The sequence below is a fragment of the Malania oleifera genome, chromosome 13 (genome assembly GCF_029873635.1).
Source record: "Malania oleifera isolate guangnan ecotype guangnan chromosome 13, ASM2987363v1, whole genome shotgun sequence".
NCBI lineage: Eukaryota > Viridiplantae > Streptophyta > Magnoliopsida > Santalales > Ximeniaceae > Malania > Malania oleifera.
The window spans coordinates 56,118,253-56,190,341 of NC_080429.1; the positions used below are offsets into that span (position 1 = coordinate 56,118,253).

General features: G+C 37.9%; 2 protein-coding genes across 2 annotated transcripts; both read right to left on the reverse strand.

Moving 5' to 3' along the window:
* Positions 1 to 22,147: 22,147 nt before the first annotated feature.
* LOC131146322 (probable receptor-like protein kinase At5g61350) lies at positions 22,148 to 25,297 on the reverse strand. The gene has a single exon (XM_058095865.1). The coding sequence runs from the start codon at positions 25,295 to 25,297 to the stop codon at positions 22,571 to 22,573; it is 2,727 nt and encodes a 908-aa protein (XP_057951848.1). The 3' UTR covers positions 22,148 to 22,570.
* Positions 25,298 to 26,910: 1,613 nt separating this feature from the next.
* On the reverse strand, positions 26,911 to 57,460 carry LOC131146323 (uncharacterized). Its single transcript, XM_058095867.1, has 18 exons — positions 57,011 to 57,460; positions 56,481 to 56,582; positions 53,473 to 53,555; positions 53,257 to 53,341; positions 53,069 to 53,155; positions 41,004 to 41,065; positions 40,669 to 40,862; positions 40,519 to 40,579; positions 39,713 to 39,890; positions 34,284 to 34,322; positions 34,112 to 34,173; positions 33,979 to 34,015; positions 32,826 to 32,875; positions 32,651 to 32,711; positions 29,823 to 29,898; positions 29,360 to 29,439; positions 29,210 to 29,278; positions 26,911 to 27,235 (listed from the first exon to the last, which is right to left on the reverse strand). The coding sequence occupies exons 1-18, from the start codon at positions 57,077 to 57,079 to the stop codon at positions 27,176 to 27,178; spliced, it is 1,455 nt and encodes a 484-aa protein (XP_057951850.1). The 5' UTR covers positions 57,080 to 57,460; the 3' UTR covers positions 26,911 to 27,175.
* Between the last annotated feature and the right edge of the window lie 14,629 nt (positions 57,461 to 72,089).

Genomic DNA, 72,089 nt, shown 5'->3' on the forward strand with positions numbered 1-72,089 from the left:
CATATGTATATAGAATGATCGTATTTCCGCTGCGTATACTCTGTTGTGTTAGATGTGTATAAGGTGCCTGAGAACCCCACGGGGTCGGACCCTTATCCCTACTCTGTATTTTGGATGTTTTGTATGGTAGAGGGACTGGTTGGTTTACTTTTTCACCCCTGGGTCCCATTTTTGAGCTCAGGGCATGACAGCTTAGTATTAGAGCTAACCAGGTTAGTAGGTCCTGTGGACTTGGTTAGGCTTAGCTGTGATTACATACCACAGAATATAGGATGTTGGATATGGGTAGAGTTCGTTGAGGGTTGTTTCATTGCTAGACCGGGATTTTTTTATGGTATTTCGTGTTTTTCCTGGGATAACGATTCCAGTAAAAGCAAGGCAGGTCATTGATGACTTTCGTGTCGGTGTGATAGAACAAACTTGGACCTGGCAGGGAAAAGTTAACATGATTAGTGTATATCATTGTGTTAAATGTAGGTGTTATAGGGATACTGATAGATTCCTATTGTGCTATAGAATGGAGCCCAAGGATAATGACCTGGGAAGTGGCTCCGACGAGACTACGAATGATGAGTCTCCTTTTGTGCCTTGAGGTTTGACGAACAAGTGTTACGGGAGATCAGGTGGAGTGTGAGGAGTTGCGAGCACTCTCCTACTGCTACGGGGTGCACCATTGAGAGGTTCAAGCGCATGCATCCTCCGACATTCTCTAGAGAACCTGACCCAACGATAGCAGAGGACTGGGTGGAGAAGACTAAGAGGATCTTGGAGATTCTGCACTGCACGGATAGGCAGCGAGTCCTTTATGCTACCTTCCAACTATCTAGGGAGGCGGGTCGATGGTGGACTACAGTGAGTCTGCTAGAGAAACAGAGAGCCAGTCCTACGAAGATGACACGAAGCCATTTCAAAGAGGTATTCTTCGACAGATACTTCCCGACTTCTGTACGTGATGCGAAGGCGGATGAGTTTTCTGCTCTAAAGTAGGGGAGTATGACGGTGTAGGGGTATGTGGCTTGGTACATAGAGTGATCCCGGTTTACGCCATGTTTGATCTTGAGCAAGTACGAGAAGACTCGTAGGTTCAAGAAGGGCCTGAGGAAGGATATCTGCAGACTAGTGGGTATGCTTCAAATCCATGAATTTTTGGTGTTGGTAGATAAAGCCATAGTGATTGAGACTGGTATCCGAGAGGACGAGGTGGATCAGGAATCGAGAAAGAGGACAGTACCTTCTGGTTCTCAGACAGGATCTCGTTAAGGATCATGGAAGAAGAGGAACAAGGGCTCGGGTTACCGTCAGAATATCGAGCGCCAGGATTCTCAAATGAGCCAGACTAGTGGTCATTGTACCAGATGCCACAGATGGCACGAGGGTGAGTGCTGGTCATTTGGGGGTAACTACTACAACTGTGGCCAATCAGGTCACATGTTTTGTGATTGTCGTGCACTAAAGCGAGACGTGCCTGCATCTAGTGCGAATCAAAGGAGCAACCAGATACCTCAGGGAACCATTCAGATGAGTACAGCTCCAACCAGAGTCTACTCTCTTACTCCAGCGGATGCTGAGCATGTAGGAAACGTAGTGACAAGTACCTTATTGTTGTTTTTAAATAAGGCTTCTATTTTGTTTGATTTGGGTGCAACCCATTCTTTTATATCTGTGAATTTTTTGGGATGGTGTGGGGTTAAGACCCGAGACATGAACGAGGTGTTATCTATTATCATGCCATTTGGGAGTGTATCTATCTGTAGGAAGATATTGGAGGACTGCCCAGTGATAATTCAAGGGAAGCTGCTATCGGTGAATCTTGTAGTATTCGACATGTCAGGGTTCGATGTCATTCTAGGGATGGATTGGCTGTTCTCCAGTTATGCAATGATTGACTGTCATAGGAAGGTCGTAGTTTTCAGACCTCCTGGGTAGTAGGAGTATGAATTCATGGGATCGTGTGTGCATCCAGCGCCGCAGATTCTGTCGGCACTACAGGCGAGGAGGTTACTCTTGGATGGGTGTCGTGGGTACCTAGCTTGTGTGCAAGAACCGTCGCGAGATAAGTTGAGGCTAGAGGACATTCGGGTAGTTAGCGAGATCCCATATGTGTTCCCAGATGATTTACCTGGTTTACCTCCGGATCGAGATGTGGAGTTTGCAATAGAGTTGCTGCTGGTAAGGCATTGATCTCTAAAGCTCCGTACTGGATGGCTCTTTCTGAACTTCAGGAGTTGAATGAGCAGTTGCAGGAATTACTGGACAGGGGTTTCATTCGACATAGTATTTCACCCTGGGCAGCTCCAGTATTGTTTGTGAAGAAGAAGGACGGGTCGATGCGGATGTGCATTGATTACTGTAAAACTAACAAGGTAACTGTGAAGAATCAATATCCTTTACCTCATATAGATGATCTCTTTGACCAGCTACAGGGGACACGGGTCTTTTCGAAGATCGACTTGTGGTCAGGATATCATCAGGTGAGGATTAGAGCTGAGGAAGTAGCGAAGACGGCTTTCCGAACCAGATATGGCCACTACAAGTTCTTAGTCATGCCTTTTGGGTTAACGAATGCTCCGTCGATGTTTATGGATTTAATGAATAGGGTTTTCCATGAGTACCTGGACCGGTTCGTGGTGGTGTTCATTGACGATATTCTGGTATACTCGAGGAGTTCGGAAGAGCATGACAATCATTTGAGGTTAGCACTACAGATTCTGTGGGAGAAGAAGTTGTATGATAAGCTAAAGAAATATGAATTCTAGTTGAGTCAGATTGCATTCTTTGTCCATGTGGTGACTGGTGATGGTATATCAGTTGATCCTAGCAATATTAAAGCAGTGGTCGACTAGGTGAGGCCGAAGAATGTGCAGGAGATTCAGAGTTTTCTAAGACTGGCGGGTTATTATCGTCAGTTCGTGGAGGGGTTTTCTATACTGTCTGGGCCTCTGACTTGATTGACCAAGAAAGGAGTGCAGTTTGAGTGGATCAATAATTGCGAGCAGTGTTTTCAGGAGTTGAAGGACCGGCTGGTTACCGCTCTAGTGTTGACCATTCCTTCGGGGGATGGGGGGTTTGTGATTTATAGTGATGCATATCTGAAGGGTTTGGGATGTGTGCTTATGCAGCAGGGTAAAGTAGTAGCATATGCTTCTCGGCAAATGAAGGAATATGAGAAGAGTTACCCTATGCATGATCTAGAGTTGGCTATTGTTGTATATGCACTGAAGATCTGGCGACACTACTTGTATGGTGTGCAATGCAAAATCTTCACTGACCACAAAAGTCTTAGGTATTTATTCACGCAGAAGGAGTTGAACATGAGACAGAGGCTGTGGCTTAAGTTGATTAAGGACTATGATTGCATGATCAGTTATCACCTGGGAAAAGCTAATGTGGTGGTTGATGCGTTACGTAGGAAGTCAGGACCTGCGGCTGTGTTTGTGGTTGTAACTCAGTGTCACATCAGATGGGATCTGGAGAGCTCAAGTATAGAGTTGTTATCCGGGCATCATCGGGCTTTCTTTGCTAGTTTGGTGGTCCAGCCGACTTTATTTTAGCATATAAAGGCCACGTAGGCTAGTGATGCAAAGTTAGCAGAGGTTATGGAAAAGGTACAGCAGGAACTGACTACCGAGTTTAACATTTCTGAAGGATGTGTACTGAGGTTTGGGACTAGGTTATGTGTTCGAACGATGATGAGATCAAAAAGACGATTCTGAAGGAAGCGCATCGTTCTTTGTTTATGGTACATCCTACTAGTACAAAGATATATCGGGACTTACGCGAGACCTTCTGGTGGTCGGGTATGAAGAGGTAGATTACTCAATTCATGGAGCAGTGTCTGACATGTCAGCAGGTGAAAGTTGAATATCAGAGGCCGGCAGGGCCATTGCAGCCTTTGCCTAATCCAGTGTGGAAATTGGAGCATATTTCCATGGATTTTGTGACCGGATGACCGCCAGCACTTCACGGGCATAATGCTATTTGGATAATCACGGATAGATTGACGAAATCTACTCATTTCATACCGATGAAGGTTGGCTATCCTTTGAGTAGGCTAGCAGATATGTATGTGCATGAGATTGTGAGAATGCACGGAGTACCGGTATCCATTGTGTCACATCGAGATCTGAGGTTTACTTCTCGATTCTAGACGAGTTTGCAAGAAGAATTGGGGACGAAGCTTACTTTCAATACAGCGTTCCACCCCCAGACTGATGGGCAGTTGAAGAGGATGATACAGATCTTAGAAGATATGTTGCGAGCTTGTGTATTAGACTTTGGTGGTAGTTGGATACAATTTATGCCACTTGTAGAGTTCGCGTATAACAAAAGCTTCCAGGCTAGTATCGGGATGGCACCGTTCGAGGCTTTGTACGGTCGGAGGTATCGATCTCCCTTGTGTTGGGATGAGGTTGGTGAACGTCAAGTGTTAGGACCTGAACTTGTACAGCAGACGTCTGAGAAGGTGGGTTTGATCCGGAAGAGGATTAAATTGGCTCAGAGTCGGCAGAAAAGTTATGCAGATGTTCACCGCCGTGATTTGGAGTTTGAGGTGGGGGTAATATATTTCTACGTATCGCTCCAATGAAAGGGGTGATGAGATTTGGGAGGAAGGACAAGCTGAGCCCGAGGTATATTGGACCATTCGAGATTCTTGAGTGAGTGGGTCCAGTAGCCTACAAGATTGCATTACCTCCAACACTCTCGAGGGTCCATGATGTGTTTCACGTATCCATGTTGAAAAGGTATGTGATGGATCCTTCACATGTTATCAGCTATGATGAGTTGGATATTGGGGATACTTTAGCATATAAGGAGATACCTGTTCAGGTTCTAGACCGTAAAGTTCAGAAGTTTCGTTCTAAAGAGATACCGTTAGTGAAGGTATTGTGGCGAAACCACGAGATTGAGGAAGCTTCTTGGGAACTGGAAACGGAAATACACTGGAAGTATCCACAGTTGTTTTGAGCACTTGTACATGATCCTACTTTGGGTTGGGATAGATGGTTAGTCGTCAGGAGTGTGTGTATTGTGAACTCCTGAGACGGTTGTATATGAACTACGGTATTCTTCTACCATAAGTGAGGGTATGTATGTGTGTGTGTATAATGGGGCTGCGTTGTAGTAGTCGCCAGTGTTCTTTCTAGAATTACGTGTATGTATTCAGTTGTATGTACGAGTTGTGAATGAGAGATGGCAAATTTTGAGGACGAAATTTTTGCAAGGAGGGGAGATTGTAAGAACCCGAATCGTGATAAATGGGTTTAAATAAATAAGAGAGGAGTAAAATTGGTATTTGAATAGGCTTCGTCAACAAAGTCAGAGTTCTTCGACGAAGGCCATGCATCTCTCGTCGACAAAGTTCAAAGGCTCGTCCACGAGAACTTCATCGACGAGGAGAAGCCAAGGAGTTTCAGGAAACTGGTGATATCAGGATTCGTCGACGAATCCACCGTCTCGTTGATGAGAAGACTATAAAGCCGACGAGGACACCATCTCGTCGATGAGTTTTCCCGAGTCAAAGGGCTATAAATATCATTTTTCATTGCTTAACCATTAAGAAACTTCAAATATCTTCTCTCTCTCTCTCTCTCTCTCTCTCTCTCTCTCTCTCTCTCTCTCTCTAGAACTCTCCCTACTCACTATCTCTCTAGATTTCTTCGTTGTTTGTCGTTGGAATCGTGAATCTAAAGTTACCACAAGGATTGCGGAAGGATTCTCTACAAGTTCTACGGACCGGAATCCCATTTCGGAGATTTTCGGGTTTTGGCAAAAAATCGAGGTAAGGCTCAGTTTTCAATTCTGATCTAGTAGTTTTATAGGGAACAGTCTTGTGAGTATATTATGTACTATTGATTGAAGGTTTTGGAACTCGATTCGCTGTGTAGGGACCTTAGAGTTCGAGATTTGTTATTCGGGGAAAAGGTAAGGGGAATTGTGTTTATATCGGTTATTTTTTAAATCGAACTCGGTGGAATTGTGATCCACGATCATGTGTGTGTTTTGGCTACTCATTTGGGGGATCTAACGGGAAAAACTATGGGTTTTTCATGATTACAGTTTTGGAAAAAATGGGACGACGGGCTGTATCCCTGGTTTTGTTGAAAATCGAACGTATATGTTGATTTATACTGTGTTATAGGGATTGTCGTGCCTTGACTTGTTTTAAACAGTATATGTTTGGAAAATCGTGATTTAGATTACCAAATGGGTGTGGTTTGTTTGGTTATATGAGCATGCATGTGTGTGTGTGTGATTGGTTGAAATGCTAGTAGGAACACGGTTCCAAATTGTTCCAGGTACTGAGAGTGTTTGACTCTATATCCGAGGGCATATGAAATCGCTAGCCATAGATTGGCAGAGGTTCAACTCTATATTCGAGGGCATGAGCCTATTCCGGAAGATCAGGCCGAAGGGTGTGGATCCACTAGTTTAGCGCCGGTACGATGCCATGGGAGTCGGGGACTAGCCATGTGCCGGTGGCACTGTGTTCGCGATTAGTTATGGGCCAATGCAGTATGTCGTAGACCAGCTTCGGGCCAATGGGTGTGACAACACCGGGATTGCTGATCATGTGTGTGTGTGTGTGTGCTTATATGCACTATTGTGAAATTAGTACTGGATTGCATTTAACTGCGTGTATGTTGCATCATGATAACACTCAAATGTCACACACCGATATAACCTATGTTCTTCCTTACTGAGAGGTGTCTCACCCCTACTATACTTACATTTTTATAGGTCCTTCAAGTAACCGAAACTAGCGTCCTGGTGTCGGGAGCGTAGTGGTCAATGTACTACGGGTAGCGCTTGGGTAAGTGCTAGGACTGTGTTTTGATGGGTTGCCATTTCGATATGTGTTGGGCACCCAGTTGTACGTTGTATGATAGAGCCTATTTATGCTTTTGTATAGACTCTGGTATGATGCTGCATATGTATATAGAATGATCGTATTTCTGCTGCGTATATTCTGTTGTGTTGGATGTGTATAGGGTGCCTGAGAACCCTACGGGGTCGGACCCTCATCCCTGCTCTGTATCTTGGATGTTTTGTATGGTACAGGAATTTGTTGGTTTACATTTTCACCCCTAGGTCCCATTTCCGGGTTCGGGGCATGACACTCGGTGCTTTCCCAAATTTCACATTTCCTATCGACTTAAGTTGGCTTATTATCTCTTCCCCACTTATCCGGTTTAGCTGCAACCTTCGTTTAGGTTTTCCATTTAAGCTTCTAGTAGCACGAGTCCTCCAAGGATGTCCAGGTAGTACAAAAACCATAACTTGCAACCATGCTTCAAGGATAAGAACCCAGCATCCTTATTACACACTGTGCATGCTAAGTAACCCTTTGTGCTTCATACTAATAAACTACAGTAAGCAGCGAAATCATTAATTGTCCATAACAGTGCATGCATCTAAACTATTGTCTCGGTTTCCACATCAAATGTCCCCACTCCTTTTTCTTATAGTTCTTTCAACTAATCAATTAACGGGCTCGGGTAAACATCAATATCATTACCAGGTGTCCTCGATCCAGGAATAAGTAAAGACATGTAAATGAAGGGTTCTTTCATACATCAGCATGGCAGCATATTGTATGGCATCATCATAACTAGCCACATGTTATACAAGTTGTTTATGTTACTAAAAGGATTGAAACCATCTAAAACAAGGTCAAGTCTGATGTTGCGAGGATCATTAGCAAGCCACAAATGAATTTTATCGAACTTAGCCCAAGCGTCCGAGTCCACTAGATGGCCAAGGGTGTTTTCCTCTTGAAGACGTTTCTCTTTATGTCATCTCATATCTGCAGCAGTCTTTCTGCATATGTATAATCTTTGAAGTCTTGGTATTAATGGACAATATCGCAAAAATTTTTAGGGGATCTTTTTACCCTTCCTCTGATTAGTTTTATACCTCGGTTCACCACCTTCTGGACACTCATTTGCATTTTTGAATTCACCATAAAAAAAGTACGCAATTATACCTACACGCATGTATTGGAGTGTAACCAAGACCCAACTCACGCATATATGGCTTCACCTCATAAAAATACTTTGAAAATATTTCACCATTAGGCAATGTCATATTAATTAGGCTTAAATGCATGTTGAATGCACTCTGAGATAACCTACGCATTGTCCTTGTATAAAGAAACTTTATCAGGAACTCCAATTTTGAGAACTTTTTTGTTGATTCGATTCCCACAAAGCAACAAGTATCCAGTTCAAATACCAATTGTTGTAACCAACAAAAGCTCTGATACCACTTTGAAAACTAAGGTGTAGTCCAAAAAAGGGGGTGAATTGGGTTTTAAAATTTTCTTTAAGAATCTTTTTATAAATTATTTTTGAACCTTTTCATAGTCAACAATCACAAATGTAATGTTTTAAGTTTTAATCACTTAGTCTAGCTGGAAATCGAATTCAAATTTTAAGCCTCTATGAATAAGTATGTCAACTTGATCTTGCAAGAATTTCAATCAACACCCAACCAATGAATTCACAATGTAATACTTTCAGCTTTTGAATATTTCAATCCACTCAACAAGATAATCAAAACAAGATTCTCACTATAGAATGAATTCGGCAAAGCTTCCGAGATTCAGCGATTGAATAACTCAAAGTAGAGTTTGATAAAAGTCCTGTGTTAATAGATTTAATGAAGCACAATTGAAATTTCCAACACTCTTACAAAACTCAGAATTTAAATAAAATTTCAATTAATGAGTCTTGGGTGTTAATCAATCAATGTACTCCTTTATGGTTTCCGCAATAAGTATTGATCAACCAACGTACTCCTGTTTGGTTTCCGCAATCCCAAAGTTAAATTAATTTTCAGTTTATTTAATATCCAATCCACACAGTTTATAGATTTGAAATAAACAACCATGTAGTTATATATGTGCTGAAAATTAAATAGAGTTTAAGGAGACCGAGTTTTTACGAGGTTCGGCTATACCCGCCTACGTCCTCGCCTTAGGCAACACCACGTAAGGATTCCACTAGAACACTCCTTTACGGGTAGGAGCAACCTTACAATCCCTCCTTCAATAGGCTAGAGTACACCTCTCCAAACGATATCACATGCTTGGTACAACGATTCAACAAACCTAAGCTGTCAAGAAAACAAGAACAATTTCTTGCGTACAAGAATTACTCTCAAATAGAGCAGATTAATACAAAATATAGTACAGCTAATCAATACTTCAATGTAAATATCAATGAAGAATAGTATTGAAACTCAAAGAGTATATCACCGGGATTCTTTCTTTGGTGAACAATAACTCAGTAATTCTTAGAAAATCTCAACAAGTAGATGTGTGCAAGAAGACTTTAAGAGAGTATGAGCAATATAGGCTTGAAATCAAATTTTTCAATCTTGGTGTTCAATTTGATTTGAGAAATCATATATTTACAGAGCTAAAAAGTCATAAATTCGTATTGCCCAAGTTACTTGGAGTGTTTCCCAAGTTTTTACAAAGTTTGGAACACAAGCAACTCAATTTGGAAACTTTAAAATGTTGGTTTAATACTAGTTGTTATAAAGGTCAATCGCCGGAACCCATGGGGGTCAATCACCTGATCTTTGAAAATCAATATATTTTCAAGGTCATAATAGGGTCAGTCGCCTGAACTCACAGGGGTCAGTCACCTAATCCTATATTGTCTTCCAATTTTAATTCAACAAAAATTGTAAGTCGCCTGACCGGACAAGGGTCAGTTGCCTAAACAGTTAAAAACACTATTTTTACAGTTTGTATCCAAAAACTCTTGTCAACTTGTTTTAAGACTTTTCAAAGACATTTTCTAGGATTTTCAAAATAAGGTCTCTTTAAGTCCATAATTAACCCTAATAAGTTTCAAATGATTCATTTTGATATTTAAATGAAGTACTTACATAAGACTTCTTTAAGACTTTAAAACTTTCTAAAACTTGAAGTCTTCATGTATATCTTTTGTTGACCCTATAGGTCATACCTGGTTTTGATAATGACAAATACTCTTCGTATTTGATGACCTTCAAGTTTGTGTGCGGGATCATACTAGCTGGATCATATTGATGACATGTAATAACTTGAAGAAATATAAAGACCCTGGCATAGTTATTATTTGTTTTAATTGGTCTGTAATATTATTAATTTCGAATGTCTGTAATAATCACTGCATATCATGCATGTAGAATCTGTAAGCTCAGAAATGTCGTAGACAAACCATAGGTTAATCAAATGACTTTAGGGCTGACTTCAGTTGATCGATGCCAAGTTTTTAGGCGTACTTAAAAAGGTCTTAGTAAAGACCCTAGGTCCCAGCACTTGCACTTATACCTTGGATAGTCCCCAATATCACATATATCATCAGGGCAATAAATTGAATTAAACAAGGACTAAAAGGGCAAAATTAGTGAGGCTTCGGGCGATTGAACCCTTGGTGTTCAAATCACCTCAGGCGCTCGAACCGTGGATCGGTCAACATGTTGACTTGAGTTTGGCAAACTGAACTGAAATACACGTATCGTCCATGATCGATCGAACCGCTGATTAGACCTTTCCCAACAACTCGACAACCCAAACTTATATGTTCAAAATACCCTCAAGCGACCAAACACATGAGTTCGGTAAATCTAACTATAGATCAGACACCCAAATCTCAAACAGCGTGGGAATCGCCTTGATTCGGCAAGCCGAACCCATGCTCAGGCAACTGAACTTCAAAAACTGACCTTTGTCATTGTCTCTGTTCGGGCAACCGAACCATGGATCGAGCACCCGAAAACTCTCAGGTTGTTTTATTTTTACCGTCGTTAAGCACGGTTAAACAGGGTTAATATTTCTCTTAATGTTTTTAAAACAATATTAATAATTTCCCCCATCTCCTTAACGGTTATAATTTGGCATACTTCTATAAATAGGGCCTCATTTGTGAAGATTAGTGAGAGATTAGAAAAATTATTAGCAAGAAATCATCTCAAACTTAAAAAGCCTATTTTTCCAAATACTATCCCAAATACTCTCATACACTATTTTCTTTGATTATCCAAAGTATTGTGAGAGTTCTTATTGTGCTAGTCCTCCATTTCAAATTGCTTAATACTCTCATTCGTATTGGTTATTAATTGTTTGATTTTTGAGAGTTAAGTAAGAGTTTTCCTACAGATTTAACTTGATAATTCTAGTGTTGGGAAAACTCATTAGCTTGAGGATCTTAGCATTGTTATTGCAAGATTCCTCAAGCAATAATTTTTGTGTACAAAATATTTTACAAAACTTAATTTCAAACAACTCTTGTGCTTGATACAATTTTAGAAAATATTTTTGAGTTCGTTCGAATATTATTGCTAACATCTTTGAAACACTAATTTGCTATTGAGATTTGATATACTTTACTTTCAAAGATTAGCTTGTTTGAACACTCTTGCGCTTACTTGAGATTATCATTGTAATAAGTGTAGATTGCACATATACACCACTGAGCTTTTCGTTCTTACATGTTTGGTGTGCATTGATTTGTGATTGTACTTAGTGGTACATATTTGCTTTGTGTAAGAAGCATTTTCATGTACGTAAATTTTTACATTTGTTGTATTCCAAGCATAGGCCTGAAGAGGGAGACTAGCCATGTTGAATAGTCCCGGATTGGTTTAGACCCGGTAAGGAAAGTTAGGTGCACCTGGTAAGGTGTAGGTTGAGGTCAGCCCCGTGAATTGATCTGATTGTAATCGGTGCCGCTCCACCCGTTAAGTGAGCATTAGTGGAATCCTTATGTTTGTAAGCCAAGACGGGGACGTGGGCACTTTACCCAAACCCTGATAACATTTCTTGTGCGTGCTTTTAATTTCCGCATTTTAAATTCCAACACATGAATGTTTGTATCTTACTATTTGAATGATTGGATTTATAATTGCATAGATAGACCCTAGGTTGAGTAATACTGTTGCTAGATTAGTGGAACCTAGGAGGGAAATTTTAAATACCCAATTCACCCCACCTCTTGGGAATACACCAAAGCTAACATCTTTGCTTTGAGTCCATCTTGTCTTGAACTTCAATATCCTTTGAGCTTCCATAAGATTTGTCTATCTTTGATCCTTTAAGCTTGCTTTGATCACTTATTGTTGGAGTATGAGCTTTTAATAATCACTTGTGATCATGGACTCTTAATACTTGAACTTTTGAACTTCATAGACTTGGTTTTTTGAAACATCATCACTAAAACCACAACATGTTAAATTTAACTTGATTTGTTATCATCAAAATAAGATTTGAAAGTCATGTTAGGTCAACACACTTGCTGTTGTTTGTTCACTAGATACGCACAGCGGAAGCACACAATCCCACACGAATCAATCAACAACCACCAATGCAATCACTTGATGATGAAACATACTCAAAATGCAACAAAACAATAATAAGAAGAATCAAAAACACAACTAAAACGCGTAAGATTTAAGTGGTTCGGCAATTACCTACGTCCACGGGAGCAGCACTTCGATTTTCACTATAATCAATGTCTCACCTTACAACAGGGTTACATAATGATATTTATATAACAATCTAATGCGTACAGAAGACCTATTGTTGTTCTAAAATACTTTTGTAGCAATCCCTAAAGGAAATCCCTCCGATAAGCCCAATCTGCAAGCCCCCAATTGAGTACGTAATCTGCGCAGTTCTCATAGTGTGATGAGTAGTGTGTACAAGGCCTAGGAACAAATTCACTGTTGTATGGCTGACCAGAGATTGCTAGTGATTCTGGCCTCATGCAAGTGAGTTGCAACCGACAATCCAAACTGAGGACGAGTTTTTGGAGTTAGCTCATTGCTCTACTTATAGTTCCTCAAACCACATTCAAATCATTCTCAGATGCCCCGAGAAGCCACCATTAGGGTGAACTTAAAGGAGAATCGGTATTCAGAGTAGTTGATGAGGTATTCTTTGTATACCACCGTAGCATTGTCCTTTATTGAGAACTCATGGAGGAGCACATGTTTGTTGGTGCTAACAGTGAAGGTGGCAGACGTTATACTGTAATTTGGGTATGGGAGAGGGTAGAGGTATAGATTGATTCAATGTCGTCCTGTCCAAGTGATGAACAAAGTATACTCCTTTTGGAATTTAAAAAAACATTAATAAAATTAAATAAAAATGTGAATAAAATTACTTTTTTATATTCAACTATCAAGAAATTTTAAATATATATATTTAAGAAATTAGTGAACAAAAAATTGATTTTACAAATCATTAAAATTTGATTTTTCTTATTTTTTAATCATATTAGAACAAAATTTAATTTTTAACAACTTTCATATAAAGAAAAATATAATAGAAAATATAGTTTCTTTTTTTTTTTTTCTTTCCTATCTCTTTCTCAAACAAAATCCTTCATCCAATCTAGGCTCAATAAAATAAAATTACTCATCCATCAAATAATAATAATAATAATAATAATAATAATAATAATAATAATAATAATAATAATAAAATTATCATGATATAATTTAATGTAGAAAAATTCAGGGAGAAACCCTCAATTTATTCTAAATTCAATCTTAAATCAGGGTACTAGCAAATAAAGGTCAAGGAAAGAGTAGTAGCTCTTACAGCTTTCACTACGCCAATTGGGCTTTTCGAGTGGTTAGTTATGCCAGAAAATTCAACAACTAACACCTAACAATTGCAAACTCCAAACAATTTTCCTATGAATTCAACTAATCAAAAAACTGTTAAAATTGCATCAAAATTCATAATCAATCAAAAATATAGGCATCAAAAGCTATAAAAGAAAGTCTTCGTGTCCTATAGTTCCTCTGAAAGTCAATCTATATAATATCTATTCCTTAGGCTTATAAGAATGTGTTAATCAAAGAAAAAAAAAATGCCTTATGTGATTAAAAAGATAGAGATTTAATATCGTTTTTTCAAAATTCATGAAGGGCATTTATTTCATGGTAGATAATTCAAGTTGTATAAGCATATTTTCTCTAAATTATTTGAAGATTGTTGTAAAAAAAATTTATTAAATTAGCTATTTAATCACCCATCCTATTTTTTAACAATGTATCGCTCACGATAAAGGTTGATTTTCAAATAGACCTACTATTGACACTTCTAAAAAAATAGTATTAGGATTCCAATTTGATTTCCCTAAAGCAATAAAATAGTGAATTTGTCCCTCTCTAACTTATAAATAAAACTCAAAGAGGTAAAATTTATTTTTCGTATGCTAAAAAGTAGAGTGCCAGTCATATTTTTTAAAGTGTCCATAACAATTTTGTTTTCAAAGTATAATTATTTATTTCATAGAACCTACTTTTTTCTTTTTTCAATTTTGTTTTCAAAGTATATTATTTATTTCATAGAACCTACTTTTTTCTTTTTTCTTTTTTAATTACATAGGAACTCCAGCTACCAACGAGTCCTTCAGACCCCCTGGTGTGGCACCAAACCTACGAATCAGTGTCCCTCGCCCCCAGGTCTCGCTGATTAGGGTAAAGTCCGAAATGCGGACACAACTTCTGTGCATCAGTTGAACGTTCTGCCAACCCAACTCCCAGGACACATCTCCATTACCATCCACGGTCCCCGTTAGCTCACAGAGAACTCTCACCATCCATGGTCCCCGCTGGCTCACAGAACAAACTCTCACCATCCACGGTCCCCGTTGGCTCACTACGTAAACTCTCACCATCCACAAGTACCACTGGCTTCGTGAGTGTATCTACCTGGAATTGAACCCCCGATACTCCTTCTTACTTGCTGATGCCTTTTACAATTACTCAAAGTTGTTTAAAATCTAAAGTCTTAACTTAATAAGGCACCCTATCCTAGTGAATAAATTAATAAACCTGTTATAGTTGGAGCCAGGAGACAACCAAGAGCTGGAGCTGAGTTGGAATGCGATGTGATTAATCTCACGCGGTGAAATTAATTTCCATTTTATCTCTCCATTGTAACTTCCCATTTATGTTTAAATTGTGATTAAATTGTGTTTTAAATTTCAGCTCTATAAATAGAGGGCTGAGAAATGTAATATACAAAGAGTGAGAAGCTCAGAGAGCAGAGAGGAGAAAGAGGAGGAAAAGAGGGAGAGAGAGAGTGTGTGAGAATTGATTGTTATAGCTAGAGCCAGGAGACAGCCAGGATCTGGAGCTGAGTTGGAACGCAGTGCAATTAATCTCACGCGGTGAAATTAATCTCCATTTTATCTCTCCATTGTAACTTCCCGTTTATGTTTAAATTGTCATTAAATTGTGTTTTAAATTTCAACTCTATAAATAGAGGGCTGAGAAATGTAATATACAAATAGTGAGAAGCTCAGATAGCAGAGAGGAGAAAGAGGAGGAAGAGAGGGAGTGAAAATTGTAATTTTTCGGCAAAATAGTGAATATTTGGTGTGTGCTCCGTGGACATAGGTCGATATTGACCAAACCACGTTAAATTTTTGGTGTCACAACTTTCTGGATGCTCACAAGTTCCTAACAAGTGGTATCAAAACCCGGTTGGAGCAGAAAAGCCAGATCGGAAGTGATCCCAAAATCATAGCTCTGTACAGTGAAACAAAAATACGTTTTGAGGCCACCGTCGCATTCAGCTCACCGAGACAAAGAGAACCATGCAGGACGCTTCGACACGCGCTGGTGACCAGCTCCTTCATGTGCTGCGTGCATTTGCACGCGTCTTCTTTGCTTAGATAGCCTCGACCCGACCCGAAGGGAACCCGACGTGACCCGGATACAGAGTCAGACCAGGTTAACTCAAGAAACAGTTCATAACCCGGGTCCGACCCGCCGCCTCAGCACCACATCAACACGCCACATCAATCGAGTGCCAGATCAGCATGGGTGCCACGTCAGACATCACATCAGCAGGTGGGCCCCACCTTTGCCACTCTAGCTGTCATGTCATCAATGGGCCGACATTGCCATGCCAACGCCATGTCAGCAAGTGGGCCCCGCTACCACGTCAACATGTGTCACGTCATCTGCCACATCGACAAAGTTGACCAAGTTTGACTAGGTTTGAACATTACTTTGACTAAGTTTTTCGGAGTTATTTTGGATCCATTTTTCAAGTGACTTGAACCATTTCTAGGGTTTTCGATTGTTCCGGATCCAACCATGCTATACATTTGAGCTAACTCCATCCCTAGATTAGCGAATCGAGATGTCGAATGAAAAGAGCTCAAAAATCGAAATGTTCAATGGGAACAATTTTGGTTTCTGGAATATGCAGATAAAAGATTATTTGTTTGGGAAGGAAGTGCACTTACCGTTGAAGGGTAAGCCAGCATCCATGAATGAGGATGAATGGGAGTTGCTTGATCGAAAAGCCCTCGAAGCCATCAAAATGACGTTGTCGAAATCTGTGGCATTCAATATCAAGCATATAACATCCACCAAGTCTTTGATGGATGCACTCTCTAATATATACGAGCAACCTTCAGCCGCAAATAAGGTACATCTCATGAAAAGACTATTTACGATGAGCACGTCTGCAGGTAAAAGTTTCAGCAGACATTTGAATAATTTCAACGAGTTGTCGGATCAACTCGCCTCAGTTGGGATAACGTTTGATAATGAGATTCGAGCCCTACTGATTCTCAATCAGTTACCTGAAAATTGGAATGGTGTCTTTACTGCCATCAGTAGCTCCGCAGGAAAATCGAAACTTATATACAATGAAGTTGTCAGCATGATTTTGACGGAGGAAATAAGAATGCAGTCGAACCATGGCTCCACTTTGAGTTCAACCTTGAACACGAAGAGTCGAGGTAGAGGAAACAGGCATGGACGATCAAACAATCACGGCAGATATAGACCCAGACGGTCTAAATCCAGAAATTCGAGAGGTACTCAGGACATAGGCTCCCAGAGCACAAAAGTTATTGAGTTCTAAAACTTTGGAAAAACTAGTCATTATAAGAACCAGTGTAGGAATCAGAAGAAAGAATTCAAGACGAGGGCAAAGACAGAAACAAATATTGCTTCCGAAAATGGTGAGATGTTGATCTGCTCTTTGGAGAGCAAGCAGGAGTCTTGGGTCTTAAATTTCGGAGCCTTATTTCATGACACATGCTGTAGAGATTGCCTAGAGGAGTACACACCATGTAATTTTGGTAAGGTGTATCTTGGCAACAATCAACCTTGCGATGTAACCAGAAATAGAGTTGTGAAGATGAATATAAACGAGTCCATATGGAAGCTGAAGGATGTCAAGTATATTCCTGACCAGGGGAAGGATTTGATCTCAATTGGTCAGCTGGCAGATAAGGGATACACGACGAAATTCATTGGCAATGAATGGAAAGTTTCAAAGGGTGTACTAACGATTGCACGATGTAAGAAAAGTTGAACACTTTTTCTAACCTCTAATGCCTCCATATCTATTTCAATTGCTGCAAGAAATGACGACCGCAACATCTGGCACCAATGACTTGGTCACATGAGTGAGAAGGGACTCAGGGTGATGCACTCAAAGGAAAAATTGAGTGGTTTACGGTTAGTGCAGATTGACATGTGTGAGGATTGTATAGTCGGGAAACTAAAGAGAGTTAGTTTCCAGATAAAGACCCATGCCCCAAAGAAGAAGATACTAGAACTAGTCAACTCAGAATGTATCAAGACACAACAGCAGAATGCCAAGAATCCTCAAGTGAAGGAACCAGTGGAGCAGATCGTCGCACCACCGTCTCCTACTCCAGCTTTGGAGCTTAGGAGATCTACTTGGTCTCATGTACCAAACAAAAGGTATATTGATTATTTACTTCCTACAGATGGAGGAGAGCCCGAATGCTATAATGAAGCATGTCAGGTGGCAGATATGAGCAAGTAGGAGCTTGCGATGAAGGATGAGATGAAGTCCCTCACCTCCAACACAACGTGGAAGTTGCCCAAAGGCCTTCAACAAGTGGGTTTACAGAATCGAAGAGGAGCATGACGGCTCCAGAAGGTACAAGCCTCGGTTGGTAGTCAAAGGCTTTGAACAAAAGGAATGGATTGACTACACCGGCATCTTTGCACCGGTTGTGAAGCTGACAACTATTAGATTAGTCCGCAGGAATCGAGCAGACAGGAAGGTGGTGACTATAAAGAAGTTGAAGTTGTGTTCAACTTCAGTTGGTCTTCATGCCTGAATACATATTTTGAGCACATTACTTATTTATGATACTAGTTGAGGAGGCGTCTCTATCTCCAAGTGGGAAATTGTTATAGCTGAAGCCAGGAGACAGCCAGAAGCTGGAGCTGAGTTGGAACGTGATGCAATTAATCTCACACGGTGAAATTAATCTCCATTTTATCTCTCCATTGTAACTTTCCATTTATGTTTAAATTGTGATTAAATTGTGTTTTAAATTTCAGCTCTATAAATAGAGGGCTGAGAAATGTAATATACAAATAGTGAGAAGCTCAAAGAGCAGAGAGGCGAAAGAGGAGGAAGAGAAGGAGAGAGAGAGAGAGAGAGAGTGAGAATTGATTGTTATAGCTGGAGCTGGAGCTGAGTTGGAACACAGTGCAATTAATCTCACGCGGTGAAATTAAGCTCCATTTTATCTCTCCGTTGTAACTTTCCGTTTATGTTTGAATTGTGATTAAATTGTGTTTTAAATTTCAACTCTATAAATAGAGGTCTGAGAAATGTAATATACAAATAGTGAGAAGCTTAGAGAGCAGAGAGGAGAAAGAGGAGGAAGAGAGGGAGTGAGAATTGTAATTTTTCGGCGAAATAGTGAATATTTGGTGTGTGTGCTCCGTGGACATAGGTCGATATTGACAAAACCACATTAAATTTCTGGTGTCACATCTTTCTGGATGCTCACAAGTTCCTAACAAGTGGTATTAGAGCCTGGTTGGAGCAGAAAAGCTAGATCGAAAGTGATCCCGAAATCAAAGCTCTGTCCAGTGAATCAAAACTATGTTTTGAGGCCACCATCGCATTCAACTCGCCGAGACAAAGAGAACCGTGCAGAGCCAAGCTCGAATGGAGTCCAGACGAAGCTTCACGCACCCTCACGCGCCACACCGGAGCAGGACGCTTCGACACGCGCCGGTGACCAGCTCCCTCACTTGTTGCGTGCGTTTGCACGCATCTTCTTCACCCGGATAGCCTTGACCTGACCCGGAGGGAACTCGACGCGACCCGGATACAGAGTCAGACCAGGTTAACTCGAGAATCAGTCCACGACCCGGGTCTGACCTGCCGCCTCAACGCCACATCAGCACACCACGTCAATCGAGTGCCACAATAGCAGGGGTGCCACGTCAGACGTCACGTCAGTAGGTGGGCCCCACCTTTGCCACGCCAGCTGCCATGTCATCAATGGGCCCACATTACCATGTCAATGCCATGTCAGCAAGTGGGCCCCACTACCACCTCAGCATGTGTCACGTCATCTGCCACATCATCTGCCACGTCAGTTACCACGTCGACAGAGTTGACCAAGTTTGACTATGTTTGACCATTACTTTGACTGAGTTTTTTGGAGTCATTTTGGGTCCATTTTTCAAGCAACTTGAACCATTTTAAGGGTTTTCGATAGTTCCAGATCCAACCGTGCTATCCATTTGACCTAACTCCATCTCTAGATTAGCGAATCGAGATGTCAAATGAAAAGAGCTTAAAAATCGAAATGTTCAATGGGAACAATTTCGGTTTCTGGAAGATACAAATAAAAGATTATTTATTTGGAAAGGAATTGCACTTACCGTTGAAGGGTAAGCCAGCATCCATGAATGAGGATGAGTGAGAGTTACTTGATCGAAAAGCCCTCAAAGCCATCAGAATGACATTGTTGAAATCTGTGGCGTTCAATATCAAGCATATAACATCCACCAAGTCTCTGATGGATGCACTGTCTAATATGTACGAGCAGCCTTCAGCCGCAAATAAGGTACATCTCATGAAAAGACTATTTACAATGACCATGTCTACAGGTAAAAGTTTCAGCAGGCATTTGAATAATTTCAATGAGTTGTCGGATCAACTCGCCTCAGTTGGGATAACGTTTGATAATGAAATTCATACCCTACTGATTCTCAATCAGTTACCTGAAAGTTGGAATGGTGTCGTTACTGCCATCAGTAGCTCTGCAGGAAAATCAAAACTTATATACGATGAAGTCATCAACATGATTTCAACGGAGGAAATAAGAATGCAGTCAAACCATGGCCCCACTTCGAGTTCAGCCTTGAACACGAAGAGTCGAGGTAAAGGAAACAGGCATGGAAGATCAAACAATCACGGCAGATCTAAACCCAGACAGTCTAAATCCAGAAATTCGAGAGGTACTCAGGACATAGGTTCCCATAGCACAAAAGTTATTGAGTGCTAGAACTATGGAAAAACTAGTCATTATAAGAACCAGTGCAGGAGTCAGAAGAAAGAATTCAAGACGAGGACAAAGAAAGAAGCAAATATTGCTTCCGAAAATGGTGAGATGTTGATCTACACTTTGGAGAGCAAGTAGAAGTCTTGGGTCTTAGATTTCGGAGCCTTATTTCATGACACATGCTATAGAAATTGCCTAGAGGAGTACACACCAGGTAATTTTGGTAAAGTGTATCTTGGCAATAATCAACCTTGCGACGTAACCGAAAATAGAGTTATGAAGATCAATATAAACGGGTCAGTATGGAAGTTGAAGGATGTCAGGTATATTCTAGACCTGGGGAAGGATTTGATCTCAATTAGTCAGTTGGCAGATGAGAGATACACAACGAAATTCATTGGCAACGAATGGAAAGTTTCAAAGAGTATACTAAAGATTGCACGAGGTAAGAAAAGTGGAACACTTTTTCTAACCTCTAATGCCTCCATGTCTATTTCAGTTGCTGCAAGAAATGACGACAGCAACATCTGGCACCAACAACTTGGTCACATGAGCGAGAAGGGACTCAGGGTAATGCACTCAAAGGAAAAATTGAGTGGTGTACAGTTAATGCAGATTGACATGTGTGAGGATTGTATAGTCGGGAAACTAAAAAGGGTTAGTTTCCAGATAAAGACTCATGCCCCAAAGAAGAAGAGACTAGAACTAGTCCACTCAGAATGTGTCAGGATACAATAGCAGAATGCCGAAAATCCTCAAGTAAAGGAACCAGTGGAGTAGATCGTCACACCACCGTCTCCTACTCCAACTTTGGAGCTTAGGAGATCTACGCAGTCCCATGTACCAAACAAAAAGTATATTGATTATTTACTTCCTACAGATGGAGGAGAGCCTGAATGCTATGATGAAGCATGTCAGGTGGAAAATATAAGCAAGTGGGAGCTTACGATGAAAGATGAGATGAAGTCCCTCACCTCCAACAGAACGTGGAAGTTGCCCAAAGGCCTTCACAACAAGTGGGTGTATAGAATCGAAGAAGAGCATGACGGCTCTAGAAGATACAAGCCTCAGTTGGTAGTCAAAGGCTTTGAACAAAAGGAATAGATTGACTACACCGGCATCTTTGCACCGGTTGTGAAGCTGACAACTATCAGATTAGTCCGCAGGAATCGAGCAGACAGGAAGGTAGTGACTACAGAGAAGCTAAAGTTGTGTTCAACTTCAGTTGGTCTTCATGCCTGAAGACATATTTTAAGCACATTACTTATTCATGATACTAGTTGAGGAGGCGTCTCTATCTCCAAGTGGGAAATTGTTATAGCTGGAGCTAGGAAACAGTCAGGAGTTGGAGCTGAGTTGGAACGCGGTGCAATTAATCTCCATTTTATCTCTCCATTGTAACTTCCCATTTATGTTTAAATTGTGATTAAATTGTGTTTTAAATTTCAACTCTATAAATAGAGGGCTGAGAAATGTAATATACAAATAGTGAGAAGCTCAGGAGAGCAAAGAGGAGAAAGAGGAGGAAATGAGGGAGAGAGAGTGTGAGAATTGTAATTTTCCGACGAAATAGTGAATATTTGGTGTGTGCTGCGTGAACGTAAGTTGATATTGACCGAAACATGTTAAATTTCTGATGTCACATCTTTTTGGATGCTCACAGGTTTCTAACAAAACCTTACCATAAAATTTCAATTTTTGAGATTGTAACATTCCAATCAAGAAGAACTATCCTATTAAGGAGACAAGCATGTTACATTTTTTTTTTTTTCAAGTCAAATAACTAAAGGGATCATAGATCATGCAAGCAAGTAGTTGCCTTTAAGGAAGTTGAAAGCTTAACAAAGTATTATTAATAAATAGAATCAAACCACAAACGTTGGAGGGCAAAAAAGAAAAATAAGGGTGCAGGCAAAGAAAAATGAAAAGACATATCCTCATTTACCAAAAATAAAAATATGATGTGAAAACTAAAAGAGAAGGAAAGTATTTTTCTGCGCAAACACAACCTACGAACAACCAAACAAATAATAGGAAGTTCAGTTGACCTGTCTCACTTTTTTCCATCCTGTGGAGTACGCCGTGACTCTCCTACATGCTTACATGCAGCAGAGCGTTGAGGCCATGAATCTTGAACAAGAGAAAATCCAGAAGCTGTAGTGCCCCATCTCTTTCCTCCACAAACTAAAATCTTAACCCAAATCCAAACGGAACAATGCCCAAATCCCATTTCTTGAATCCACCCTCTTTTACCTTCCTTGAAAATTCCCAATCTGAGAAAACAGAGGAGACCCACACCCAGCAGTCACATTAGAATCATCGCTGACAGAGATGGCCACTGACGGCGGAGCCGCCGCGGGGTCTCCCTCGAACTCCCTTTCACTGGGCTGCTCCAAGGCGATGTGCCTGGCGCTGTTATCCTCCGGCCGGTCGATCTGCGTCGCGGCCTCCTGAAGCTGCAATGCATACTCCAAATTCCATAAGACATCACCCATTGAAGGTCTATCGACGCCGTGATCTGCCAAGCACTTCTCGGCCGCTTCCACATACTTCTTCAGTGACCCTTCGCCGATCGTCCCCACGAGATGAGGATCGATTATCTTCTCCAGCATACCCTTCCTGTGCCACTGCATTGCCCACTCTGCCAAATTCACCTGCTCTCTTGGCAGCACCGGGTTTATCGCCGGCCTCGCGCACAGAATCTCAAACAGGACGACGCCGAAAGAGTACACATCCGACTTCTCCGTGAGCTGCTGCCGTCGGAAGTACTCCGGATCTAGGTATCCAAAACTCCCCTTCACGGCGGTGCTCACATGAGTCTGCTCCAATGTTGGCGCGGCCTTTGAAAGCCCAAAATCAGAAACTTTAGCTATGAAATTTTCGTCCAAGAGAATGTTTGTCGTCTTCACGTCACGATGGATTATCCCTTGGGCGGTGCCGGTGTGGAGATAATGCAAGCCTCGAGCAGCGCCGATGGCAATCTCCAGGCGCTGCTTCCAATTCAAGAGCGGCAGGTTGGTACCGTAGAGGTGGTCACGAAGAGGCCCGTTGGCCATGTACTCGTACACAAGGATCATTTCCGACTGTTCATCGCAAAATCCGATCAAAGCCACTAAATGGCGGTGGCGGAGCTTGGAGATCATCTGTATCTCAGTCTGGAACTCGTTCATGCCCTGTTCTGATCTGGGGTTGCCCCTTTTTATGGCAATCTTGCTTCCGTCATCCATTTCTCCTAAGTATACCTTCCCGAACCCACCGACCCCGATCACCGCCTTCTCGTCGAAGTTGCGAGTGGCCTCTTGGAGCTCGCTGAAGGTGAAGAAGCGGCCATTGCCGCCAGTGGACGAGTAGAAGCTGGAGTAGCCACTCTTGCTCTTGTGGGAGCCGAAATGGTTGGACCGCCGTGACCCACTCTTGCTCGACATAAAAGTCGACTGGCCGGTATGGAGCGGGAGGAGCCAGGAGGAGAAGCTGTTTTTCTTCTCCCAGTCTTGAGGTCGTCGCTGCCACCTGAAGAAAACTAACAGAACTAGCGCCATTGCTGTTAACCCCATTAATAGGCCAATCCCTGCTACGATTTTCATTGTACTTCTTCCTAAATTAGATCCTTTGTATGTTCCATCAATAGCATATAGGTCATCCAAGCTCTCTGCCAAGTTGCTCATCTTCATCACTTCCAAGCCATTAAGAATGGCATTTGGGAGGCCTGAGCCAATGTTGGATGCAGGTCCAACCTGTACCATTATCAACCCGTTCGTGATGGAGGAAGAGTTGAGTACGAAGTCTTTGTAGTAGGGGACTGCGAGGCCTCCGGTGAGTGTCGATAGGTCAAGCCCCAACACGCCCATCATCCCATTAACATATACATTGAAGTACAGATTGTTCAGGCTCTTGCTCACAATGTCACAAAAGTGCATTCTGATCAAATAAGAGAAGCTTGGATTCACCCCAACCTTCCAAGTGAGGTTGAAATTAGGCTCGGACACATTGGGATCAACCATTGCATCTGCCGTTGAGTAAACCCAATTTGGGGCAATGAATGGTGTGGCTCCAATGTCTGGATAGTTGATTATCGTAGGATCGATAGACACACTCTTCGCTCCTTGTGGGAATGCTATGAATTGGGTATCAGGCTGCCATGTCCTCCATAATGTATCATTCTTAGGAGTGATGACAGGCCCTCCAATGTTCAACCGGTACGATACTTCGAGCGAATACTTGGACAAGCCGCTAAAATCACCAATTGGGAGAATTGTGGATGCGGTGTCAACCACAAGATTATCTGGGGTAGAGACTAGTTCAATGGCATTGACAAAGGCATAGGAGTTACCCTTGGGGGTGAACTTAAGGGAGAACCGATCTACGAAGGCATTGATGAGGTATTCTTTGTATACCATCGTAGCACTATTATTTATTGAGAATTCATGGAGGAGAACAGTGTTGTCCGTGGTGACACTGAAGGTGGCAGTTGTTAGATTGTAATTTGGGTGCGGTAGAGGATAGAAGTAGAGACGGACCCAATGTCGTCCTGTGCGGGCGATGAAAAAGGTATATGTTGATTGACTAGTAAAGATCCTCGCGGTGCGATACAAAGGCATCAACGAAGAAGGAACAGAGGGAGAAGACGAGGTATTGATAGAAATGGAATTGACAGAAATCTGGACATTTTCTTCAGTTTTAAGGAGCGAGGCAGTTTGGGAATCAGATTTGAATGTTCGCCCGTCATCGAGCACGGTGCTCTGGGATGACCCGCAATCAATGAGATAGTTATCGGCAGGGGAGAATTTCACAGAAGAAGCCCCTTTTGCATCAATAGGAATGATGGCGGCGACGTTAAGGAGGAAGAGGAGAATGGAGAGAAGAGAAAGGGAGGAGGAGATGGGCCAAGGCCTTGATGCCCCGAGGATCTCGCCCCCTATGATCATCTTGTGGCGGCTGTCATCAATGGTGGTGGCAATGGTGGCAAGAGCTGCCATGGAAATGAAGGAGAGGACATATTGGGTAGGGCAAAAGCATCATCCCCTCCCAAAGGACAAGGGAACCAAAAAAGTATTCCAAATGGAGGGAGGGTAGGCGCCTGGTGGTACTAAAAAGGAAACGCGACTTCCAATGATTTGTACTTTGGGAAATGTTTGGGGTTTAAACAATAAACATTTAAGAGAAAGACAGAGGAGGGATACTTGGAAGCATGTAGGTGAAGGACGTGCGCCATTGTATTGTTATTGCATTGGGGGAGAAAGTTGATGAACATGATGATGATGTTGAAGAGAAGACTTGGTAAATTAAGAAAAAGCGTTCTATACGCAGGGCCTCAAATGCCACCACTCTGTCTTCTAACTACCAACTGCCAAATGGAAAGAGGTCCACTTTAGAAACCCCAAAAAACAAACACAAACAAAAAGCTAAAAATTGCTTTGCTATCTTGCGAGGCTGTCGACTCATGTAAAGAAACCTAAACCATCAAATGGCAAAGAGTGACAGTGTTTTGGGTCTTTTTTTTTTTTTTTTTTTTGTGGGGGGTCTTTTCCTAGTGGAGTCCCACCTCAAACACAGTTTTCTGCTTCTTTGCTTAGAAAATATCATATAGTGTTGCTATGATAGGTTTGTATGAAATAAATGAATCAAAATTAACAATTTTGTTACTATTTTCTTGTAATATTAATATTATTTTTTATTTTAAATTTTAAAATAATCACAAAAATATTACCTTATTTTTTAACTTTTCAAATCAATATAAATATATTGAAAAATATCTTTTTATTATTTTTCTAAAACTTTGCATATAAAAGTACAAGATTTAGAACTTAATCTTTAATATGTGTGAATTATGTATAAAATTTCTTTTAAATTCATACAAACCCAAATTCAAACCCCCAAAATTCATGTTCTGTACGTTACTTTATACAAAATTTAAAAACAAAAAATTAAAAAATAAGTTATTTTTTGTGATTATTTTAAAATCTAAAAATAAAAAATTATTTTGCACATTTTGACAAACTTTTTATTTTCTACCAAATCTTGAAAAAATAAAAAATAAAACCAAATTTTATAAGTATTTGAACAACTAAAAATTGAGAAACGAAAAAATATTTTCCAGTAGCGCAAGTCCCTTAATTTATGCACTAGTCATTATAAAATATCCATCCTTTTGAAGTATGGAAGAAACTGTATGGTCAATAGATTCCGATGCTCTTTATTGGTTTTTCCGTGGATGGAGATTGACCGAAAGTTCCAAGCTATGGTTATGACGAACTTTATTGACACCACACATACAACTCTGGAAAATAATAATAATTGATATTATAAGAACAGTTATGGTATTAACTCAAACGTAAGGCTGAAAAGAATTTAAGCCATTTAGGACCTCATCATTCAAATTCGAAGCGCTGCACCAAAAGGAAGAGTCGAAATACTCGTTTCTGCCTGTGAACTTGGTTGTGAGAAGGCAAAGTTCATTAGAAGATTCCACAACTAATAAGCTAATCATCTTGTTAATCCATCCCAGCATATTATTTCCAACTTTCCCCCACAATGGTACAAGAGGAAAACGTGCAGAAATGTGATGACATAACAGGAAACAGAGCGACAATGAAACAATTTTTCTTTATTTTTGTGTTTATGCATATACAATCATCTCATTTACATGCCTTGAAATCAGGGGGAAAAAGTTGTGCTAACTAATATATAATGGATAAATGAGTTGGTGGTTTTTTAAAACCCTATGTATGCAATTTTGAATCAACAACCTCTATAAGCTGGACCAAAGAATATACTGCATTGGTGGGAGACAAATTTAATCTCTAACAAAACATCCAACACAACAATGAAGCACGCGAAACCTGTCATGACTTATCTTACTGCAGTCGACAGCCCTGTTGTTCTGCTCTCAGATATATAAGCCCACGTGTTATCCTCTGCAGGCGAAATTGTACCCAAATAAATAAATAAATGAGGTCAAAATGTTTAAAGTGAGGAAACAAAAATGGACGTGTTTCCAACTTGGTGCATGACAACTATTATGAATGCTGAACATATCAAGATAATAGTAATAATAATAATCTACCAGTCAGTATATCCAATACCTCCAGAAAGAAACATGTCCCCATTGTTTAATTCCATACGAGGTTCGGACACAACCTCAAGTATTCACGCAAGAATGGATTGGGATGGAATGAAATCAAATCGAATAGAGTGAAACCGAATTTCTTCACTTCGTACCATATAATAATAATAATAATAATAATAATAATCTCTACTGTTAATTAAACAAGCTCCAAAAAAATTTCGGTCATCATTTTTTGCTGCTCAAAAAAAAAAAAATGCTTGTCAACCATTTACAGCTTACCACTTAATAAGAACATTTTCAAACATGGCTATATATTTTACTACAGTGCAAACATTTAGACTTTCAAATCACAAAATGTCCCTATAAGGGTTTTCCCTATTATGTAAAAGGGTACAAATGAAAAATGACAATCTAAAACATATGAAATTTAAAGGCCGAGCCACTCACATGAAGTGTGCCACAGCTAGTAATAATATTGAGGGAACGCGTTGTCCAGTTCCTTTGCTTGTTTGTATCATCTTACTTCTCACTACAATGATGTGATTTATTCTTGAGAGGGGTACTTTTCTTGAGATTTCCATTTGGGATTTAAATCATGAGGAGATGGAGCTGTCTTTTTGGTTCATTCTGCAGGAGGGCTGCAAACTCTCTGGCAGTAGAAAAGTAGAGTTTGGGAAAGGTGTGGAGGCTTGTTCTTCGTGCAGTGTTCTGGGGAATTTGGTAGGAAGGGAATGCTAGAAATTTTTTTTCTGAAGAGATTATAGTGGGGCTTCTATGGGATAGGGTGAGGTATTTGGCTTATCTTAGAGTTTACAATGCAGGCTCTTTCAAGATTCCTGTTTCCAAAATGTCAAACAAGACAGGAAGCTCAAATAAATTGATGTAATATTCTATTCTCTGTTTTTTGAGTGACTAGTAATTTATTCCATCTGTTTTCTCTTTTGCTATTCTCAAAAAAGCTTCCTTTTCTATTAAATAATAATAATGATGACAAAAGGTGCTAACCCACTACTGAATACCTTTGCAATGCAACATGTCCACATTAAATATTTCCAGTAACAAGGTTCCTACATACCTCTAATATTTAAGCTCCATTTGGAACAAGCATTTTGTTTAAGTGAACAGGAAAAGAAAACAAAAATCATTTTTTTCATTATATTCTCTCTATATCAAATACTACAAGAATGAAAATTTGTTCAAATATATTTAAAAATTATGATAAATCAGAGGTTAGGTTAATGAGGTGTAAAATTAATTTTTTATTCATTAATTTACTATATATTTTATTCTCTTTTTCACCTTCCTTTGAAAAAACCAAACATGAAAATGTGATCCCTTCATCTTGTCCCTTGCTTTCCCTAATTTTTTCCAAGTTCCAAACAGGGCATTAGAGTTTAAAGTTTAAACACCTTGTTACTTAACACTTTTTGTTACAATGGTACAGGAAAAGCTTATAAAATCCAAGCAGAGTAACAAGGGTAAATAAATTTGAAATATCCACCACATAGAAAACCAGGCAAATAGAATTCCAGGCAAGCAATTCAGTAATAAGGCATATCTCTACCTCCCTGGTCCATAAAGTTTTACAATGGTGAACAGATTATTTATCATAATCATCATAACAGCATAAAATTTCTCCTCTTAGGAGCCAAACAGAGTCGAGAAATGGCACACATGAAATGCAGAGCAGCATTTTATTCATCAGCACCACTACAACAGCCAGACCCAATAACAGCAGCATTTTATTCATCAGCACCACTACAACAGCTAGACCCAATAACATGCACTGCTAATTTTCTCAATGGATTAAGAAGGTCCATACCTCTTTTGTATCTGTTATGCGCAGGAGATCCAATCTTTCTGATGGCCTACGGTCCGATAGAGTAGCAAGCTGCAATAAATTATAAAATTTCAATTAGGTCAATTAGCAAGCTGCAATAAAATAAATGTATATATAAGTAAATGTGGATACCCAGAAACTGAAACGTTCAGGATCTTTTGGTGTTGGCATCATTGCTTCTGCATTAAGGAGCTCTGCAAGTCTTCTATGATCTGTAATGCAAACTCTTCTAAATGAGTGGAAAGAGTATAACAGTGAAGGCATATCATGCATGAGAGAGGAAGAGGGAGAGGGAGAGGGAGAGGGAGAGAGAATCTGTCAAACAAGTTTCATCTGCCATCAGAGACTTTTGAGGAGGATTGACAACGGAACTGAAACATATTTTTGCATTCAGAAATTATTTCAAAATACAATGTGAAGATCATCTCTGTCAACCAGCATCCGCATGGTCCATCCGAATTATTAAATGGTAATGGATATGGATAGAGTCTAAACGGATTGAGTTTATCCCACCATCCGGAACTAAGATGATGGCACTTCCATTTATATAGAAAAAGCAACAAGAAACAATTCACAGTCCAGCTTGAACATTTACCTCGCTGTGCCGCATCTTGTGCCCTCCTCATCCATGAGCGAGCATATTCCGCAGCATTATTTGTATAATCCTGCAACTGTACATTTCCATAAAATTAATGAAAAAATACCATCACTATGATAATGCAAATTCTTCTGGGGTAAGGAAATACACATCTAGAAAAACTAAAAAGCCAGAGACCTCTAGTCCTGGGTTAGAAACAAAAATAACTAGCACACTACATGGTATAAATGGAGCTCATTTCTTAACAGACTAAATTTTCGGTTAGACAAAGGCTATCTCTGTTGAGTCGAGTCTCGTCTATATTGCTTTATTCGCTGTAGTATCCTAATTATAGCTGCCTCACTAACATTATCATGCCATTGCACTAGCTCCTTGAAATTTAACATGCTCATCTACATCTAGGAATTTCCAACCTACAAGACTTTTTCTAACAGAATTTTAAGATCTTGACATTTTAAAATGATTCTAGCTAAAATCCATGCAATTTAAAATTTCAATGCCTTCATCCATGCACGCCATTACATTAACTGAAATTGAAAGTAAAAATAGAGGGAAAATAATTGACATCCATACAAGATCTAACTGTATAGCTCTAAGCTTGTATGTAATGGCAACTATAAGAAACTCTTGATTTTCACCAAGGTATCTGAAAATCTGAAAGAAGAAAGCAGACATCCATGCAAAATTACACAAGCCATAGGCAACAAATACATCACACAGACCAGCCTTCTCTGAGAAATCTGATACAGATAGATACAAAAAACAAGAACAAGAACTAGGATGAGAAAATGTAAATGGGAGTGAACTAGGAGGCAGAATACGGTTGGCCAGCAGTGAACTACACTTCCAGACCAACAGCACCCCTATATATAAATTTCTTAGGACAAATGCCTCACCAGATAATATGACCCAACCCTATACTAAAAAGGATGATACTCTTAATACTCTCCTTCAAGCTGAGGAGCATAAATATCATCCAAAATAGATATGTGCATGCAGCAGAGAGAACGTTTAACACACCCAGACACATGTAACTTGATGCATTGATGAGGATGAACAATACCCACTTGGAAAATGTGATAATTTTAATAAATTGATGACAAATAAAGGCAACAAGAATAGAACCCTAGACCCCCCCGGCACACCTGTAATTCCATGTTAGATTACCACTTGACCTGAAAGCTCTAGTCATTAGATATCTTCATCCAAAGAGGCTAAGGATTCTCCTTCATGGATCTGATCACATACTATCTTCAGCATTCAACTGAGACAAAAACGAAAATTCTTCCAGTTGTTTCTTAAGAAATCTCAATATGGTAAGAGTTTGACTCCTCCACATAACCTTTTGAGTAAGTAGTACTCGCTGATAAATCTACTCACTTGGTCAAACTTCAACCTTGGGCTTAAAGCCTTAAACATTCATTTGCAGCAACTTTTCAACCACACAAGAACAGTTTGCTTATTTCCATCCTAATAATCTTTTTTGTTATTTTATCAAAAAAAATAAATTTTTGAGTCATGGGCTGGGGAGTCCTACACTAAATATTCAGTCTCACCTTTTGCATTAATATACACTCTTACAATACATGCCCTAACTAGCAGAACCAGAAAAATTTATGGCTGTAATCTGGACATCAACACTATCAGCTAAACCATTGTCAGTCGAAGCCATAACAATGCACGAAATTTAGCACAGGAAATGAAACAACATATGCTACCCATTAATATACACTCTTACAATACATGCCCTAACTAGCAGAACCAGCAAAATTTATGGCTGTAATCTGGACATCAACACTACCAGCTAAACCATTGTCAGTCGAAGCCATAACAATGCATCAAATTTAGCACAGGAAATGAAACAACATATGCTACCCAGTCAAGAGAATCACAACACAGAAAGAAGGCCAGCAGAAAGCAGAAAAGACATAAAACTAACACAACCCAGTAACAAAGCAGAATAGCTACAAGACACACCACCACTCCAGAACCTCCAGAGGCAGCCACAACAACATAAGTGACAGGAGACTAGGAGGAGTTGCAAACATAAAGAGTCTCTTGAATCCTACAACACAAAATAGAGCACACCCACATTGCACAACCAGCACGGACAACAAATACAGAGCCTGCAGGAGCTAACCAGACACAGGCATAAACAGGAGATTGGATGGTCAAACCCCAATCAGAATCCAACCAGCAACAGATATAATATTGCGCACAACCAATAAACACACTGCATCATAAGAGTGTCATCAAACCACCAAACAACCAGAGAAACATCAGAATAGCTACAGCAGTCTGCCAGAACAGTATGCAACTCTCTTCACATCAGTAAACCACCACAAACCCACACAGCACCCACAGGTAATGCACACAACCGAGAATAGAAGGATAAGAAACCCTAAACAACTCTCAAAACAAGGGGAAAGTTGGGGGGAAGGCTCTCTTATTTAAGGGCTTACAAGGGAAACTTTAAGTGCTTACAAGGGAAACAAGAGACTAAGAAAAGAGACTACAACCAAGTTAGATTAATCAGATCTAGAGAACTTTCCTGATCTGATACCATCTTGAGACAAGTCATAGAAGGGAGTTTAAGCCGGAGAAAGAATATGGTCAACTAGAAGAGAATTGCACTCCCAATTCAGATGCACTCCTAAATAAATAGTATAATAACACAAACCCATATACTAACCTGATGCTACTATAAAGATACAAACAGAATTTTATCATAAATAGTTTCAAATAAATGTCCAAAGTCATCCATTATGCCTAAAAAATTCATCTTTTGAAAGACGGTTGAGATATCAAAACTGCTACATGCCTACCTCCACACTTCCTTCTGGTGGATATATATCATGCACCCATTCAACCTCTGCAACACGATACCTTCATAAAACACGAAGACAATGTTCAGCTACACACCTCCAGATGACTAGCTAAAAGTCATTCATATGAATTGACCATACAATCCAAATATACATGACACTCAATATTACTAACCCATCTTGATCCCATGATCGAAGAATGCAAAACCGTCTGCGGCCTTCAACCTGCACAGCATCTAATGTCATTTAACATCCAAGCATATAAAAACAAACAGGAAGAACAATCAGGGAAGGGAGTTTAAAATAAAAACTTACACCCAAATATACACTAACTCATATCCCATGAACTCAAAATAGTGTCACATTGCAACATGTACAAGGGGTGTGAGATACATTTGTTCCATAATGACATGAGAGCATATCCACACATGTATATATTTACCCTTTAGCCAATGTTTATCTTTGTTTATAACTCTAAGCAGATAAATGCAGAATAAGGATCAAGAACTCCTGGGTACATGTCCGCACAAATGTTAGGACCTATTGGGTGTCGACTTAAATTCTGCGTGGTACAATAATCAATAAAATCACCAGAGGTATTGCTGACTTTCTGTGTTGGCAATTTGACATAGGCATGCCTCCTCAATATATTGTGATGTCAGGTCAACATCATTCAAGTTTCACACGTTGTTGGAAGAATGGGTGTGTTGGAAAGTATTCCACACTTAGCAAATAATCTATGATAAAAAGATGACAATCAAATCAAGATCAAATCAAGGAATGATTGACCAAGTGAATCAGGAAGATTGACTGAATATTAGCTCATATTATATGAATCCTAGTGTAGCATATATGGGTTCTATTGTGATGCGTTGATCTTCCAATTAGTGAGAAAATGTAGCCCTCTAGGCATTGTGTGCACTGGACATATGCCACCATGACTAAATCATCCTATATTTTATATGGTGTAAACAGCCAGCTTGTTCTTTGAAACCATATTCCCAGGATATCTATTTACATAATCTCATATGACTGTAAATTTGCTATATTCAACAATAAAACTTATATTGCAAAGAAATCATAGTCCAAGTTTCCTACAATCATTTCCCAATTTAAGTATTCTCAGTGGCAAATGGAGCCTTAATGTCTAACGCAATCACTTGTCAGGTATACAATTACAACAGCTCATTGCTAAGTAAAGACCATAAGCATGATCAACTTAAATGCAATCAGAATGGAAAAGGAAAAATAGAGAAATACATGAATTTTTTCTGGTATGCAACATGCGAAATAATGGGTCATGAACAAAAAACCTAGTCAAATCTTACCTCTATATAGAAACGTCCATCTGGAAGTGGCTCATATCTACATAAAAAGAAAACAACCACTGACTGATTTAAAACAATTGTACATAAGCAAGGACACAAAAGAACAAAGGAATCTAATAAGAACAACACCTACTCAGTGATCTCCACTTCACAAGCAAAATCAGCTACAGAACTTGTTGTGGAATCAATGACAACCTACATCATTAATAAACAAAACAAAACCAGTAACAAGTGAGGGAATGTGCGACCATCCAATATACCTTAATGAGGAAAAGGAAAAAGAATGACCAATGACAACAATATACCATTCCCATCCGATGATTTCCTTCCATTATTCTCCTCACCTGTTACCCAAAATATAATAAATAAATAGAAATGTGACAACCATAATTGGTGCAGAGAAAACAAAAGTTAAATCATCTTGAAAGGACATTTATTCAAATAGGGATATTCATCGTTAACTTCATGCAGTTACAATGCTTCTCTTCCCATCTAGCCAAGCACCTTTTGTAATTAATGCACATGCATATATATATATGCTTATCCAAAGAGGTAGAAACTGCTAATCAATTATACTAGCTCTTTTTTCCTTTTTGATATAAAATTTCAGAACCACAAAAAAGGGGGATCTACCCATCAGCATAGATCATTCATGTGCTCAGGGGCAGATCTACCCATGGCTGGGTGTGGGCTTTAGCCCCCATTCAGTTTACAAAAAACCCCTTAAGAGTATATATGTAGCAGTGAAAAAGTGGGGGGTTTGGTAAATTCACCCACTCACTACCTTACACATATATGGGGTCTACACTAAAATTATAAAAAATTAAAATAAAATTAAAACTCGCTTCAGCACTCCTCCTCGGCTCCTCCTGACTCCACCTTAGCACCTCACACCGTCATGCACAACAGCCGGCAGCTGGGACGCACCCCTCAACCGCAAGCCTCATCCCAGCTCTCCAGGGTTTGGCCAGGGACAATGGAGGAGTTTTTGGCAATATCTTTTGTTGTGTTTGGTAGGAAGAAGGAAGGGAAAACGCCATGGATTGGCGCTTTATTTGCAGCATTTTGATGTTTGTGGAAGGAACGAAACTCGCATATATCTTCAAGGAAAAAATTAGCATTTTTGTAAGTATGGGAGAAGATTCATTTTTTGGCTTCTCTATAGTGCGTGGGTAATAATCATTTCAAGGGGATATGCTTCTCAGATATTCAGCAGGATTGGAATTCTCTGTTGACTTCTTAGGCAGTGCTAATTTCCTTTGGCAGTTTTTGTACTTTGGTTTTCTTCTTTGGTTTTCCCTAGGGTTTCCCAGACTTTGTTAAGGAGATGCTCTTCTCCTGATTGTGCATTCTTATCCTATCTAATGAAATTTCTTTTGCTATCAAAAAAATTACATTCCTTTTGTGAGTAAATTAATTTTTGAAACTAGATTTTCATATTTCTTTTAAAAGTCCTATATGTGAACTCTACATCGTCGCAATGTTGTTTCTCGAGTTTTCATATTAATTTGATATTTTATTGTTCCATTCCGGTTGTTTGAAATTAGTTGCTTAGAGTTATTTTAGAAGCTCTAATTTAAGGCAAACCCTAGATTGTGATTTCTTGCCATTGTCATTGTCACATTAATTATATATTTTCTAGTTGGAAGGAATGAGTTGAATGGCTATGATATTTGATGAGTTATATCTATGAAAATTATTTTATTTGAATAGGCCATGGATAGATTTCAAAAAAGGATAAGCCAACCATTTCCTCAAAGAAGCGAGACAAGGAAAGAATGAAAGAAATAGTGCAAAAGAAGATCAAGTTAAGATTAACTTAGAAGATCTTCCAACTGACCCGTGATTACGAAATAAAATTTCAAGTAAACATCCAAATGATCGAGACAAGATTCAAAGAGCATACTTGCAAAAGGGACGTTTTCAACCTAGCCATCATGTTTCCCTCAAACAATGATTGGACCAAAAGAGAGACAACAATATTCCTCAAGAAGGGGGACATAGAGAGGATGAAAAAAATAGTGCAAAAGAAGATTGAGTTGAGATCAACTTAGAAGATCTTGTAGCTGACCCAGGGTTATATCAAGTTATCATCCAAATTATCAGGACAAGATTCAGAGAGCATACTTGCAAAAGGGACCTTTCAAAACCTTGCCACCATGCTTTCTAACACAGGGTCTGAGTTCACAACACACAACTTGACACTTCAATGGCGCTAAGTGACACATTTGGTTAAGCTAATGTCACACACACACACACACACACACAGATTTGTTAGTTGTGTCCTACAAGTTTATAGTAATTCAAACAACATTCACAAGGCAACAATATTTACAGGAGCAACACCTCTCAACCTTTTTTCTTATTCAAAGACAATGAAAATACACTCTGGCATGTGACAGGAACACACAACTCGTCCATATCCAGTGCCCCATGACACCCAAATTTCGAATTGATACAGTGACACCCCCAACTGCATAAGGTCTGCAATTGACAACCCCAACTGCCTAGGTTGTGCTGGAGATAACCAGCAATAGCCAACAGGGCTAAGACAAGTTATGATTAAGAGTAAATGGCTAAAAACATACCCAGCTGTCAACCCACGAGTTTACCCACTAACCAAGCCTGTCTTCCAGCCATACAATGATAAACTGTTGAGTAACTATGTTTGGTCAACATTGCAAGCAATTGACATTGACACTGTGTACTCCCACAAGTCAACACTTGTGTCTAGCATGGTTTCCCCTTAAACATGACTTGTTCTACGTCCCAACAGCAGCAAATATCACTAAGGCACTTCATGTACCAAGTTAACCATCCAATCATGTTAACCAAAACCAGTCACTGTAAGGCGTAAGCAATCTTGCTAAGGACCACAGCCCTAAATATGTCCATCTCTAACCATGTCAAGTAGGCAACTTCACATCTATGTGCTCCCTCTATAGCAACATTAGATTAACCAAAGGATCAAGACAACCCATTACAGGCCATCTTAGGTTGATGGCTTGGCACATGGTTTGCCCATGCTGTGTGCCTTGGCAATGTCAAGCTACTCAAGGCTATGACAAACCACCCTCACTAGAAGGCACCAACATCCTCATTAGGAGGCTGTTAGCAATCAGCATAATCCCTTATCTATTTCTCAAAATGTCATAAAGTCACATCCCGTTCCCATATAGCTTCTGCTTCAGATAAACCCTTCCACTTCACCAAGTAATGGGTTCTTCAATTCTCCTTACTCAATCCCTTCATTCTGTGACCAAGGATTCTATCAGCATCTCTGTCAAATTGTTTCCTTATCATTGGTGGAGCTCTCTTCGCCTACCCCTATTCTTGTTTAAGAGGTATGCATGGTAAGGCTCCAAGAAGCTCACATGGAAGGTTGGGTGAATCTTCAATCTATTAGGCAACTTTAATCTATAAGCAACATTTCCTACATACGTCTGAGTTTCAAATGAGCCATCATACTTGGGGATCAATCCCTTATGCACTGTCTTGCTGTTGATCTTCTTCCATATCTAAGGTGTTAGTTTTAAAAGAACCATGTCTCCTTGAAACTGGACATCTATTCTCTTCCTGTCTGCATTTTTTCATGCTCAAGGATGCCTTAGACAAGCTATCTCTTGCCTATTCAAGCATCTCTTGTTTACTACAGGCTAACCGGTATGCAGCAAGACATTTCTCACTGGTACATTGTACATGCACCATATAGTGTCTCAAATACTCCTTAGGCAAAGAATTCACCCTCTCAGTTTTTGCCATCGATCTGAGGATGGTTGCTAGTTGAAATTCAACTCAATTCCCATTTGATTGAACAAGTGTGTCTAGAGTCTACCTATAAATCTAGTGTCTCTATCACTTACTATATCCTCTAGCATCCCAAAGTGTTTCACCACAAGTTTGAAGAACAATTTTGCAACCACCTCTGCAGAACAACCATGTGGTGCCGATATGAACACTGCAAACTTGGAGAACCTGTCCACAATTACAAAATTGAACCACATGTCCTTTACCTTTGGTAAACCCACAATGAAATCTATAGAGACATTCTCCATGACATTCTCTTTCAATTCACTCCCTCCCTAATTGATTGCAAATCAAATCTCCCAGTACTTCCATCTTTCCAAAGGCATATCAGATTCCAATCTCAATCATCATTAATCCCTAATTTCAATCAAATCCCCTTAATTTGATTGCTTATCAAATCCCTCCATTACCTCCATCTTTCCAAGAGCATATCGAATTTCAATTTCACTCACCATTAATCCCTAATTTCGATTTTGCATTCAGCTTTGCATTTGATGAAGAAAGTGTTGGGAAATTAAATGAACTTTCGCAAACTTTGCAAAGAAAAGATAAAGACATAATCAATGCTATGAAACTGGTTAAAATCTCTCAAAAGTAGCTCTAGACATTTAGAGTTAAAGGGTGGGAACCTTTATTCGATGAAGTATCCTTATTTTGCAATTGCCATGATATTGACATTCCCAACATGGATGGAATAATTTGTTCTCACTGGGTATAGGGTTTATGGATGGAACATAATACTCGGATATTTTCTAGGAAAAAATTCAATGAGACGTTGGTTTTGGGAAAAAATAAAGTATTGGCCTCTTTGTGGTGTGCTGGGTATGGATTTTTTAAAAAGACAAGCCTTCAGGAGCTACAAAGTGATTGGAGGAACACGTTGACAGGATGATTTTTTTCTTGGGCATTTTTTATGTTTTTTGTCTAGTCTTGGAGTGTCTCAAGTTGTCTCAGGAGATTTCTCATTCTCCCTCTTGTAAATTCTCTTTCTATTAATGATTCCTTCTATTGTTATCAAATATATATATATATATATATATATTTATTCTCACAGGGTGAGCACGGTGTAAAACTCAACAAGTTACAAACCAACATCACTATCATGTTGAGTTATTTTATATTATTGTGGACATGCAACTCCAAGAGCTTAATAATCACTTCAGCGAGGTAATACTGAGTTGCTTCTTTGAGTGGCATGTCTTAATCTAGATAAAGTTTTCTCTGCTTTTAATAAGCAAAATGATTCTCCTTGCTCAATTTTACCCCCTTGAGCTCTCTTTAGTGGACATCATGGCACTTGATACTCAACTTGAGACTTACATCCTTAATATGCATACTAGCACTGAATTTTTGGACTTAAAAGGATTGGTAGCATTGTAAAATGGTTGGTTGAGAAAAGAAAAGATATTGTTTATCCATTAGTTTATTTGCTGGTGAAATTAGCACTAAATTTACTCATTGCTACTGCAAGTGTGGATAGGACATTTTCTGCAATGAAACTTGAAAAGAATCAGTTACATAATCTTATGGGAGATGGTTGGATGAATGACTATTTAGTCACTTATATTGAGAGAGATTTTCAATAGCATTGCAAATGAATTAATTATGGAGCAATCTCAAAACATCAAAACCCATCGAGGGCAATTGTAAGGTGTATCGTTTTTCTTTCCAATGTAGTGAAAAGTTGGCCTTTTTTTCACTTTGTTTAGTAGTACTCTAATGATATGTCTAAATTTATTATAATAGTTTTTAATTATTAATGAATAATTGTAAAAATTTGAACTCATAAAATAAAAAGCACTTGTGCATCAAAGCCTTGGCCCCTCATACTATTACTCCATCATACTTATGTTTCAAAGATTAACAAGATAAACTGATTATACTTGCCAAGAAAATGTAGAAACTAGAAATAAAACAATCAACTCACCATAAGTCTATATCGTGGTTCAAATATATTCAGGGGTAACTTCTGGCATGGTAAGACAACATCCATGACAAAAAGAGGCAGTATATCTACACCAAACTTTGTCAGACTGTCATGCTCCGATTTCCTTTCAGCGTATTCTTCTGGGAAGTTCTTTTGTATTATGTTGTTAAGAACCAAACTGGTTTTAAAAGAAATTTAAAAAGAATAGAAGTTAAGGCAAATACTTTACAATTCAGATAACATGAAATGGTCAATATGCATTTATCGGAGCTTTTGACGTGGAAGTCTCAGACTCTCCTAAAAAATGCAAAAAATAAAAATAATTAGAAGCCAATGCTTCCAAAGCATTCCATGTAACTGGCATACATGCAGGAAAAACACTTTAAAAAGCTCTAGTATGTTTCTTTACTTTTTTCCCTACCAGTAATTGCATTATTCTGGATGACTAAAATAACAACATGGACTTTGATGATTTGTAAACATCATGATTATAATGATAAAAATGCAACATCCAGTACAAAAAGCTCCCAGGCCATATCAGGGGTCTAGGGAGGGCATTACATGAGCAGGCTCATATCCACAATGACTTGAAACTCAGACCTTCTGGTTTGAGCGTAACACACTTATGGTTATGATAATACAATAAGATAAATTCCACCTTAATTTACCAGGCAGGACCCATGGTTGACCTCCAAACCAAAACAGGTGCTTAATGCAAACAGCATTGGTAGGACAGCACACAGCAAAGCTTCTTCATATTATGGGTGAGACTAATAAAATAAATTATCACAGTATAAGCAACTGACCTGATTGCACATGTTCTTGGACTAATAAATAGAACTGTTCGACATAGAGGACATTTGTTACCTAGCATTTTTAATTAAATGTCAAAACAAAATTATGTAACATACCAGATCCACTGAAAATAGAATTAAAACTTGAAAAGAAATACTAACCACGGTCCATTGACTGAAACAAACACGAGCGGCAAAAAGAATGTCCACAAGGAGTCGTAATAGGTTCATAAAGTAACTTCAAGCAAAGTGTGCAGTCAAAGTCATCTGTACGTTCTGCCTTCACATGGCTTCTCCTGCCATTTAAAATAGGTTGTGTCCTCTCCAAATTCCAAAGAGAAGCCCGAAGAGGATTGCTACATATTACCAGGAAAAAAAAAAAAAACTTCATATATAAATAAAAATCACTGTGTAGACAACGAATATCTCATGAGTAATGAATTCAGACTTTCTTCATTTTACAAATAAATAAGATGTGAATCACACAAATAGAATACCTCAATGGATCAACATGAAGGCCTGAAAGAATTGTATCCCGGGCCAGCTCATACTTTTCTAACTGCCAAGTCATATCAAGGTAAAATGTTAGGAACGAAAAAATCTAAATAAACTAATTAAAAACAAAGGGTAAAAGTGTTCAGTCAGTAACAGAAATGGGATAATTTAACACTTTCATTCAGAAAATGTCACAATCTTAAAAGCAGTATGGATAAAAATGGCAATATTAAGATGACAGTGCAACAGGAAAAATCTAGAAAATTAAAAAAACATCAAGAGCCTTTTTTTTTTTTTTCCCTTCGTAAGAGAAAAAATTATTAAAAATCGAAACAAGGAACAATACTGGGAGAACAAGGTGTCCTCAAAAAAAAAACAACAAAGAGCAACAAACAAATAGATTACAAAGAGCTGCCTTCCAAGTTCCAATCCCTTTGAAGGTCGCGCAGCAATGAACCCCAAAAGAATCCAAACAAGTGGACCCAAAAGGAAGCCAAGAATAAAATCCTGTCCCATAACAAACTAGGAGAAGTTGAGCATCCCTTCAAGGTTCTTGCATTACTCTCAATCCAAAGGATCCATAAGATAGTGGAGACAGCACCACGGCAGAAAACACAGGCACAGAACCCTACTTGAGCCAAAACCCTGATGTCTCATAAGCAAGAGATCTCCCACATTCCAAGGCACCATCCAAGCTTCAGTGAAACAAGTTAAGAGAGCAATCCAAAGGTTTGCACCTGACAAAGCAGGAAAAGGTGAGCATTCGCTTCATTGGATTCACAGCACATCAAGCACATCTCAGGACTGCACGACTTGTAAGGTGTTCTTGTCTGAAACAAACATGTACTACTTCTGGTCACAGTCCAGATGAAGGTCTAAATGTTCAAAAGAACCTTCGCCTTCCAAATGACGTGGCTCCAAGAGACAAAATTGGGAGAACCGGAGAAGAGATTTTTAATATGTAAGAAAAAATATTGCCAAGAAAACCAAAATTGCAATCACCTTCCTTGACCCACTTCACTCTCGCTTTCTAGCACCAACTCATGTCCTTCCTCAAAGAATATATAGTAAAGAAAAAAAAAAAATTTACCACAAAGAAAAAACCTTCTGGCCCTAGCCTCCTCATCTAACAAACCACTCCTCAAGCCTATCCAACCAACAATTTCAAAGATAATGTTTTTCATCTCTTTTTCCCAGTGTTTTGAAAGGTGAAGGCGAAAGGTGAAGTCTAAGCCTCAAGGCATTGGGGCGTAAGCTTTTGGGAATTTAATTTTTTATAAAAAATATACATAAGTAAATCATCAATGTTAAAATTTATATAAATTCTTAAAATCATTAAACTAAAATTTCTTATAAAATTGTAACCTTAAATAAATAAAGTGGGGATAAATTCAGAACTTCAGACCCCCTTGCATGTGCCTTTATTGGTTAAAAAAATCCTTGTCTCCTTAAAAATATAAAAAGAATTGCATCCCACAGCAGATCCCATCTCTTGACTCTTCTCTCTCTCTCAAGTCTACTTGTCTCTCTTGTCTATCGGCATCTCTCGACTCTTCTCTCGCTCTTACAAATAACTCTGGATGGAAGGCTGGATTAGGACACAGATCTGGAGAAAATCTGAGGTTGGTCGACATTTGAAGCAGGTCGAGGGAGACGAAGAATATTGGGAATTGTGGTGCTTGATTTGTTTAAGAGAGATGGCAACGCAGTAGCTTTTTGGAGTGTTAGTAAGTGATGGTGTGATATCACCAACCCCAGTAATCGGTAAAAGATGGCCATTGGCAACTTGAATATTAGAAGAACCAGTGTACTTACGAGCATTGCTAAGCATATCAGGAGAACTGGTCATGTGATTGGATGCAGCGGAATCAACAAGCCAAGATTGAGAGGGTATAGTACCCTTACCTTGCAGCGCTAAAGCAGAAAATGCCGATACAATTATTTGCTGCACCATTTCTGGTGTAAGGGCAGGTGTAGCAGCAGTGGAAGGTGACACTGGAGCAAGATTTTGAGTGTTGGTTACCCCATCCAAAGTGTGGCCAGTAGCAGTAGCATGATAAGCATTCACGGGTTGGTTTTGAGGACGTGTTGGGCATTCTTTGATTATGTGCCCCTTCTGTTTACAGTAGCTGCAGAACTTTTTAGCACAATGGGCAGCAATATGCCCATAATCTTTGCAACTGTAGCACTGAACCGTACGCATGTCTTGTCTTGACCCCTCCCCTTGCCTTGAGCGGCGTATGTGACAGCATTCTCTTGCGGAAGTGAAGAATGAGTAAGAAGACGTTCCTCTCGAAGAAGTGCTCCAAAACACACGTCAAGAGATGGTGAAGGATCCCTGTGCATCAGGTTGGAGCGAATAGACTCGAATTCTGGCCTTAGTTTCATTAAAAACTGGTCTCTTTTGCTAGCTTCATGGACTGCTTGAACAGCAAAGAGAGACTCAGCCGACACGTTGGCATACACAATGTCGGAAAACTCAGCCCAAAGATTCATAAAACCACAGAAATATTCCTGAACAGAGAGTGTACCTTGGGACTAGGCAGCAAGATCAGTTTCCAACTGAAATTGCCGAGCGGAATGATCTTGATGATAGACCTTTGTCAAGTACTCCCACATTGATTTAGCCGTCTTGTAAGGCCTTAAATTGAGTATAAGCAGTGGATGAACAGACCCAAGAATCCAAGTCATCACATGAGCATCTTTCACCTTCCATTGAACCAACTTCGTAGGATAGGTAGGTGCTGGATCATTCCCATCAACATGACCCCACAACTCCTTTCCCATGACAAAAAGTTGAAACTGAAACTCCCAGGCAGCATAATTCTTCCCTGTAAACCGAGTTTGAAAGACTTCTGAGTTGGTGTTGTTAGCCGTTGACCCTATGGGTCATACCCGATTTTGATAATGACAAATACTCTTTATATTTAATGGTTGATGAGTTTGTGCGCAGGATCAATTGAAAGTATCATATGGTACACGCACATGGGCTTGAAGAAGATAAAGACCCAAACCTTTCATTTGTTTATTGTAATTTATATTTATCATTTTGGATCTGTAATAATTTAAGTTCAACGGTCTGTAATAATTAATGTCTTACCTGCATGGTAAGATAGATAAGCTCAAGACCATAGATGGACCTTCGGTCAACCAACGCCAGATTTTTAGGGTATATGCTCAAAGGCCTTAGATCGACCATAGGACCCACAATATTGCATGAAAATGGCCCCCATAATCTTAGTGTTGATTATCATGTGAATAGGGGTAATTTATAAGAAGAAAAAGACCGAAATGCACGAAAAGGGCATGTTCAGTTGACCGAAATTCTACACGCAGAACTCTTAACACATAGGCAAGCCCTGGTCGACCGAACCTCCTTGGGGTCAACAATTGACTCTTTGGTCGACCGACCAAAAAATGAACTTCAACACTATGGTCGACTGAACATCCTCAGGAGAAGCCCCAACCACCCGGTCGACTGAACCTCCTAGTTCAAATTGATCCGGTCGACCGAACCACGCGGATTTGGAAAATCTCCTTTGAAACCTTAAGTACGGTCGACCATCTCTCTATTTCAAAATACTCCCAGTCAACCGACCCTCTCGGGTTGGCGAAAATTACCGAGGTTAAAATGCTGTTATTTTTTAATTAACCTCATTTAAACATTTCCAAAAATGACCAATAGGTCCCAAACGGTCAAAAATTCAAGGGTGTCTATATATACCCCCTCATTTGCAAAAATTAGAGTGAGATTAGCAATTATAATTAGCAAATATCCTCTGATTTTCAAAAAACAAAAATCTCATATTCAAGCCATATACTACTCTTACTCATTCTGATTTTCAAAAAGCAAAAATCTCATATTCAAGCCATATACTACTCTTCTTACTCATTCATATTGCAAATACTTCTTTGTAAGAGTTCTCGTGTTCATCTCACCAAGCTTAAACTCTCACTTGCTCGTTTTGATTTAAGATTAATTTTTCTTTGAGAGTAAGCTTCTAGTTTTTCTAGGGGGCTTAGTAAATAAGCCTTTCGTAGGAAAACTTCTTAGAGCTTCTGAGTTTTGCATATTTATTACAATATTCAAGAGTTCGTATTGCTTTTTGTTTGTGAAATAAATTTTTTTTACAAACCATTTTCAAATATCTCTTGTGTTTATCTTTAAGAAATATTTTGAGATATTTGCTTGCGTGCTGAAGATCTTTATTATTGTACCTTTTGATTGATAATATCATCTTGACACAAAGATCAAATAATTTTTACAAACTAATTTCAAATATCTTATGTGGTTTATTTTGAGAAAAATATATATTGAAGATATTTGAAGCGTGCTTGAGATCTTTGTTGTTGCTAGGACTGTACACGGTTCGGTGCGGTTTGGTTTTGGCCAAAACCGAAAACCGAACCAAAATTTTCAGTTTTGGGATTTCCGAACCGAAATTATGCTTTAATTGAAAACCGAAAATGTGGCGGTTTGATTGCAGTTTTTTGGTTTTAAACCAATTTTTTTTACAAAAAAAAAATAACCTTTATTTTTCATAAAGTTGTTGAAAATTTATTGAGCATTTTAATTTTTTATAGGGACTCATAATTTTAACAAAATAAAATCTGTTGGGCACTTTTAACAAAAATAACCTTTATTTTTAATAAAGTTCTTAAAATTTTATTGAGGATTTTTATTTTCTATAGTGGCTATATGGCTATATTGCATGCTATATTTTTACTAAACATATTATATATATATACCTTGTATAAATCAATTTTTCGGTTTTTTTCGGTTCGGTTTCAACATAAAACCGAAACAGAAACTGAAAATCGAAACACCGAACCGTTTATGGTTTTGGTTCGGTTTCGGTCCGGTTTTCGATTTTTCGGCAATTTTTGTACACCCCTAGTTGCTGCATTGTGATTGATACTATTATTTTGACACAAAGATCCTTTCACATACACTCTCATGAACTGATTGTCATATTTGTATTAATCTTTGAGAGTAGACATTAAGACTACACTGAGCTTATCAAATCCTATCTTTCGGTAGTACATTGATTATACTGTGTGTATTGTAGTACATATCTGCTTAGAGTAAGAAGCATTTTACATGTACGTAAATTATTGGTTAAATTTGTTGTATTCCAAGCACGGGTCTAAAGAAGGAGACTAGCCCCAGTAAACAGTCTCGGATTGACTTAGACCCAGTTAGGAAAGCTAAGTGCACCATCCTGATAAGGTGTAGGTTGAGGTCAGCCCCGCTAATTAACCTAGTTGTAACGAGTGCCGCTTGACCCATGAAGTGAGCTTATAATGGAATCCTTGTGCTGGTGAGCCAAGGCGGGGACGTAGACACTTTGGCCGAACCCCGATGACATTTCTTGTGAGTGCTTTTAATTTCTGCATTTTTAAATTCCAGCACATGAATGTTTGTATTTTACTATTGCAAATGATTGGGTTTATAATTGCATAAATAGACACTAGGTTGAGTAATACTGTTGTTAGATTAGTAGAACCTAGGAGAGAAATTTTAAATACCCAATTCATCCCCCCCCCCCCCCTCTCTTGGGAATACACCAAAGTCAACATGAGCTATAACTAGAATCTCTCGAAATTCACCAAAAAACTACAAACCAGAACCTGCACCCAAGAAACTAGAAAACCAAAGCCTAGAACCACGAAAATTGGACCAAAGACAAGGTTGATTCAGAGAGTGGCTCTGATACCATGTCAGATTTGCTCAAATGACCCTCAATCGAGTGGTCCTTTTCTTATACAGAAGTCATTTTCCCTCATTACAATATATCCCTTAATTACAATATCTACTAATTACGGCAATGGTATATATCCCATAATTACAATATCTCCTAATTACAGCATCTCCTAACATTAAGCATTGACCCCTAATTTAGGAAAGATATTTACAAATCTGTTTCCTAAATAACTATACAACAAGTTATGGTAGGTTTGATAGATTTGTTTCCTAAATAAATGTAGAACAATTTATGGTAAGTTTGTTGTCTATCCTACTAACATTCATCCAAAGCCAGTATGATTCCTCATTGTTTATTCGTACGAATTTTGTTGGTATCGTTCTTCTTCTGGTTTATGTTGACGATATTGTCATCACTAAGACTGATTATGCTCTCATTGATCAGCTCAAGTAGCATCTTCATGATTCGTTCCATATGAAGGATCTTGGTCCTCTCTGGTGTTTCCTCGATTTGGAAGTTCAGTCCGATTCATTTGGGGTTTCCCTGCATCAGCATGAATACACGGAGGACTTGATTTCCTTGCCTGGTTTGCAGTACTCCTCTTCAGTGGATACCCCTTTGGAAGTGAATGTCAAGTATCGACGTGAGGAGGGGGATCTCCTTCCTGATCCCACAGTGTTTCGACAGTTAGTTGGTAGTCTCAATTATCTCACTATTACACAACTTGACATCTCCTTTGCTGCCCAGCAAGTCAGCCAATTCATGCAATCTCCTAGTCACCTTCATCTTGCAGCGGTCCACCAAATTATTCGATATCTCTGAGGTTCCTCTCACCATGCCTTGTACATCTCTACTGGTACTCTTCACCTTGTGGCTTTTAGTGATGCTGACTGGGCAGGATGTCGTGATACTCGCCGATCTGTCAACTGGTGGTGTATGTTTCTTGGTGATTCCAATCTCTACTGGTACTCTTCACCTTGTGGCTTTTAGTGATGCTGACTGGGCAGGATGTCGTGATACTCGCCGATCTGTCAACTGGTGGTGTATGTTTCTTGGTGATTCCCTTATATCTCAGAAGAATAAGAAACAGGATTGTGTTTCCAAATCTTCGACCGAGACAGAGTACCGTGCCATGTCGGCAGCCTACTCGGAGATTGTGTGGCTCCGTGGCCTACTTGCTGAAATAGGTTTTCCTCAGTCTACTCCCACTCCTCTTCATGTTGATAATATGAGTGCAATTCAGATCGCTACAAATCCCGTCTACCACGAGCGTACCAAACATATCAAGGTGGACTACCATTCTATTCGAGAAGCTGTCGATACTCGGGTAATCTCTCTTCCACGTGTCTCAAGCGACCTTCAGATAGCGGAGATCTTCACCAAAGCTATGACACGACTACGTCATCAGTTTCTTGTTGGCAAATTGATTCTTCTTGATCAACCAGCATCAATTTGAGGGGGGATGTTAGTAGGATAGACAACAAACTTACCATAAATTGTTCTACATTTATTTAGGAAACAAATCTGTCAAACCTACCATAAATTGTTGTATAGTTATTTAGGAAACAGAACTGTAAATATCTTTCCTGAATTACGGGTCAATGCTTAATGTTAGGAGATGTTGTAATTAGGATGCTTAATGTTAGGAGATGCTGTAATTAGGAGATATTGTAATTAAGGGATATATACCATTGCTGTAATTAGGAGATATTGTAACTAAAGGATATGTTGTAATGAGAGAAAATGACCTCTATATAAGAAAAGGGCCACTTGATTGAGGGTCATTTGAGCAAATCTGACATAGAGGAGTCTCTCGCAGGAGAAGGTCGACTGAGTAAAGGAGAGTGTTCGTTGATGTCGAGGAAGCTGCTTCTACTCTGCAACTTGCACAAATGATGGTCCGAAATGCGTACACCTTGTCTATTAAGGCGTGAAATGTGAGTTTTCTTGGCTGAGACATACACCCAACTTCAAAATGCATACGCCTTTGGTGACTTTACCTTTTAAATTACACGCTTTAGCTTCAAAACACATCACAGTGAGCCTCAGGAACACCTTTAAATCACTATTTTTTTATTTTTTTATTTTCACAAGGAGCTCTTCTTATTCCAATATTTCAGCTTCAACTTGACATACTTCAGTTTTTCCATCAATTTAAACCCCTCCCATCCCTAAACCTGGAACCCTCCCCACTAATCTCTCACACTCTCGAAAGGAGGGGTGATCAACAACACGTTCTCTAAAAAAGGGGGGGTGGGTCCCCACTACATCGGTTTAGAATCTAAAAGCAAAAGGCAACAGTTAGAAGCTGGCCTAGCCTAGCAAGGGCTGCACTACATGTGAAAAAGTGTCTTCCCACACATTTGGGAACATGAATCTGTCAATGCGAGAGGAGGCTTGTCTATCTCCTGACGCCATCCAGTAAAACAAACATTGCTTAAAGGAATGTCCCTAAGCCCACAATCCCGAATAAAGATATCAAATTTCCTAACTCTACTAGAGATCCTCAACCCCCCAGTTTATCTCTAGAACTATGGGTGGCATTGAAATCTCCCCACCATCACCACCACCCAACATAGACTACACAAGCCAAAAACACCCACTAACTCATCAAAGAAAGAGTCCCACGAGGACAGCAAGTTAGGACCACAAAGTTACATGAACCACCACTCCCTAAAACCTCTAATAGAAGAAGACTGATAAGAGAAAGACCCCACAAAACAATCCTTAATGAAGGCTATCGTCATGTCTTAGACCATAATTTGACCCATAAACCACAAACAGAAAACCTCCCAATCTTTGCTCCTATTGTCCCAAATACTCCTGAAATGAAAAGCATCTAGTTCCCTCAACTTAGTCTTGTACCAAAACAAAATACCAAGATTAACGTTCTTTACTCATTCCTTCACCACTCTAAAACAAAATACCAAGTTTAACGTTCTTTACTCATTCCTTCACCGCTCTCCTCTTAACCCGAATCCCCTAGACCCGACCCCCCCCCCCACCCAAAAAAAAAAAACACTCTAGTAAAAAAGGTTCATTTAACACTACTAGGGACCCTAGAGACCTACCTCCCTTGTCATAATTTTAGGAATCTTATTTTACTTGGGTATTATTTTAGATAGTTTTAGTTATTTTGGGGATTTATTTTGATATTCTAATTGCTTTGTTTTATTTTCTAATACTTGGTTGTTTTATTAGGGTTTTTTAGTTATCTATAAATTTGGCTACGTATTATTTCAGATGCAAGGGGTTAATGTTTCTTATCTAAATGGCAAACTTGTCAATTTAAACTAGGTCCAAACTTGTGCTTTCCTCATTCTTGCTGCTCAATACAAGGGATAAAAATCATTCTAGCTACTTGCATCAAATCTCAATTTCTTCCCCTTTACCCTTTTCCTTCAAATCAATCCTTTGTTTGTTCCGAGGGAAAGCAAAAAAATTTCATTGATAGATTTGGTTGTCCAGTAGTTGGCAATTCAATAGTGACTGAACACAAGTGTCCGCTTGATTTTGATGGTTCTTCAAACCCTAGCCTTTTCTTAGATTGGCTAACGTAGATTAGAGAGCTATTTTGATTGGTATGGATGTTGCAATGAACAATGCATCCACTTTGCTAAATCGAGACTAAATATAAATTAGCAAAAGAATATTGGCCCAAAGGTTAAAAAGACATTGGGCATTTTGGACAACCATTTGTAAGAACTGTAACCAAATGCTAAGGTGGATGATTGGTAAAACATTAAAGGAAAATTTAAGGAATTAACATGTTTGCAATGAGCTAGGGTAACATGGTAGAAGAAAAGATAAGGGAGGGGGGCAGCTTAGATGGTTTGGGCATGTGAAACAAAGGCCAAATAGTGTTCAACAAATGACTCAAATTGTGCCAAATAACATTCAACGTCTAGTTGCTCTCAAGCATACTATTACATAATTGAGCATCATGATTTCTTTAATGATGTGCCTATCTTTTATTTCATTGAATGGACATCAGTCATGAGTCTTCTTACCATGATGAGGCCCTAAACTCAACACAATTGATGTCTCTCCTAACCCAATGACGGACCCACCTCTTGTAAGTTAAATTTTTCACAAGACTTGTTTGTTAGACATGTAATGAACAACAAGATGTGTCGCCAACTATTGGGACTGAAATGCTTGTCAACGACAATTTCTGAACTACAATTGCCCACTCCTAACACAAGGAATGAACCATAATTTGTTGCTCTAAAATTAATTGAATATGGATCAATTATTGAAGCTTTAGTTAAGAATCCTCATGAGATTATTCATTCTCCATGCATTGAATATGTGTTTCCCTCACCCACTTCTCTTCCCTCTGTAGGTTCTTCAACCAAATGTATAAAAAAGTCTAGATGTTGAATATGGACCAAATGTGTGTTTCTTGATTGGAAGACTCGTCAATTTGTTACTTTATTGAAGGACAATGGAGCTCTATACAATTGCAGGTGATTTCGCAAGATCAGCTAGTGCTTCTTCAAGCTCCTACATTGTTGTCATTTTGTTGTCCACAAGTGACCCCTAGTATGGCTAATGTGAAGCTTTTGAGTGATGAATCTATAGTTAGAGAATCTATTTTCTACTTTTTCTATGGTGCTTGAGGATCAGAGGATGTGACAGTTCATGCGACTTCTTCCTTTTTCTCTTTGGTCACGTTCCAAATTGTCAAGTTCCTTCCTACTAGCTATTTAAAAAACTCAAAGTCAAGTTTTCTCAATATGAGGGAGTTTGAAGGGGAACAACCTAATTTCAAGCTATCATAAAAAAAAGAAAATAGAATAAAAAGGTGTCCCCAAGCCACAAGGATCCCTGCTTTGCAAGGGTATGGAGAGGGCCGTCACAATGTACGCAACCTTACTTCTACTTTTATGCTGATGTTGTTTGCTTGGACTTGAACAGGTGAACAACCGATCACAAAGGAGCAACCTTACTATAATCCAAGGCCCACCCTCTTAATTTTAGGCCATCATATTCTACTCAAAATCTCAAATTTTTAGGAATTAGTTTTTTTTTTTAATTGTAAATTTGAATATTTTAGGAATTTTGTTTAATCTATGTGCTATTTTGGACCATTTTTTTGTATTTCAAAGTTCATTTTGATATTTTAATTGCTTTGGAATTATTTTGTAATTTTTTATTGCTTAACACTTAGTGTTTTTTAGTTGCCTATAAATATAGGCTTATGGATGCAAGATATCATTGATTTGGATAAATAAAATTGCCTAAGTTCTTCTTTCTCCTCTTTCCTCTCTTTCTTAGATCTTTCAATTATCTACCATCTCTGTTATTTCTCCTCCTCCTCTTCAATACCGCAACATGATCATTTTTCCTATCATAAAATGCCAAAACCACTTATCCACTTAACTTCCCAAAGGCAATAACCCTCAATATTATACAACAAATTACATCAAAACAAGAACTCCTATAAATTGGTACTTCTTTGTATGTATGCTGAATTAAGAGGCAAAATTACTGTAAATAATATTTTCATTAAGCTGTTTCAAGTCTAATGTCTTTATTTTTTCTGATGACAATATTGTTTTTATATTATCTAGGAAATAATCCAAAGACATTAGTAAGTAAAAAATTCAATGCTATGAAAATTCACAAAAAACAAAATCCATAAAGTTCACGGAATCACAATACGTCCAAGGATCAACCTTCAGAAGCCTTAAGGGGTTTTGAATTGATGAATAAGAATTTAAATATTTCAATTAGACATTGGGAGACAAATAGCCAAGGCAGGAAAAGGTCCCAAAAGACAAAGGTATTTTGCTAAAGAATGTATACCTTTTTCCATAAGCTGGGTATGTATGTCCTAGCATTCGTAATGCAGAGAACAACTAATTGATTATCAAAAATACTCAACAACATTTAAATCCAAACCATTTGAGACTCAAGAACCCTCTCTATCCAACTAGTCACGGTTTCTAAGGGATTTACATAAGCTTGCATGCATAGGAAATGTAGACCTACCTTAATGCTTCTAAATTTCTAACTAATTGATCTTCATGATCCTCTAAGACAGAAAATTCAAACTAGTAAATTAGAAAGATGGATTCAGATGAAGCTTTTTTTTCCTGTGTGCAATGCATAGGCAGAACCATCATCAAAGAAATTGTTTGGAAGGATTATAACATTCTTTAGACCTGACACATGAAGCACCCAAAATTCACATTATCAAAAATACTTTTTCACATTCATATTGAATTCAAATAGATTCCCACAGGATAAAGGGGCTTAAAAATATTAACAAATATTCTTTCATTGAACAACCTCTCTCACAATAGAATACACAGAAAAATTATGAAATATGCAAGGGGGGTGGTGTTCATGCTTACCAAAATGAGAGAATGGGCCTTCAAAATATAAGATTTTACAGAATCACTCTGAAAATTAATCACCTTCTCTGCATCCTTTAGTGCAAGCTGAGATTAAGATTACGAGCATTTTTAGAATGTACACAGCAATGAGGATATGCAAAATGTGATTTTTTTAAGTACACAAATAATAAGGCAGAAAGACATACCTCAGCATGTGTTGTAGGATCCAGACCATTCAATGGGTTACACTCAGAAGCCGATGAAGTTCTCTGTTTCAGAAATTGGCTAAACCTAGTAAAATAAATGACATTTTTCGAAGAGTTAGATTTCAAGCCGTTTTGAAGACAGTGACACCATGCATATACACATAATCAAATAAATGGACTAATAAACAAAATAAAACAACTTTAGCTACAATTCACCTAATATAAGCGGCACTCCTGTTTCTGAGAATGACAGGATCACCCAGTCTAATGCAATGGGCTCTTGAGTAACAATTGATTGCCTGAACAAGAAACAGAATTGATTCACTATGTAACCTTAAAATGCTGTATGCAGCAAGACAACTGCCGCATCAATGTACTGAAAGAGGGCAGTTAAGTGGGTGATGTGGTTTCTATTACTTTCTAATAACTGATGGATAAGTATAACTCATTCACAACCACCACACTGATAATAATACCCATCACTCATGTTACCATCCTGTGTCTACAAACTACATGTCCCTTGGAAACAGATTTTTGGAAAAAAAATACAATTAATGCTATGGCCTATAAAAATTTCCAATAATGCATTAAATGTACAGCAGAACTGTGTAAGAAATACCATCAGCTTCTTTGAGAATGTGACAATTTATTAGCCAATTTCATAAAAACTCTCAATCTTATAGCTCAATAATTGATGGCAGATAAAAACTAGACTACTAAAGAAAAGGGAGGTCATTTGGTGAATTAAGTGTTGAAGTGATGATAGCTGAATTAACTTCTGAACTTCTGAACGGAATTGTGAACAAATAAGGCATCAAGTCCTCAGGTATTTTGTTACTGATACAAAGAAATTAATGTTATTGAGAGGTGCAGTCAAAATTGCGTCTCACCAAATTGATTGAAAATTAACAAAGTGGCTAAAGGCAATTAAGTGCAAACAAACAACCCATAAAAATATTTAAGATTCAATCATTAATATGCCTCACACGAAGACCTGTTCTCAGACTAAAAAATAAAATAAAAATAAAAATAAAAATAAAAATAAAATATCGAACAGCTATCTATAAATTCCATCATCCCAAATTTTCCAAATTATGGCCTTAAACAGTTCACTTGAAAAATAGCATAAAAAATTTCAAGCCAAAACTTGGGCGGGAGAATAAAACAAAAGGGAGCCCATAGACGCTGATGAGAATCAATAAGCACCATTGAAGGATCCATTGCATGTTTCAATTGGGCCAATCACCAGAGCGAGATCCAAGAAGATCAAAGAAGTACTTCATGGGCTGATTCAAGATATTTGGGCTTATCCAAAAACAGGGCACTCCAAGCTTGGCCCAAAGAAAGATGAAGGCTTAATAACTTAATTCAAGTTTTTGATGGAGCTAATCTTGCTTAATGGCTGTAATCTCATTATTAATGGTGTGCTATTCAATTAGGGAATTTGACTTTTTGGCTTTTTATCTTTACATTTAATTTGTAATTTGCAAGACAACTCAGCTTGCATGGATTTTTAGTAAGTTGTAAGAGTCATTAATGTGTCTAGTAAGTTGATATATTTATTATGTGTGTCTCCCATGCTTGTGTGGGAATCGCTAAGTATTTAATGTCCTTGTCTCCCATGCTTGTGTGAGAATTGCTAAGTGTTTAATGTCCTTGTCTCCCATACTGGCTATATATAATTCACCATTGTAAGAGGACAAGAAAATGGAATAAAAATGTGAGGCTTTGTTTCTTCTTGGTTCTTTTGAGAACTTGTGAACTTATCAAGAAATCCTTCCTTGTGGCGTTCAAATTTTATACCTTTGGTTCGTGATTTAATTATAATCATTGGGTCGAGGTTTTATACCTTTGGTTCGTGATGCAATTATAATCATTGGGTCAGGCTTTGTTACTTTATACTTTCGTTTCACGTTTCATTTATAAACGTTGAGTCAGAGTTTCCTATCAAAATCTGAATTTTAGCTTTCTTGGGCAAGCATTCCAACTTTGTTTGCTGGGTCTCAACGCGTGTCGATTGAGGTTCGCATCAGACGCTTAGCACTCTAACATGGTATATGCATGGTTATCAAAAAAGTAACATCAATGTCCAATTGTCTGCAGACAATCTGGCAAATACAAAGAGCTTTGACAATGAAAATAGGCATGTACAATACACAATTACTACTTAAACGGATAAACATTACATTAACCGTTTATTGTCTCCTGCCACCCTATAAGACCCCATTTCAGTACCTCACCAACTACAACACTAATGCTACCACAAGCCTCGGTAACAGATTCCAAGGTTTTACATATGGAAATATCAATGAACAATAAATTTAACATTAGAACAGAGATTTCCTCCCAAACAGCCCAATAATATGTTGCTAGAAGAACAGAAAGGTAACTTCAGTTTTCAGGCAGGGCCTGAAACACAACATGGTTTGCATTGATAAAGCCTCTCACAAATAAGCTAGACTATACTTGACATGTAGCTTGGCTCTAGCTTGAAATAAAAAGGAGGATCCATGTGATGTTGTGTCAGATCAGTGGAGGTTAGATGAGTGCTAAACAAGTTGTATTTTTGTCTAATCCCATAATTAAAAGGGCCTGCTTTAACACATCCCTACATTATTAGCACTTTCAAGTGTTGGTTGCGTTAAATGACTCAAATCATTGAGCATCAGAACACATCCAAATCCTAGAGGATCATAGATGAAAACATGCTGAGATGGAGAGCACAACCATCATAAGATGCAAAAGGATGCAAAGGGCGCATTACAGTTAAGCCATGAAGAGCTGAGAGAATGCTGGTGCAGAGTAAGCTACTTTCAGTTTCAAACGACCTCAAGGAGATTAATTTGATGCAAGCTGCAAACCCCATAAAATTTAATGCAACAGCTATAGTCATACCTAGACAAACCTCAAAATCAAAAGCATAGAAATCCTAAACCATTTCAAATTACAGCATAAAGTCCAAAAGAAAATCTTTCTATATGCATAAATAGTCTACAGTAAATTCTAACTATTCAAAGAGTTTAACCCACATAAGGTGGTAATTCTCAACTACAAAAAATTTAGATGCAGCTTCAGCCTTTGTGTTTGGTCCAAAATGGAATTTACATTTAAACGCACTACCATCCTCACATGCAAAATTTGATTAAAAAAGGTTGCAATATAAGCTTAGAAACTAGAAAGCAGCCAAAATTGAAAAAGACGCAAGAAAGCTAGAACTTCTTCACCTCCTCGTAACGATTCCGTCGGTATGCCAGATTCCCTTTTTGCATGAGATCAGAAACTTGATTGATTCGGTCACAATGCAATGATGATTCGGCTTCATCCGACTGCATTTCAAACACGAATTTGTCATGTAGATCCCCAAGCAGCCAAACGTATCGAAAAGAAAAAAAAAAAAAAAACAGGCATACGCCGAGCCAAAAAAAAAGGGACACACACTCACACGCATTAAAACAACAAGAAACTCTCCATTAAAAATAAGAAAACACCCTCCAATTGACAGCTGAAAAAACAGAGGAAGACGAAATAAATGGAATTTTGAATCTTTTAGTTGTCCGTTTCTGACTTCAAAAACCAAACAAAGATGTTATGTTAGTATATCGAACACTGAAACTCAATTCAGTAGAGACGAAGTTGGTTTTTTTTTCCGGGTAGCTTAATTTTCAACTCTTCACTTCCGCTACATTTTCTCGGCAACCAAACGGGGTTGAAAATAAAATTAAAAAAAAAAAATCAAGGCGGAGGAAATACTCACCCAGACGAACTCTTCAACATCGTCAAGTCCCTCCGAGCCGACCCCCAAGGAAGAAGCTTGACCGGACATTCCGCGATCAATTACAGAAAAAACAGTCGAGAGGGAGAGAGCGCGCGAGAAGAATCGACAGTAGCGATATCAAGATAGCGAAAGGGAGAAGGTAAATGAAGGAGGGGATTGGAGCGTCGTGTTCTTCCCTCTATCCTTCATTCCATACACGGACGATATTCACATACGTGTTCCTTGTTCTCTCCTCCGCTCTCTCTCTCACAACTTTCTCTCTCTTTCTCGGTCGAATCTCTCTCTCTCTCTTTCTGAGGAAGCTGACTTGCATTTACGCAGGAAAATCCTATTGTGCGTGGGGGTGGAGCCAAGCCGTCGGATTTGCGCCATCAGTGATCAGTGGCGAAAACGTCCAGGCGCCACCATCACTGTTCCAAATTTCCAAAAAATAAAAATTATCGTCTCTGATTTGATAATAAATTTAAGGTGGCAGTGTTGATGCTTCACTTTTTTTTTTTTTGGTTATATTAAATGATAATTTTAACCCTTATTTTTAATTTAATAAAAATAAAAAAATGAGGACAAATTTATCATTTTATTTCCTTATAAGACGAAAAATTCATTGTTGAAATTGGTGGGATCCAAGAGAGGGTGAGTTGGGTTTTAAAAATATTTTTAACTAAATTAAACATTTACATTAATTCACCATATGTCATATCTCATTCAATATAATAAAGTTATAAGTATGAACATACACGTGTAGCATATCTCATTTAAATAAAAGTGTACATGTAAATAATTATAATCATAAATGAACAAGCATACACATACTGAATTTAAAGGGTATAAATTAAGTGAGATAAGGAGACTTTTCTTTTGAATGTAGTAGTACATGATTGTAATCTCCCATAACTTTTTTTCTGTAATCACAGTATTCTTCCGTCATAAGTGAAGGTAATTAATGTAATTAAGATGTTTTCTTTAAGGAAGCAAATGTGATGAACAACAATTTTGATGACAAAATTTTATAAGGAGTGAGGAATGTAGAGACCTGAAAAAATTTAATTTATGAAAGTAATAAAAGAAAATAAAGAGAAAGAAAATAAGGAAAAAGAGGGGCATCAGCAAGGATTCGTTGACGAACCCATGGTTTTCATCGACGAATGTCCTTCTAGGTCTCGTCGACGAAGTGCACGTGTCTCATCGACAAGGAGATACCGATAGGAAAGAATTTCAAGCTATTAAGGGTTCATCGACGAACCCATTACATTTGTCGACGAACGCCTTATATGGTTCGTCGACGAGTACACGTATCTCGTCAACAAATGCACGTGGCCAGCAGCCTATATATATATGTCAAAATCATATTTCAACGAGGAAATTCATTTCCTCTTCACTCTCTCTCTCTCTCTAACCTTCGGTTCCTCCCCCTTCTCTCTTCGATTTTGACCCTATTTCGACGATCAAAAGTCACGACGAGATTCGTGGGGAGATTTTCTGCAACTTAACCGGAGCGGATTGTTGATTTGAAGTTGTTAGGCACCATTCCTAAATTAGGGTAAATAATGTATTTTAGGATTTAAGTATTTATTTGGAGTATATAGAGCTTAGGAAATACTAAATAAGAAATATTCTAAGAGAAGAGTTGATTGATTTGGGAAAAATGTGAATTTCATAATTTTGAGTTTCAAACGCCGAGGACATAGGATTTGGGTTTTAACGGGTCTTTTAGTAAGTCAGGTAAAGAGAATAAATTATAACAACTATTTTTGGGAAATGAATTGTTGATTTAAAGTATGTGAAAATGAAATAAAATATTTTGTCTTTGGTTATTATGTTATAAATATTAGATAAAAATTGTATGGTTTGAGAAATTTGAGATAACAGGTTTATACTAGGAATGTAATTGAAATTGGGATATATGATTTGCACTGAGGAAAATAAGATTATGATATATATATATATATATATATATATATATATATATATATATATATATATTGAACTGTTTTATACAGAAATGAAGTTATGGAAATTTAATTATGTTTTATATACATAATTGTGATGAAATGAGATTTTTATATGGAAATGATGAAAAGTGGCATACAGGATGATTTTATAGAAAAACGAAGAAATGAAATATATATATTTATAGATGTGCAATTTACTGGAAAATAATGAAATGTGGTATATTGATATGTTTTATTGAGAAATGTTGAAATACGTGAGATGAGATCTACACTATTATGAGAATGGAATGTGTACAGAGAATGATGAGAATACTATTGATCTGATGAGATGAATATGAATACTAAATTATGAATATTGAAATGTGAATACTAAATTGAGAATATTGAAATGTGAATATGGAAATGTGAAAATGAGTACCCTGATGAACTGTTGTTGATAGAGAGCACGGTACCGTTGCTAGTGAGGTGATAGTGCAACCACACGGTCTCGTGGAGAGTGTGGCGAGATAGTCGAATCGGCCTGTGAAGGTTTATGATGCCCTCCTGGCGTCTGGACCAGGATTGGGTAGGTCATTCGTACTATAGACACATTCCCCTTTATCTAACCGGGTAGGCCAATCGCGGTTAGGTCTAGCCTTCGGGCCGCACAACCCAGTCATAAGGGGAGAGTATGACGATGAGACGAGAATATCCTCACGACAGCCATGAGTTATAGACACGTAGTGGATTATATACTAGCGGAAACTCATGAGCTGGATTGTGATTACTCATTATGTTAGCTTAGGTGCAACCCCAAGAGGGGGGTCAATTGGGTATTTAAAATTTATCGCCTAGGTCTACTAGTTTTAACAACAGTATAACACAGCCTAGGGTCAATCTACACAATTTAGAAATTAAGCATACAAATGCAAAAAAGTAAGGTGCCGAAAAGTAAACAATACATGCAATATGTTATCGGGGTTAGGCTAAATTGTCTACGTCCCCGCCTTGGTTACACTAGCACAAGGATTCCACTACTACTCACTTAACGAGTGGAGCGGCACCGATTACAACCAGGTCAATTTAAGGGGCTGACCTCAACCAACACACCTTACCAGGATGGTGCACCTAGCTTTCCTAACCGGATCTAAGCTAGTCCGGGACTATTCAATAGGGCTAGTCTCCCTCTTCAGGCCAGCGCCTAAAATACAACAAATGTGTATAAAATTTGTACATGAAAATACGCTTCTTACACAAGCAGATATGTGCACCAATATAGCTCAAGCAATATTGCAAACACGAATGATATGTAAATATGCTCAGTGCTCTACTGTGTGCTAAACACTCAATCAAGTATGATAATCAATCAAGATCTAGAGTGTGTATCTAAGTAAGATTTGAAACACTATATTTGAATATCACAATATTATATCAAAGTTTCAAATATGCTAGCTAGTTGATTCAAATAAACACAACAAGATGTTCTCAATATACTAAGTACAAGGAGTGTTTGAATGCAAGCTTTGAAAAATAATTTTTGCACACAAAAATAAGGGCTAAGGTAACTTGCAATGACAATGCAAGAACCACAAGCCTCTAAGTTTTCCCACACAGGATCTATTAAATAAAATCAGTGGGAGAACTTAAGTTTTACTCTCAATGTTTAAATTAATCAACAATCAAGCAAATGAGAGTATTTAAGCAAATAGAGAATGAAACACAAGCAATCTAAATACACTCACAACTATTGGGTAATTAAGAAAAAAGAAGCTTTTGAGTGTATGGGAATAGTATAGGCTAAAATAAGATTTTGAAATTTTGAGAGAATTTGGCCTTAATAATTTTGCTAATCTCTTGCTAATTATGACAAATGAACAAGTATTTATAGGCAAGGAAAAAATTTTGACCGTTAAGGACTCAATAGGGATAATTAAGTTTGTTTTAAAGGTCATTAAGAAAATTAACCCAGTTTACCCCATTTAAAAATCAGTAAAAAATATTTTAACCCGAGAGGTTTGGGTGGCCGAAGTAAGGGTTGGTCGGTTGAGCAAAAGTCAGTAGCATTTTTTCAGAGGTTTCGGTGCCCGATTCCAAGTTTGGTTAATCGAACCAGCCAACTTGATCACCCGAGCCCATTTTGAATGTGATTGTTCGGGCACCCGAGTAGTTGAAAAGGAACCTGACACAGGTTCAGGTGCCCAAGGGAGACACGCTAAAAAAGGTTCGAGTGCCTGAAACATAAAGTCAACATGTTGACTTGTTCAGTCACCCGAGCTGTTTTACACGACTTGGGTTCGGTCGCCTGAACCCTCTCAGCATTCTCAATTATGTTCATTTTAGCCAAATTTAATTCCCCTGATATAATAAGTGATGTTGGGGATTTTTTGTGCATTTGTTTAGGGACCTAAGGACTTTCTATCCTACCGAAAAAATCCAGCATCGGTCGACCGAAGGATGATCCCTAAGGTCTTTCAAAGGTTTGTGTAGGTACCTAAAATCCAACTAGGGTCAATTTGAGCATACCTACCTATCATGCATGATGCAAATTATTATAAGTTGTAGAGTGTACAGTCCATAACAATATTACATCCAAAATGAAGAAATGAAATAAAAAAGACAAATACAACACAAAATTCTTCATTCTTTGGCACGAACACTGCACGCCATCATGGTATGTCTTTCAGTCCGAATACACATGCACAGTGAACCTACATGCAAGCCTTAGTACAACCATCAGTACCAAGAGTATTTGTCATGATCAAAATCGGGCGTGACCTATCAGGTCTTTTTTGATGATGACAAATACTTCATACAAAAGTGGGTATAGCCAAGAAAGGCTCCCCATGGATTTATGCATTAAGACAATTTAAGCTCAAATTAAATGATTTATCAGTGGGTAATTAAATTTAGAATTTATCAAAGTATCCAGTTTTGCCTTTTCTCCCCCTTTTGGCAATAGCAAAAAGGGCTAAGCAATCAAGCGTGAAGGCAAAGGACATCAATTAGATACAAAAGGTATATTGGGAAGATTTTTTTAAAAATTCGGCAGTATGCCGTTTGAAAGTAGACCATTATCAATCATAACTTTGTACTTAAGTGACCTCTGTTGAGTTTCAATCAATAGTATATAACTCATATTCATCAATCAACTCAACCAGTACAGTATAATCAAGAAATATGACTTTTAGCATCCAAAAAGATAATATAATCATACAATGCACAATGAATGATAAAGTATGAAGTATAACAATTTGATCACACAAACTATATAATTGGTCATTTAAATGATTTAAATGACATGAAAACAAGGTTAGACCATAAGCATACACAAACCATTACAATTGAAACATATCATAAGACCCATGGAAGATTTGAGTTAAAGGGACACGACATATAATACCAAAAAGAAGGTTTGAATATAAAAATAGTCTAACTAGTTCGCATACATTTTTATGTGCAGTTACTAAACCAGTTATGTGACTTTAAAAACATATGTGTATATAATAATAATAATAATAATAATAATAATAATAATAATAATAATAATAATAATGAGGCAAGAGAAAAAAATTGAGTTTTGAAAATAGTTCTTACCATAAAATATTATGATAAATATATATGTATGTATATAAATATATATCCCTCTTATGATGTTTGCTTAAAAAACTGGGGGTTGCTTGCTAAAAAAGAAGTTTTAAAGATCAAACAAGCACAAATTTTCTAGTTTGTCAATTAAGCACATACAAGAATATAACCAGAAAACCACAACCATGATGATCCTAAAGATTTAATAATCACATGTAAGATCATATGACAAACAAAAATAACTTGTGGCAAAGTAATAAATATCAACTTAAGATTTTCACAAAGATCATTTCATTTAAGCACATGCCACACTATATTTAAAACATATCTAAGCCTCAAAAGTTTGATAGCATAATATGATAGGCATTTTAATTTAGATGCTCCCCCTATCAATTTGAATTATTGCTTACATACTATAAATTTCTTATACTTTGCAAGGGATTGATTTCATTGAATATGCCAAAGTATAAGTGAGCACACAAATCATTCTGCAACAACTATATTGGATATTTATTAACAATATTTATCTCTAATCAGTATAGTCATCCCTATAGACAACAAGTGCATCAGAAATAGATATTAAGACATTTTATGCAATTCATGACCCAAGAACATTTCATATCAAATCATAGAACTTTACATGCAAGATATAATGTTCAGGGATATCAAAAAAGCCTCAATATTTCAATAAACGATAGTGATGCATGTGAGTCCTATAAGTTCTTTCTATAGGAAAGGTGTTCGGCTCTCCTAACTACCTAATGATTATGCAAAGATGAAACTTAATTTTCCATTAGTTTTTACTCATCCTTTAAAAAATATTTAATGTTAATTTTATCATAATCATCTTTAACACAAGGTTTTATATGGGAAAATTCTGGCGAAATTTCAGCGGCATGTCGTTTGTATATATGACATTTTCCCATAAAACTTATACCTAATAGTGGGTTGTTTTCATTGGATAAATTAAATAAAGCAAGCAACAACCTAATATCCACAACTAGCATGTAAATTATATCACTGCATCTGCCATGCAGGAGGCTTTCAACACAAGCATGCTTTCCAGTAGTTCAATCAACAACTCATAAAAGAAATGAACTATCCAATAGATGATATAAATAATAACTAACAATAGATAGTTATGATATTAGTGCAGAGTTGTTCTCACAAGAGCATACAGACATATAAGCATAAATAAAAATTGAGAGCATTTTAATGTATATAATTATGAAAGAATATATGCTCCCCCTGAGTTATGCACTCAACTCATTTTATGCCTTTTCTTTCATCTTCAAGTTCAATAACCAAAAGTTATAATATTTTCAATAATTCTAGCTTGGCTTTGAGTTCTTAGGCTTAAAGGACCAAAAAGTCACAATGATTATTTCTTTGAGAGTTCTAAGCCTATATTTGCCTCTATTGATATGAATTTTAATGCATGTGAGAGGCACCAAGTTAGAATGACTTTCAATTTAAACAACATGTGCATAAGTCTACTTGAATTTTATACATTCAACTAGACTGAGACCTAGGCGATTTTATTAGCCATTCAACTTATCTCTAAGTATATAAAGCTTTAATGGGTTTGACTTAGAGTTTGAGAGTTTTGTGTGAGAAGTAAAGAATGAATACTCTTAAAGATTAAACATTTTATTTAAGTTCAAGAGAGTATTCAGAAGTAGAACATTGTTCAAAAAGTATTCATGCTAGTTAATATGTCCTAGAGTGATGACTTGATTATGATTTAGGCTTTTAAGTTCAATGATGGGTTTAGGATTCAATGATATATAGTGTGAGATGGATTCCCTAAACCACAAGCTAGTGCAATGGACAAAAGGTATGCTTAACTTTAGATATTCATATTTGAGCGCGAGTTAAGCAATTTGGAATAATATGCTAGACACAATTGCCTTGTCCATTTAGAAGTGGATTTTTATTCAAATAGCTAATAATTTCATATTTCAATCAATGAATATATGCATTAAGTTCAGATTGGTTATATACTTGGATTTGCAGATTGGCTTGATTTTTCAAAATACTTATTATGTAAAATTTTAAATAGTGGACATATACTAAGATTTTACATTTTCAGCTCAAACCACTTCCTAAGCCTTTCATCAACACTACCACCTGTAGCTAATCCTAAATGCTAAGGAAGAATTATGTGATCATGTAATTCCTATTTGAGCAAATTCTTCCTTGAATTTCAAGGGGTTTTCTTTCTTAATAACCCATACCATTTTTCTATATTTGATTCTTGATGGGTTAGGACTAAGTGGTACTTTGACTCTCCAGACTTTTTTGCATTTTACACATTTCCTTTTAAACAAGCAATCAAATTTTGTGTGCCCCTTATTTTTACATAAGATGCATGTGGTGTGAGTATATGGATTAGAGGATGTACTAGCATAGTGTTTTGATGCTCTTACAAAATACCCCATGTATAGGTTCTTCCTTTTCTTATTTTCAATCCCATTATAACATATATCTCCTTTGTCTAAGGTCATCTTTTGTGAACCTAAAAGTTTGTCAAAATTTTCTTTACCTCTAGTGAATGTGTGGATGATCTTAAACTGGTCTTCTATTTTCTTTTCTAGATCTTGAATTTTCAAGTTCTTTAGATCTTTGCAAACATTCTGAAGTTTCATAAATTCTTTAGTCATATTGTTTGCTTTGCGTTCAAGCTGTGCAATAAGAAGATCTTTATTATTATCATTTGAAGTTTAAGATCTTACTGCATTCAATTCTTTTTCTAATTTTTCATTCTTGTTTACTAACTCTTTGATTTTGAAATCATTTTCCTTTTCAACAAGAAATTTTGATTCTCATTCTTTCTTACATGCCTCATACTTGTTCTTCAAAGCAGTATATCTTTTGTTAGCTTTAACAAGTGACTTATGAATTCTAATATATTTAATTTGCAGTTCTTCATAAGTAGGCATGCTCTCACTATCACTATTATCATATGATTCACAATCAGACACATCATTCAAATTAGCATATGAATCATTTCCAAATTTATCTACTAAAGCTGAAGGAATAGAGATAACCTCATTATCAGTTAAAGCAACAAAACACTGGTTACCTCCTTCAAGATCAGTAAAGCTTGACTCACAAGGAGAGTTCACTTTGTTTTGCATGGGTGCTCCACATCTCCTCTCAAGTTTATCCCAGATCTCCTTAGCATTACTACACGCCATAACCTCACATAAAACATTAGAATCCAAAGCATGTAGTAAGGTATTCATGGCATCAAAATTTACCTGCACTAAGTTCTTATCATAATCATTCAATTCATACTCAGATTTAGGAACACTAGTACAACTAATGGATTTAACAGGCACACTATTACCCTGATCAATGACATTCCAAAAATTCCAATTTAAAGCTTTCACATACACAGTCATTCTGAATTTCCATACAGCATAGTTATCACCACAGACTACTGGTGGGTGTGTGACCAATCTTCCCTCACATGAAGTGGATGCAATAACACAAGCCATCATGATCTTTTAACTAAATGATGTCTAAGTCTACGTTATGAGGCTCTAATACCAATTGTTAGATTAGGTGCAACCCCAAAAGGGGGGTGAATTGGGTATTTAAAATTTATCGCCTAGGTCTACTAGTTTTAACAATAGTATAACACAGCCTAGGGTCAATCTACACAATTTAGAAATTAAACATACACGTGCAAAAAAGTAAGGTGCCGAAAAGTAAACAATACACGCGATATGTTATTGGGGTTTGGCCAAATTGCCTACGTCCCCGCCTTAGCAACACCAACACAAGGATTCCACTACTACTCACTTAACGGGTGGAGCGGCACCAGTTACAACTAGGTCAATTCAAGGGGCTGACCACAACCAACACACCTTACTAGGATGGCGCACCTAGCTTTTCTAACCAGGTCTAAGCTAGTTCGGGACTATTCAACAGGGCTAGTCTCCCTCTTCAGGCCCGCACCTAAAATACAACAAATGTGTATAAAATTTGTACACAGAAATACGCTTCTTACACAAGCAGATATGTGCACCAGTATAGCTCAAGCAATATTGCAAACACGAATGATATGTAAATATGCTCAGTGCTCCACTGTGTGCTAAACACTCAATCAAGTATGATAATCAATCAAGATCTAGAGTGTGTATCTAAGCAAGATTTGAAACACTATATTTGAATATCACAATATCATATCAAAGTTTCAAATATGTTAGTTAGTTGATTCAAACAAACACAACAAGATGTTCTCAATATACTAAGCACAAAGAGTGTTTGAATGCAAGCTTTGAAAAATAATTTTTGCAAATAAAAAATAAGGGCTAAGGTAACTTGCAATGACAATGCAAGAACCACAAGCCTCTAAGTTTTCCCACATAAGATCTATTAAATAAAATCAGTGAGAGAACTTAAGCTTTACTCTCAATATTAAAATTAATCAATAATCAAGCAAATGAGAGTAATTAAGCAAATAGAGAATGAAGAATAAGCAATCTAAATACACTCACAATTCTTGGGTAATCAAGGAAAATGAAGCTTTTAAGTGTATGGGAGTAGTATAGGCTAAAATAAGATTTTGAAATTTTTGAGAGAATTTGGCCTTAATAATTTTGCTAATCCCTTGCTAATTATGACAAATGAACAGGTATTTATAGGCAAGGGGAAATTTTTGACCGTTGGGGACTCAATGAGGATAATTAAATTTTTTTTAAAGGTCATTAAGAAAATTAACCCAGTTTACCCCATTTAAAAATTAATAAAAAATATTTTGACCTGAGAGGTTCGGGTGCCCGGCTAGAGGTTTGGGTACCCGAACAGACTCACTCAGAAAATTGGTTTTTAATGGTCCAGGTGCCCGAAGTAAGGGTCAGTTGGCTGAACAAAAGTCAGTAGCATTTGTTCATAGGTTCGAGTGCCCGGTTCTAAGTTTGGTTAATCGAACCAGCCAATTCGATTGCCCGAACCTATTTTGAACGTGATCATTCGGGCGCCCAAGTAGTTGAAAAGGAACCTGACACAGGTTCAGGTGCTCGAGGGAGATACCCTAAAAAAGGTTCGGCTGCCCAAAACATGAAGTCAACATGTTGACTTGTTTGGTCGCCTAAGCCGTTTTACACGACTTGGGTTCGGTTGCCCGAACCCTCTCAACATTTTCAATTAAGTTCATTTTAGCCAAATTTAATTCCCCTGATATAATAAGTGATGTTGGGGACTTTTTGTGCATTTTTTTAGGGACCTAAGGACTTTCTATCCTACCGAAAAAATTTGGCATCGGTCGATTGAAGGATGATCCCTAAGGTATTTCTAAGGTCCATGTAGGTACCTAAAGTCCAACTAGGGTCGATTTGAGCATACATACCTATCACGCATGATGCAAATTATTACAAGTCGTAGAGTGTACAGTCCATAACAATATTATATCCAGAATGAAAAAATGAAGTAATAAAAACAAATACAACCAAAATTCTTCATTCTGTGGCACGAACACCACACGCCATCATGATATGTCTTTCAGTCTGAATACACATGCACAGTGAACTTGCATGCAAGCCTTAGTACAACCATTAGTTCCAAGAGTATTTGTCATGATCAAAACTGGTCAGGACCTATCAAGTCAACACATTACAAATATGATAATGAACATCCATGGGTTATAGACACTTTGTGAAATATACTGGAGGATACCCATGGGGTAGAATGTGAAAATGGAAATGAGAAAGAAAAGCTTATAAAATCTATTGAAATATGAATATGAGAAAGAAAAGTTTATGAAACAAAATGTGAATATGATTTTGAAAATAAGAAAGTACGTATATGATTATGAAAATGATAAGAGAGCTTTTGAACTTTTGAAAAATATATTTTACACGCATATATGATTATGAATATTTTCTCCCAGCTATTATATGTATTAAAATGGAATGTAATATGATGTAATTGAACTCATTCTGTCACACACTGTGAATAATTTATTTCGTTTTACTGAGAAGTGTCTCACCCAAATTTTTAAATATTTTAGGGAATTGTAATAGACAAGGTGATAGAGCTCTAAGATAGAGGGGAGCTAGTACTCTGATAGATAGGGTAAGCATTTTGTGTTGGGGAATGTGTTTGTGTAATCCCCTAGGGTATGTTATGGACTTTTGGGGATGTATATAGATGTATAGAACTTTGGTTATTTGTATTCTGGATGGTATGTAAATATGGACTTCTACTATTAGGTATGTTCTTATATGATGGATTGATTACCCAGTATCCCACTTCGGGTCGAAACTTGATGATATATGATATCAGGGTTTGCTATGACAAATGATGATAATTATTATTGTTTATTTAATTTTGGAATAAAATGGTGGAAAAATTGGGTCGTGACAGTTTGGTATCAGAGCCTAGGTTGCTAGGTTCTGCAGACTTTAGTAAACAGCGGAATACAATATCAGAGTATAGGAATGAATTTTGATGAGAGTATAGGATGGGTAGACTGGGATATGAGTCAGTCATTGTGAAGGATAAGATTGAAATTTGGGGGTTCTATCTTGTGACTTGGAGGCTGGAGTTTCGTGGTTATTTTTATGATTTTCCTGAGGTGATGACTTCAAGAAAACTATAGTAAACTATCATCAATTCTTGTTTCTAAGTGGTAGGACTGAATCTTAAATTGGTATTGAGGATGTTAAATGGTTATGGAAGAATATTTTAAGGATCCTAGTTTGTTAATTGTATTAGTGGTATTATGAAGATAGAATTCTAAGACTATTTTATATCATTTTTAGGATGGAGCCTGGAAGTAGTAGTGCTGGAGGTGATGATGCAAGGTCTTCCTGTATGGGTGGCGGAGACCCTGATGCAGTGTTACGTAGCATCCCCTAGTAGGTGATGGCAGAGATGGCTAGGAGTTCAAGGAGTGGAGCTGCACGATTAACCAATTCACGCGAATAAAGCCCTCGACGTTTTCTAGAGGGGTCGACCCAATAGTGGCTGAGAATTAGGTTCAGAATATTAAGGACATGTTGGCAGTGCTCCCTTGTACTGAGGAACAGAAAATGTCCTTTGCTGCGTTTAAGCTAACGGGAGAGGCAAAATGCTGTTGGAGATCAGTGAGACTGTTAGAGGAGCAAAGACCTTAGCCTATAGTTGTGTTTTGGAGCCGCTTTAGGGAGTTATTTTTCAAGCGATACTTCCCTGGTACCATCAGAAAAGCGAAGGCGGCTAAGTTTTTGTGTTTAACTCAGGGGCATATGATGGTACAACAGTATGCAACCAGATTTATTGAGTTGTCCCAGTTTGCTCCATACTTAGTGCTAAAAGAGGTGAAGAAGGTGAGGAAGTTTGAGGAGGGCCTGAACCAGGGATTATATGAGCATGTTGTAGGTTTCCAAGCCCATACTTTTTCAGAGATAGTTGATAGAGCTACAGTGATTGAGAATTGATTACGTGTCAAAGATGCATAATTAGGCGTTTAAATTCATGCATTGATGATTATAGTTTTAATTAAATGCCTAATTATGTCTAATATTTTAATGTCCATCTCATTTGATAATCTTGAGATAAATAGGCTATTTTTATCATAAATTTATGGTCATTCATGTCCTATTATTGCAGGACAATTTTTGGACATTAAAGATGTACGCAGGTGTGTGAAAGAAATCGTGTACGTGAGTCATGTGCGTAATAAGGAGACATTGCGTGTACAACAAGAAGTCGTGTTCCTGAAGACGTAGACTGGCTATGACGTCATGCATTGGGCCGAATTGGAGAGGACCAGAGGTGATTAGAAAAAAGAATGAAAAGGAAAGATGGAAGCTAGGCATGTGCTGGAAGCAAAGAAAAAAAAGAAGAAAAAGAAAAAACATGGATGAGCTGGGCCTAAATTCTGTGTGAGGGATTTCAGCTAACAAAGTGAGAACAAAAGTGAGCGGGGCCTTGTGTGTGTTGGAACAAATTGGAAATAAAAGGGAGGACCTGTGGGCTTGAGTGAAGAGAGGTCGTGTACACGTTGAAATGAAAAAAAAAAAAAAAGAGTGGGCCGGGTCTTAATGTGACTCGGCCATGCAAAAGAAAAAAATTTGTAGCCATGTGCGTTGGGTCTTTGTTGGGGTTTCAATTATGCACTAAGGAGTTTTCTTTATGGGGTTGAAAAGTCAACATAGCAGAGGGGATATTAATATATTAGTTTGTAGGTTTACTTTTGGGGAGAGTTTTAGGTAGGGTTTCTTTTAGGGTAGACTTTAGCTAGGATTTATTTTGGGGGGTAGCAATTAGAGGAGGCAGGCTTGGCAGAAGATAATAGCGGTTCCGAGAAGCCCTCCTTTCGGCCTTCTCTCTCACTTCCCTCTCTCTCTCTCTCTCTCTCCTCTTCTCTTTTCTCTCTTTCTCTCTTCTCTACTTTCTCTCTCTCTCTCTCTCTCTCTCTATCTCTCTCATTTTTTTTTATTATCTTTATTTAGTTTTACTTGAATGTTATTTAAATAATTGGAAGTTTGTTTTTTTTTTTAATATTTAATCAAGTATTGAAGTTTATTTTTTTTAAGCATTCAGTTGGAATCTTATTGAGTTTAATCATTCTCTATCTCTCTCTTTCTCTTTAGTTAATTAATTTTGTTACTTTTATTTACTTGGGTGTTGGTTTACCTTTAATATTACATTGAATGTTTAGTTTTAAGATTATTGTTTTTCTCTCCCCTTCATTTTTCCTTTTATTTTAATTAATTGTTCAAGTTATTTGTGTTAATTGGAGTGTGTTTTAGTTAAAATCTTGGAGGTTTAAATCTTTGCTTGGTTATTATTAAAGTTTAAGTTTTTATTTAATATTTTCTTTGGAATGAATTTTGGGTTGAGTTATGTTTCATTGGTAAGATTGGTTTGCTTTTTTAAAATCTCAAGTTCGTCTTTGTGTGAGTGGATTGTTGGATTTAGTTTGGTCTTTGTTATTTTATGCATGTTTAATTTTTAGTTAAAGTTTAAGTTTCACTACAAAATCTCAAAAATCCCGGAAACCCGAATCTGAACTGTGTTCATTAACTTGTATTTTCTTAATTTCTTTTGGAATTACATGAAATTTGGAATTAAACTGCATTCCCTGATGAGACGATCTGGAACTTGGGCTAACTATTACACAACTGAACTCCTATACTTGGGATAGCTTCCGAACTGTTCATTTTTTGAGTGAGTCAAGTTTTTTGCGCCATTGTCGGGGAATGTCAGTTTTAGTTTCAAACTAGTGTTTTTCCCGTTATTTTAATTTTTCTCATGAAAAAAAAAAAAGAAAAAAAAGAGTTTCGAAGAAACTATGGCTGCACCTGCCCCACGCACACTTATGAATTTTTTGCAGCGCACACGAACCATACAAGCATCTTGCATTATATTGCTTGAGAATGTACAAAACTTTAACATTAAGCATGGAATGATATTTGTGATACCTCAATTTTATGGGATGGAGTGTGAAAATTCATATTAGCATTTAATTTATTTTGATCTTGCATGTATTACATTCATAGATGGGGCTACTACTAATCAGACAATTAGATTGCGTCTATTTCCTT

Excerpts from the sequence above, each read along its gene's own strand:
- LOC131146322 (XM_058095865.1), bottom strand. The coding sequence starts at position 25,297 with ATGGCAGCTCTTGCCACCATTGCCACCACCATTGATGACAGCCGCCAC.
- LOC131146323 (XM_058095867.1), bottom strand. The coding sequence starts at position 57,079 with ATGTCCGGTCAAGCTTCTTCCTTGGGGGTCGGCTCGGAGGGACTTGAC. Across the intron at positions 53,156-53,256 it reads ATCCTACAACACATGCTGAG|CTTGCACTAAAGGATGCAGA; the intron begins GTATGTCTTTCT and ends TCTTAATCTCAG. Across the intron at positions 34,016-34,111 it reads TGTGAAGTGGAGATCACTGA|ATATGAGCCACTTCCAGATG; the intron begins GTAGGTGTTGTT and ends CTTTTTATGTAG.